This window comes from Triticum aestivum, chromosome 2D, assembly GCF_018294505.1.
Source record: "Triticum aestivum cultivar Chinese Spring chromosome 2D, IWGSC CS RefSeq v2.1, whole genome shotgun sequence".
Taxonomy (NCBI): domain Eukaryota; kingdom Viridiplantae; phylum Streptophyta; class Magnoliopsida; order Poales; family Poaceae; genus Triticum; species Triticum aestivum.
This window is the reverse complement of record NC_057799.1, coordinates 2,534,222-2,604,621: the sequence shown is the minus strand read 5'-3', so window position 1 is coordinate 2,604,621 and position 70,400 is coordinate 2,534,222. Positions and strand designations below refer to the sequence as shown.

The following is a 70,400-nucleotide window of genomic DNA, read 5'->3' as shown; positions in this document are numbered from 1 at the left end:
ACTTTGTATATATGGCTCAAATGGGTGCCATGCATCCCTCTCCATCATTTAATCATGATTAGCCCATCATTTTGACCAAAGATTAGTTTTGGTTAATTAATTAGTGTATGCCACAGCAGAGCACAGATCTCCATCTAGCTAGTAGGAGTAGCTTTCTAAGGCCTCCTCCTCCTCACTAATGGTTCTGGTTAGTAGTAGTTGTACTCCACTATCACACATGATTAATTTGCACCAGAAAAATCTTCACCACATGCATAATGTTGATCTTCTATATATATTTTGCAAAAATCTATAAAATCCCACAAAATATCAATTCTCGCGGTCGGTATGGCTGTGTGCATCGATCGATGCAGGCGGGGTTCGGGGTTTCGAGAATTTACCGGCATGGCGGACGGCTTGGTGCTGCTCCAAGCTGTCGGCCTTGGTGAACACCTCGCCGCACTGCGAGCACGGGCACAGCTCCCTCGGCCGAGGGTACCTCCTGAATTATCACCAACCAATAATGGCGATTAGTTGCCAATCAAATGGCGATTAGTAGTAAGCTAGCTAATGGAAGGGGATTAGGCAGCGGCATGAGGAGCGGACCTTGAGACGGGCTCGACGTTGATGGCGCGGCACTCGTAGCAGCCGGAGAGGCCGCGGAGGGAGGAAGGGTGCCCGCCGCCGCCAGCAGACGACGACGAGGAGTGGTGGGCGCGGCGGGAGGAGCGGTTGAGCGGGGCGGTGTCGCGGTGGTCGACTACGACGGACGCGGCGGAGGAGGCGCCGTCGACGGTCGCCACGTCGCGCATGGAGCAGAGCGACGTCCCCCAGTACCCCCCGGCGCCGGGGCCCCGCGCCAGTGCGGCCGGGTCGTGCACGCGCGCGGCCGCCGTGGCGCTCCGGCAGCTCAGCAGGCTCTTCAGCTGCTCCCACGACGACGCCGGCCGCGCGGGCTTCTGCGCAGCCGCCTTCTTCGAGCCACTGCGGCGTTGACGGTGGTCCTTGCCGGCCACGAGCCTGGCCTTGGCGCCGGCGGTGGGGGCGGCGAGGGCGGGGCTCTTCCTGGAAGGCGTCCCGGTGGCGGCAAGATGGCGACGGCCAGGAGTCCTGGGCGCGGGGGAGAGCGGGGGCGGCAACGACGGCGGCTTCTTCTTGCGCTTGCTGTGGTGGTTCTGCTGCTGCGGCGGCGGCTGCGGCTGCTGGCCGCGGCGGCGGTCGGAGGTGTCGGCGGTGGTGGTGGAGGAGGAGGGCAGGAGGAGCGCGGAGAGCGCCATTAATGAAATGGAGGCGAGCTACTGCCAGTATCCGTGTGCTCTCTGTCCGTATGGCGTCTCGGATTTAAACAAGGCGGGGGAGGGAGGGGAGGGCTGACCTGAGACCTGGTGTGTATATGAAGGCTCTACTCCAGCTACCTCTCCCTCACTCTCTCTGGGTGTGGGCCCGGCTAAAACCCCCAGGAAATGACTTGACTGAATAACAACAAATTTGTGGAAATGGGTTCTAAATCCCCTTTTCAATAAATAATTAAACGGATGTGCAAAGTTCTCGGTCGTCGGAAGAATTGGTAAAATCGATGTCGAAATCAAGCCAGCATCGTCGGTATGGCGTATTGGCGTTGATTAAGATCCATGTAAGAGTTCACACCCTCCGAACAAACCAACAACCACTACTTCTTCCGTCACACGATATGGCGCCCAGTGAAAATCGTGTAGGAGATAAGTATGCACATGATAAATTTCAAAATGGTGATGCTGGGATGTTCTTGAGAAATTTCCAAGGCATTTTTTCCTTCATCGGATCGAGAAGGTGAGAGATAAATTAAGAGAGCTTTTACTTTTGACTCCTCCAAGGGGAAAAAGATACAAGCATTGAACCAGTGGCTGAAATCCATTTAGGAAATGTAGAGGTGTTTGAATAAAACCAGACAAGCATGAGCTTGACTTGTGCAGACAAATATTATTTGCTACATCATGGGCAGTTAATGTGGCGATCGTGCGTAAGCACGGCAAACTCATACAAAACATAGTAAAGACTAAAGTCATGGATCATGAATAACGACGAAACCACCAAAAACATTATTTGAGTAGATAAATATTAATCGTTACATCACGGGTGGTTGATGTTGCTGTAAGCAGATCCCATTGCACCACACATCCAAACTCATACAAAACCTAGTAAAGGCCCAAGACACGGAGCGTGAATATTGATGCACCAGAACCATCTTGTATTATGAAATTAAATGACTCTACGAGCAAAATAATCTACCTCTAGAATTCAAACCTACTATTTCCCCCTTCTAGGAGCTCTAACTATTTCTTTCAAGTCAAAACGACAAATACATGAAAAGCAGGCACATGCATGAAAAACTTGGATTTGAAAATGGAGAGGAAAGCATTAAACGGATTCGCTAATATCGAACTAGGTAGGAATTAGTACAAAATCGTGTTTGACACTGAGTCTCACATTTGAAACCTGTGCAAGATTTCATATCTTTCTAAACTCAGGGAATAACTAAACAGACAATACAATTCAGTGCAGTATATCAATAAATTATTACATCACAATGATTTATGTTTAGTTTTGCATGAACATATCTGTAAAATCGACTAAGATTTAGTTGACTTTTAGGCGTCTGGGATTATATATTTATTTATTACATGAACGATTTTTTTATCATAGTGGACATTTTCTTAGATTTCTATGAACAAATCTATAAAATCAATTTTTGCAAAAAGAATATCTATGAAATTGCTGGAAATTATTTAATTTCCAATCAAACCGAGGCATAGAAGCCTTTTTTGATTCTTAGCAAGATATCTGGATATTATGCAAGTGAAAATCGTGTTGGAAGTAAGGACATGTAATAAATTTCAACAGGTTATGTCTGAATGTTTTTGAGAAATTTAGAGGGAATTTGTTGCCTTAACTGGATCAAGAAGACGGGCGATAAATTAAGAAAGGCGTTCGTTTGACCTCCCCAATGAGAAAAAGATACGTGCATGGAGCCGATGATTGAAATAGGCTTTTAAAATGTAGAAGTGCTTGAATAATACCATGTAAGCATGAATTGGGTTTGAGTAGACAAATATTAACTGTTACATCATGACTAGGTGATGTGACACAGAAGCGTAAGCACGCCGGACTCATACAAAACTGCACAACGACACTCATACAAAATCTAGTAAAGACTGAAGTCGTAGAGCATGAATATCGACAAAATCACCACACACGTCATATGAGTAGACAAATATAAATTGTTACATCATGGGTAGTTGATGTGGCGCGCAAGGGTAAACATGCCAGACTCATACAAAACCGCACAATGCCACAACCGCACTGATACAAAACCTAGTAAAGACTAAAGTTGCTGAGCGTGAATATCATTAAAACCACACCACAAATGTCATTTGAGTAGACAAATATTAGCCGTTACAACGTGGGTGGTTTGATGTGGCTATGAGCACATCCCATGGCACCATTATAAGAACGCACGATACCTAACATATATGTCGGTTTTTATCTTACAAACATAGACACATATATACGCACATGACCACACTCATACAGAATCTAGCAAAGACTAGTCCTGCGGAGCGTGAATATGGATGAAGCCACCACAACCATCTTCTATTGTGTAAGGAATTAAATGACTCTACCGGGAGAAAGGGATCTTGCTCTAAAATTCAGTTCTAACTATTTCCACTTTTTGGGATCCCTAACTAGTTATGTTGAAACGATGGATGTGAAAAGTAGGTACATGCATGCATGAAAAAGCTTGGATCTGAAAATGGAGAGGAGGGCATTACCAAATGCAACCTGAGGCCAATGGCAGGAGTATTTGACAAAAAACTACCACATTAGGGGTTACCGTCCCACAGAACTACCACTTTCAAAAAGGTGACTGATAACTACCAAAAATTTCTAATTTTGTGACTAAAAACTACCACTTTTGAAAAAAGGCCAGTTTAGACGATTTAAACACGTTTATGACATGCGGGGCCCACCCGTCAGAGCTGATGTGGCGGCAAAGTCAACTCCGTTTATTTTGACCGTTACGTTGACTGTTATTACAAGTGGGGCCCACCTGTCAGCATCAATCTTCTTCTTCCTCCTCTTCCTCTCTCACTTTGGCATTTCGTTGAACACTTGCTGTGCACCCGGGCTTGAGCTCCGAACTCCTCCATGACGACGCCCCGGCGCAGCACCTCCCTGGCGTTGGTTGGGGACTGGAACGGCGGCGCAACCACGGCGGCTGGAACTATGGAAGCGGCCGCCGAAGCTAACGGAATTTCCTCCGAGGCCGTCGGCGCCACCACCGGACGCAGCTCCTCGACGACGGCCTCCTTGAGGATCTTGTGCTCGAGCAAACTCGGTGCGCAGGCGGGACTCACGCTCCTGCAGCTCCTCGACGAGGCGCGCAAGCTTGGCGGCACCCGGCGCCGTGGCCGCGCGCGCCGGCTACACCTGCACGGAGTACAAGAGGTGGGCGACGAGGAGCCCCAGGAGCTCATGTGGGAGCTCGGACCAAGGCAAAGCCTCCTCCAGCTCCTCGACGAGGCGCACGAGTTCGGCGGCGTCCGGCACCGTCGTGCGGGCCGGCTGCACCTGCACGGAGGAGCAGGAGGTGGGCGACGAAGCGCCCCAGGAGCTCATGTGGGAGCTCGAACCAAGGCGAGTATTAGCTAGGTTGGTTCGTGCATGCCGGTGGCGGTTGTCGCCGGCAGAGGTAACCTCGTCGGAGTGACGCGAGGGAGAGAGGTGGTCGCCGGAGTGGTTGGGCAGCTCGGGCTCTCCCTTTCCAGACAGGATCGAGGCATGGGGAGAGGTGAGCGCCGGCAGTGGAGGACGGCGGAGGTAGCTCGCGGGTGCACACAAGGTGTTTGAGGAAACGGCAAAGAGAGAAAGGAGGAGGAGGAAGAAGAAGAGTGATGCTGACAGGTGGGCCCCACTTGTAATAACAGTCAACGTAACGGTCAAAGTAAACATAATTGACTTTGCCGCCACGTCAGCCCTGATGGGTGGGCCCCACATGTCATAAACGTGTTTAAATCGTCTAAACGGATCATTTTTCAAAAGTGGTAGTTTTTAGTCACAAAATTAAAAAAAATTGGTAGTTATTGGTCATTTTTTTGAAAGTGGTAGTTCTGTGGGACGGTAACCCCTAATGTGGTAGTTTTTTGTCAAATACTCCAATGGCAGCGTGTGTGGGGTTTGCATTAACTGTGATCGACCTCCTCAACGAGAGGGACCATGCATGCGTGCAGCTTGCTGTGAAAATATCAAGTGCAGGCCCCCAATTTATTCATCAAATTATAGAGTGACATATCAACTCCATGCCCCCCATTTAGCCAGTAGTTAAGCAATTTTCATCTCATGCTGGCATGTTGCTCAGTCCCATGAGAGGAGGAGTTGAGCTAATTCAATTCCCCAGCAGAGCAGAGGATACATCATGGGAGGGCCGGAGTTGCTAAGTAGATATAGACCACTAAACAAACATATAAGCTAATCCCAGTTGCTCACCTGCCTCCATCGTCTAGTAGCTTAGCTGCCCTAGGTCCCAGTTCATCCCTGTTTCCTTGTCCCTTTCTCTTAATTAATTAATGTTAACATCACGCTCTTCTACGTGTCGTACGGCATTAATATTATTTAAGATAAATTTTGTGGGGAACAAAAATTTTGGTTTCTTGCCAATAACTTGGATTGAGATGCTAGCAGGAACAGATGGAGGCAGATTGGTGTATGCACTCCACGCACGCTGGTATGAAAATATTACTCCCTCCATTCTCAAATATTTGTCTTTCTAGAGATTTCAACAAGTAACTACATACGGAGCAAAATGAGAGAATCTACACTCTAAAATATGTCGACATACATCCGTATGTTGTAGTCCATTTGAAATGTCTAGAAAGACAAATATCTGGGAATGGAGGGAATACACACTATCAGCTGTATTTGCAAAAAATGAAACTGATATCGAGATCCGTGCGACACCGAGAATGCAAGTCGATCCTGGCATGCATGATGATGCGATGATCGAGCTTCAAACTTTAGGTACCTATTGACATAGTACAACTACAAGTAGTAACCTCAGCTTTAGCTAGCAGCTACTCAAATGGATGTCAAACATGAGAGGAAAGCAAGGCATGTACTAGTGCTGACAGTGAGTGTGCTAGTGAGAGCCACATGAGACCTGGGTTAGTTATTTTTCTAACCAACTAACCATACATTATTTTGGTTTTCATGGAGAAGTGAAGAGGAATGCATGCATGTTAGGTGTGAAGCATCGGCAGGGCCAAGCTAGCATCTGGTCTGCATGGCTCCATCTTCATGCATATGCCCTCACACAAAACCCCAACCAACAACGCTGGACCAACTCATATTTTTTCTCGCCAAAAGACATCAACAACAGTGAAACATGCATGAGGGTGATCCATCCGATCCATCTAGCTGCTCAATAACCCCCCATGTGCAACTGGGATCAAGGCTTGTACTTACTTTACACAGGAGAAGATGAACAAAACCAACAATTGTGGACCATTTGATCCATCAGGTTTGCATTCTCACATTCATGACGCGGTGGCCCGCAAGGAGCAACCTTGCATGACAAGAGCGGGGGTGACGGCATCCACCGGAGGACGGAAGGAGGTGGCGAAGACACAATACCACCCCACACTCGTCGACGAGCCCGAGCATCTGGCAGCCGAGGCACAGATCGAGGCCAAGCGCACCGCTGCAGCCGCCATGGCCGAGCTCATCGCCGACCCAGCCGTCATCACTGAGGACGCGCTAGTCCTTTGAAGACGAGCACATGCTTACATCGAACCTCCACAAGATGTGCTTCCATGACGCCGCCTGAGAGAAATTCTTCGCGGAGGACGTGAACGATGAGGATATGCCCTCTGTTCGTCCAGCCGCCAACGATCACGATGTTGGCGGCTCCAGTAAGGGGGTCATCGAACTCTCCTCCAACGAGGAGTAAGGGTAGTTTTTAATTTGTTTTATTCATTTTTCCTTTGGTATGTCTAGTAAATGTCACATTTGGTTCTCCTATGTTTATATTTATATTTATCCTTGTATGGATTTAAAGTTTCGGAAAAGGAGGACACTGTTGCCTGGACGAATAAATGGGGGCCGGTCGGCTTCTATCCGTGAATGAGGGGGGGGGGGGGGGGGGGGGGGGCAAAACAGCTTAGCTCAGTTGAGATGCGCTTACAGTGAAATGTATGCTAATGATGGTCAACTACCAATGTTATTCTCCTATTAATGTTGACATGCACCTTTGGTTGGGGGTGGGGTTATTTGCATACATATTAATGGATGATAGAATAATTTACGTGAGCAAATATGTTAGCATGGGGTTGCCATGAAAAGATAAACCATCGGCGATCGGTGAGAAAATGGTGCTCAATTCATGTGTCACGAATCGACGAGAGTGTTTGCCCAAGATAGATATAGCTCCAAATTGTTGCAAGTTGTGGGTACGCTATTTTTTTAGCAGGGAACATCTCTATACATCTTTCTTTTGTGGGCACTATTTCCGTACACCTTAATACATAATAAATTAAGGAACCTGAACAATTACGGTTAGCACACAGGATTGATAATGAAGCCATGAAAAGATAGACCATCGGCAAGATCACGGGTGGTAGCAACCGTCGAGGAAATGATGCTTAATTCATGCATATCCCAAATAGATCCAAATTGTTGCTTGTTGTGGGCACAGTTTGAGAGTATCTAGAGTACAATAGAATGGCTAGAACCAATTAACTATTAAGCAATTTTCCATCTCATGTTGGCATGTTGCTCAGTCTCCTGAGAGGAGGAGTTGAGCTGAGTCAATTGTCCAGTAGAGGACACATCATGAGGGCCAGAGTTGCCAAGTAGATATAGACTACTAAACAAACATATAAGCTAATCTCGATTGTTTACCTGCCTCCATCCAGTAGCTTAACATCCCTTGGTCCCAGTTCATCCTCTTCATTAATTAATGTTAATGTCACGCTCACCAACGTGTCATATATTATTATTATTATTATTATTATTATTATTATTATTATTATTATTATTATTATTATTATTATTATAGTCTCTGAGTGGAGCATAAAATTTGGTTTCTTGGAAATAACTTTGATTGGGATTTTTTTAAAGACAAATCTATTATAAAATTTCACCAGAAGTACAAAGCGCCCCAAATATAATAAAAATTATATTGAGTTCGCTGAACCACCAAAGGACTACTACCGCTGTCATAACGAGTCATTGATGTGCCGCTGTTGCCACTCCCATAATGGAACCGGCCTGGCCTTGTCACGGCCGATAAATCTTCGTGCATATGCCCCTAAGGACCAGCACCCTGGAGCCACAGTCATCATGTTGAACCCTTAAATCGATGTGAAGTCTTCGACACTAGATCTCACCGTGTCGCATGTACAGAAACCCTAACATCGCCCCAACGAGCCGACAAAAATCTACATACGAGCTCTGTCGAGGACGGATTCAACGAGGATCAAAGTCCAGAAGACCAGCTCGAAGATGAAGCGCCGCCATCTACACGAAAGCCTCCCTGTGAGGACTAATAAACCCTGACCCGAACTACTATTCAGAGCCAAGGTACCGAGATTCCCCTCCCGCCATGAGCCGCTGGATGGCAGGCAGCGGGGATGCGAATCCACGGGCTAGCTGGAGGAGCTTGAAGAGGAGAAATTTGTCCTAGCTGCCTATGGAGAATGCTTAGCAACTTCGATTGGGATGTTTGAGGCACATGAAGGCAGATTGGTGTGTGTACCTCTCATACTGACATGGACTAGTGACATAACTTACAGTACGCATCTGAATTTACAAATGGAACAACTCATAGAAGAGAGGCCACACAAATGTGTGTCGAGATATGTGCGCTACGAACTGAGAAACCACGTCGATCCGACATGCATGATGTGATGATGATGTGTTGATGAAACTTCAAACTTTAGCAACCAATTGACCCACAGCTACAAGTAGTAACCTCACCTCTAGCTAGCTAGTCAATGGATGTCAAAAAGGAGAAGCCACACAAGTGTGAGTTTGACCTTGCTAGCTAGGGTAGCATGAAACTGAAGCTAGTGGCGGTCAGAGCCACATGATACTTGGGTTAGTTTTCTGACCATGTGTGCATGCATTATTTTTTCATGGAGAAGTGAAGAGAAATGTATGCATGTTAGGTGTGAAGCATCTGCATGGCCAAGCTAGAAGCTGGCGTGCATGGCTCCATCTCCATGCATATGCCCTCACAACAGAACCCCAACCAACAATGCTGGACCATATATTTCTCTCAAAAGAGGTCAAAAGTGAAACATGCATGAGGGTGATCCATATAGCTGCTTGATAACCCCAAGTGAATCTGGGTTTAAGGCATGCACTTGCTTTATAGAGGAGAACATGAACAAGACCAACAATGATGGACCGTCCGATCCATCTGGTTTACATGCTTGCATTCATGGCACGGCGGCCCTCATGGAGCAAGCTGGCACGAACGGGGGGGTGATGGCATCCACGCCGAGCGGGAGAAATTCTTCGCGGAGGACGCGAATGATGAGGAGATGCCCTTGGTTCATCCAACCACCAACACCCACGAGGCTGGCGACTAGGGCTGGAATTCGAGCCGAGTCGAGCCAGCTCGGCTCGACTCGCTAGAGCTCGTTTCGTTAACGAGCTAGCTCGACTCGACTCACTATTATAACGAGCTCAAATCCAAGATTGGCTCGACTCATATAACTCGCGAGCTGACTCGTTTAGCTTGTTAAGCTCGTTAAAGATATGAACATAAAACCCTCAAATATTATAAAAATGATTATGTATATATTAAACACATATATCACTAAACAATAGTAATTTCCTTGTAACGCATGAGTCTCCTAGGCGGCTGTGCCTTCAACGGCTAGGCCTTGTGTTGTGCGCCTGGGACATAGGGTGCTGAGTGGCTGATCTTTTTCTGTATTGGGAGTGGCTGATCTTTTGTACCGAGCCTAATGAGTTACACAAGTACTCGTGAGATTGGCTCGTTTAACTTGGTCTATAAACGATCTTAAACTAAAGCTCGGCTCGACTCATTATTCTTCGAGTTCGAGTCGATTCGAGCCGAGTCACGAGCTACTCGTTTAGCTCGCGAGCTTCGAGCTTTTTTTTCCAGCCCTACTGGCGACTCTGGCAAGGGGGTTATTCAGCTCTCCTCCGACGAGGAGTAGGGATAGTTTTCAGTTTGTTTTATGCATTTTTCTTTTGGTATGTCTAGTAAATTTCACATTTGGTTTTCCTATGTTTATCTATCTTATGTATGCTCTATGTGCATGTGTTTGTATGGATTTGAGGTTTTCGAAAAGAAGAGCATTGTTGCCCGTATGGACAAATGGGGGTCGGCCGGCTCTTGTGAACGAACAATGGGGGGAGGGGGGGGGGGGGTGTCAAAATAACCCAGTTCGGTTGGAGATGCTCACATAGTGAAATGTGTGCTAATGATAGTCAATTGGCAATGTTACTCTCATGTTAATGTTGACGTGCACCTTTTTTGGGGGGTGGGGCATAGACATTAATGCATGACAAAATAATTTACATGACAAATATGTTAGCATGGGGGTTTGATAAAGCCATGAAAAGATAGATCATCAACGGAGATCATGGGTGGTGGCTATCGGTGAGAAAATGGTGCTCAGTTCATGCGTCCCGAATCGTCCAGAGTTTGTCCCCAAGATATATAGATCCAAATTGTTGCAAGTTGTGGTTACACATATCATTAGCAGGGAATATTTCCATACACATTTTTTGGCAGGGACTAGTTCCATACACCTTAATACATAAAAAATGAGGTCATATGAACAATTACGTTAGCACACGGGATTGATAATAAAAGCCATGAAAAGACAGACCATCGGCAAGATCACGGGTGGCGGCAATCTTCGAGGAAATGATGCTCAGTTCATGCATATCCCAAGTAGATCCAAACTGTTGCTTGTTGTGGGTACGGCGTGAGAGTATCTAGCAGTACAATAGAATGGATGGAACCAATTACTAAGCAATTTTCCATCTCATGTTGGCATGTTGCTCAGTCCCTGAGAGGATGATGCATCATGAGCCAGTGCCAGAGTTGCTAAGTAGATGTAGACCAGTTAAACAAATATACATGCTGATCCCAGTTGCTCACCTGCCCCAGTAGCTTAACTGCCCTAGGCCCCAGTTCATCCTTGGTTCCCTTGTCCCTCTCTCTTAATCAATTAATGTTAACGTCATGCTCATCGACGTGTCGTACGGCATTGCTATTATTATCTAAGATAATTTCTGCGGGCCGGGGAACATGGATTTTGGTTTCTTGCCCATAGCTTGGATTGGGATGGTACGTAGCGGGGCACATGGAGGCAGATTGGTGTATGTACCACACCACTCACACTGACATGGACATAACATATGCTCATGAGCCTCTGTATTTGGCACAACTGATAGAAGAGAATCCAGATGAACGCGCGTCGAGATTCGGGCGGTACGACGGAGAACCCACGCCGGTCCCTGGCATCCACCATGATGTGTTGATCAAACTTGAATCTCCAACCAAAAACAACACCAATACCAATTGACCTACATCTTCGAGTCGTATGGTGTTATTTATTTGATTATTTATTATAAGATTTATTATTTCTGTGGGGAGAGGAATTTCGGTTTCTTGCCAATAACTTGGGTTGAGATGCTATAGCAGCAGTAGCAGGGCACATGGATGCGGATTGGTACTCACACTGACATGGACATATTATACACTATATGCAGCTGTATTTGCAAAAAAAAGGAGAGGCAAAACTGGTAAAAGAGAAGCCGGACAAATGCGCGTCGAGATTCGTGCGATACCGAGAAGCCACATGGCAGCCATGTGTGTGTGCATGCATTATTCAGAGCAGTGAAGAGGAATCCATGCATATGTTAGGTGCGAGGCATCTGCAGCGCCGAGCTAGCAGCTGCCCTGCAAGGCTCCATCCCCATGCAACAAAACCCCAGCCACAGTGCTGGAGCTGGACCCTGCAATGCAATGCATGTTCTCTCTCTCTCTCTCACCAAAAGATCAAGGCCACAGCAGAGGAGGAAGAAAAGTGAAACATGGGGCTCATCAGCTTATCCATCTAGATGATAGATAGATAACCCCAAGTGCAACTGGGTTCAGGGCCTGTACTTTACTTTGCAGTCCAGAGGGAGAAGATGAACAAAACAACCAATAATTGGGAGGACTATTGGTTTCAACAATGGATGGGCGCTGATGGATGCATGCATGTTTATGTGTGCCTGATGATCATCATTATCATCAGTGTTTCTGACATGCCTGCGTTGCACGCACTCACTTGCCCTGCTGCAGCCTGCAGATCCGTGGACGCAATAACTTCATACTGAGATGTGGGGGTAAAAAGGTGATCCACATGTATGCATGTAGGTGATCTGAATGATCTCTCGAGACTGTTTACATGTCAATGCAACCATGTTCACCATGATGGACCACAGCACCGGAGACAGGTCAAGCCAACTGCCTCTCCCAGGGGCTCCATCAACAACAAGCCATTTATTTGCACTTTGAGTTGATCAATCACCCTCCTTTTTTACCTGCTTTGTGAAAAAGTGAGCAAAAAACACTTCACCACCCACCGACCGCCGAGGAATCTCGCAAGAATCCAACAAGGGTGATACAAATGTGCCCCAACAAAAGGGGGGCCATGTTCTTCTAGTTGCCAGCTTGCCATGGCTCAAGCCAGTTTCCAGACTCTGATCAATGTGGAAGTACAGACAGAGTTGCTCTTACAGTGTACCATCAGTTCAATACAATTGACACCACAACGTCCAAGTCCCTGTTTGTTCATGGGGTTGTCAAAGATGCCGCTATCCGCATCTGGTCAAACCAGCGGCACATTACATGCATGGCGTCTTCTCAGGGATGACTCACTGGAATCTGCTGAGAAAGCCGGCATTCCCCTCCTGTGTGAGGTATCATCTGACGGCAAAGGAAGATCATGCCTCCTCGTCGCTGTCGTTTCCGAAGACGGAAGGGACTTTCGTGGCAATCTTTGGCTTCTTGCTCATGTTGCCAACAGGTGCCTGTGCATTCATAGAAGGAATAGCTCAGTTAGATTGATCAACAAAATTTTAAAAACTAAAAAAAGTGCAATGCAAATAATTTAACCATTTGGAACAAGCAGGAGACATATGTGGAATTAGTGAACAGGAGGTATAACCGTATAAGTAAGACCAACCCATTCATGTTCAAAAACATGAATGCCTGAACGCAAGCAGACACCATTTGTTTTTTTTACTCATGAGCTAATCTGCTCTTTTTTTTTATGGGTAGAAAAACTTTATTTCTCAAATAATAGACATATCATTTACAACAAGTTTTGAAATAAAATCGGGAATTAAAGCCTCCCAAGAACTAGAAGATCTATTGGTAAAAGAATTCTTTGCTAGTTCATCCGCAACTTGATTTTTTTTACTCATGAGCTAATCTGCTCTCTTTAGTTTGAAAAAAATAGAAAAGTGTATTTCAAGTTATATTTTTTTCCAAAGTAAACTCATATAGAAGTGAGTACTCCCTCCGTCTGAAAATACTTGTCGGAGAAATAGATAAAAATGGATGTATTTAGAACTAAAATACGTCTAGATACATCCATTTTTCTGACAAGTATTTCCGGACGGAGGGAGTATTTTTCTCTGGTCTGCACAAATGGTGACTGTTTGAGCAACGAATTTATTTTCTTTGCACAGCACACAATTGCATGAAATTTACAAAGTACCCGCATATTTGCAACAAGTACATGTGGTATTCTTTGCACTGTGACAAAAAAAATGCTGTTTCTGAAGCAGGAGCAGAACATGCTCAAGCTCAGTTTAGAGTTACCAGAATGCAAGAACAATACCCTTTACTTTCCATAGAGTCATATCAGCTGAACAGATGTGGTGTTGATGTGGGATACCTTGGAAGGGGTCATTTTGGAGAAGCCAAATTTCAACGTTCGACGCTGATCCTGATTGCCCGGGGTAGGCATGTTCTTTGGCGTAGCTTGCTCTCCTGAGATCTCTGGTTGTTCTTGTTTCTCTTTCTGCTGTTTTCTATGAGCATCTGCCCTGTGAGTTCCATTAAGGAAAATTACAAGTTCAATACAGATTCAATGAATTCCTCAGGAAAAAACAAACAGTCATCATGTTTTATTAATTGAGGATGAAGTACAGAATTCATACAGTTGGGCAAATTTTGCCAGCTCCTTCTCTTCTCGCTGCTGCTCACGTTTCTGCCTATCATCACGGTTGCCACTGCCGCCGCTTTGCATCTCTTTCATTTCCTTGAACCTCTGCAGAACCAGAATATACAAAGTGTCATGTTAGGGAAAGGATACATAAGGTATCAACAGCAACAAACGTATGGCCCAAAAATCAAAACAATCAGAAAATAAAAATCATTTAAAAGGAAATGCAACGGACTTAGTGTTGCAAATGCATTACCTTCCTATGATTATGGTCATATGAGCTTAGATGGCTCTCAAATTCATATGCCAGCTTGTACTGCTTATTACATAGGTTGCAAAAGAATGTCTTCTGTATCTCCTTAACCTCACTGCGGATTTTCTGCTCACGTTCTGCTGTGACCTGGATTGTCATGATTCGCACCAAGCAGGGAAAAGAAGCCACCAAATAAAAAGTGCACAGGATGCTAAAAAATTCATGAGGGTTGATGCTACAACTCCATATCCAAATGGCACACCAGCATAGGTGCTATGCAGCGCCGACAATCAGATAGCGGTTCTCACAGCTGAAGCATCAACCCGGAAGAATCTCAAAAGAAAATACAGAAATTAGCACTCAGTGTGTGATTGCGCACCTCACGCTTCTTAATATGCTCTTCAGTCTCCTCAAGTTCAACATTTAATCTCTTTCTTTGTACATTGTCCTCAGCTGTGAAGAAGTCATCCTGCTCTTGCTTCCCCACTCCTAATTTTGCATCCCTGATACCAGCTTTTATTGGCTCTAGTATACCTGCATCGAAACAAAGTAATGTATTGTTGAGGTGCAGGAACTAGAAGGCAATGCTAGATTGTAAAACGTCTTTGGAAGAACAAAATATCATCTCAGATGAAACTATAGCGTAAGTTTAGAACAAAACATGAGACAGAAATAAAAGAAAATATTCAGATTTTCAGTAATATGAAGCACTAGATATACTATGGTTACCAAAGTTGGCGAGAAAACTACTGCAGATTAATCTTCTCCGGGTTTTTTTAGAGTAGAATAAAAGCTACAGTGTGTGCTGTGAGCCTGTGACGGTGGTAGCGTACTAATGTCCTTCAGAGCATTAAAGGAGCCAGAGACTAAATTCTAACTGGAACTTGCTTTACGTTAAGGTCGTAATCATTTGTCAACAGCACTCGAATTCAGTCGGGGCAGCTCTCAAACAGTGCAACTGACTTCTACTAGACTACTAGTACTCCGATTCAAAGTCCAAGTGCACTCATTCGATACACCAGAACTTTATAGAAACACATACAAATGTGCCAAAGAACATCAACATCGATAAGTCCCAAGTTCCAATGGCATGGCCAGAGCCTCTGCATCAAGCACTCCGCCCTTCCGGATCAATCAATATGGACTTGTTGTACATTGCAGTATCCTCATCTTTGTTTCCTTTAGTTCCTCTCTCATTCTACTGTCCGGTTCCAGGTTTAGTGATTGATTTGATCTGAAGGCTTAGGAGGCAGAGAGCCTACATTGATGGGGTTTCACAGGGGTCAGCAAAGAGTTGGTGCACTTTCCATGGGGATCAATGACGACAAGGGATGCCACGCTCTCTGAGATGACATAAGCGCTTGCCACCTGCCGCAAACTCGCTTTCATGCATGACTTGTTTTAAGCATCGTCGAGACTCAACGGGTCCAGAAGATTGTACACCGATGGCCCCTGCAACCTAGACCACTGGACCAACATGATGACACCAATCAATGGTTGATACTCCCTCCGTAAAGAAATATAAGAGCACAATTTTCTTTACGGAGGGAGTACTACACTTCGATCCTAGGATTGAAAATGTCAAATTGGCAAACTATATAGTAGTGCATGCATGGCAGCAATTGTGGACTACTATTGCATTGATGAATGATACCACCTTTCTCCAAACACAAAACTCTCGACACTTGCCCAAAAGCTTCCCTAGACAAGCTTAAAATTCAGCAAAACCACAGCTATGGGAACTAACATGGTGTCAGTCAGCTAACAAAACCAGCATCGACATTATGCCGTAGGTCATGCAGCTGGGCTGCTGGGATGTCAACAACAGCCTCTGCTATGCCTTCAGCTACTGATTCTACTAATTATTGGCTCTAGCTGCATCGGGACAACGAAATGTATTGTTGAGGTGCAGGAACTAGAAGGCAATGCTAAATTGTGAGCCTTCTTCTTTGGTCAATGATGCTATGTCGTGGAAAAGAACAAAATAGCATCTCAGATGAAAAACTACAGCAGTGAGTTTAGAACAAAAGATGATGCAGGAACGACAGAGAACGTTCAATTTTCGGTCATATGAGGTACTCCCTCTGATCCAAAATAAGTGTCACAGTTTTGAACTAAGGTTAGTTCAACCTTAGTCCAAAACTGCTACACTTATTATGGATCAGAGGGAGTACCAGATATGCTCCTGTTACCTGAGTCAACGAGCAAGCTACTGCAGATTAATCCTCTCTGGATCTTTTATAGTAGAACAAAGCATTAAATCTACAGTGTGTGCTGGGATGGTGGTAGCAGACTTATATCCTTTAGAGCATTATTAAAAGAGTCAGAGGCTAAATTCTAACCGCAACTTGTTGATTTACACTAAGCTTGTTTTCATTTGTTAACAGCAGTCAAACTAGGCCACACAGCTCTTAAACAGGGAAACTGACTTCTATGGCAGCAAGTGTGGACTATTGTGCCGACGAATGACAACACCCTATCTCCAAACCCAAAACTCTCTGACACTTAGCTCGCCTAAACGTGCCCTATACAGGCTTAAAATCCATGGAAACCACAACCAAGGAAATGAACATGGTGGCCGTCAGCTAACAAAAACCAGATCAATTGACATTACGCTGTCTGTCCTGCGGCTTCAGCATCAATAACAACCTCTGATATACGTCTTGCGTTGCTGATCCTACCAATTATGCCATTTGCAACTATAATTACTAACCCATGAGTTGGAATACAATGACGATGGAGTCTGAAAGAACGATGATGATGGTTGACCAACACAAAACTACAGCAGGTTCAATGACTGAAGCTGAATCCTAACAAAAACTTGTTGCTTTCACCTAAGTTTGTTTTCATTTGTTAACAACAGTCAGACTAGGCCACACAGCTCTCAAACAGGACAACCGGCTAGTATAGCAGAAACTGTGGACTACTATTGCATTGACAAATGACAACCCCCTTTCTCCAAACCCCAAAACTCTCGACGCTTGGCTCGCCTAAACATGTCCCTCGACAAGCTTATAAAATCCATCAAAACCAAGCAAGGAAACTAACATGGTGGTCAGCCTGCCAGCTAATAAAACCAGGTCAATCGACAATACGCCGTATGCCTGCTGCGTCTTGCTATACTTGTTGGGCTACTCATTGTACCAAATATGTGACTTGGAATTACTAAGCGATGAGGTCGAACACGATGGCGACGGAGTCTGAAACAAGCAAGTAGGATGAGTGACGACACATGACAGAGCTACAGGTTTGCATCACTGAAGTGAATCTAGAGGGAGGGTAAACAAGAAAGAGGTGAGAGCAGAGGAAAGAAACCTTGCTCGTTCTTGCCGAGGCCCTTGCCGGACTTCCATCCCATCTTCTGCAGCAGCCTGAAGCCGACGTTGGAGGCGGCGAGCCGCGTGTCGACGGAGGCCTGCTCCAGCCCCTCCGTGTCCAGGTTCTCCACCGGCCGGTGGCCCCTCGGCAGCCGGAACTCCACCTCCTCGTCCAGCCGGTCGTACCCTCCCCCGTACTCGCCCTCCTTCCCAGAGGGCGGCGGGTTCTTGCTGCCGCTGCCGATGCCGCCGTGGTAAGACCGATTCTCCTGCGCAGCGCGAGTCAGATGAGACGGCGGCGGATCCGCAGCGCGAGTCGGTCAGAGGAAAGCAAAGCACTCACCATGGCTCGCTAGGGTCTTCGCCGGCGACGAGGGTGTGGGGATTGGCTTTGACGATGGGCTCCCTCCTCTCTCTTTCCCTTCTAAGATAAGAAGAATCGTTGGCGGGCCCGGCCCGGAAGTGGTCTGGATGGGCCCGGTTCGGCCCAGCCCAGTCTTGTATCTGGGACGAGGTTTGTTAGCGACCCGGCCCGCGTGTTAAACCCTCGTCTGGTCCCGTCTCCCTCCCCCCTCCGCCGACACCAATGGCGCAGCCGCCGCCGCCGACGGCGGTGATACCGCGGGAGGCGTGGCAGGGGTGCAGCGTGCTCCTCGACGTCAACGACGGCGACCGCCTCGCCTTCTTCCGCCTCACCCCCGGCGCGTATGCACCTCTCCCCTCCTTCCCCTCTTTAGCTTCCTGCTCCGGACGAAACCCTAGCTAGCTGTCCGTGCGGCCGCGCTGACGTGTTTCTCTCTGCTGTTGTGTTGTGTGGTGTGGCGGCGCAGGACGGTGAAGATAGGGGACAAGAGCTGCTCGCTGCAGCCGCTGCTCGGCCGCCCCTTCGGCTCCCTCTTCCGGGTCGGCCCCGACGGCCTCCTCCCCTGCCAAGGCAAGGATGAGTATGTTAGTCTTTTCCCTTCCACTTCATCTCTTCACTCTACTAGTTAATAACAATGGCTGGCACTGCTTGATTGGTGCAGACGATGGTAAGCCGCGAGACGCCGGCGCCGCGCAGGATGAGACCAGGGACAATAGGTCCCTGGTCGACAACAACACCGCGCAGACGCTGTCCAGCGAGGACATAGAGGCGATGAAGCGGTGAGGACCCGACCGACCGTTTTCCATGTGTCCTGGCTCACCAGCATATTTATCTGTCTGTTCTCTGTCATTTAATGAGATCTTGGCGTCGTGCGGTTTTAATAGGGAGGGTGCGAGCGGCGACGCGATCGTGGAGGCGTTGATAGCGAATAGCTCCACATTTGGAAATAAGACCGTGTTCTCACAAGTGAGTACGGCTTACTTATTGGCTAGCTGATTCCTTGCTGTTTTGGAGGACGCTGAGGGCTGATTTCGTTTGATCGTTCTGGCTGCAGGAGAAATACAAGCTCAAGAAACAAAAGAAATATGCGCCTAAAGTGCTCTTGCGACGCCCCTCTACCCGAAGGTATCTCATGCCGCCCTTTTTCGTGCCAGGAAAAATATCAATATCTTTTTGAAAGCGAATACTGTCAAACCTGTTGTGCTGTATGAGTCATGAGCGTGGCAATCACGTATGGGAGCATATGTAGTGTTTATGTGAATACAAAGATACATCTTCTGATGAGCCCTTTGTAGTGGATGTTTGGTCCAAACTAGTGAACCAATATCTCTGAACTCTCAAGTATCTTCTTAACTGAAGTTTGAAGATTGTTGTACTGTATGAATGAAGTAGGAGAAGTAGGAAAAAATCATTGATTAATTTATAATTTCGTACAACAATTGACGAAAACACATCTAGCGTATAGGCTGTTGCTCTCTATTTCCACATCACCACCATCTCTCTATGGCAGTAATCCAGTCTGTTGTGCTTAATTTTACATAGCCCAGCCAACCTTAGGTCACACCAACTTCTACCAGGTAGTGGGCTACAATGTGCAATTTGAAGGCATTTGAATACACGCTTCCTCTGTGTTTTTCATCAAGAGATGCAGGAACATAATGATTATATATGCTATCATCATTCATCAATACAACCGAATGTGTGCTTCTTAATCTCAATATGACATGGAACATGGTGTATCAATTGATAAAGTGCGTAGAGAGGGAAAATAACAAGACTAAAACGAAATGTTTGTGAACTTATAGCCTGTGGAATTTGAGTCGCACAGCTGCTCTTTTGAATATTTTTGTATCCTCAGTTTCATTAAAAGTGGTGGTATAGGGTATTCAGAACAAGAAATAGCTTGTGGCTGCATAAAAGTCGCAATGCAAATTAATTTGTTAAGTTGACATATGGATATGTTGTTGGTTGGGATGGGGATGGGAGGGTTTTAATTTTCTCTTAATAGAGCATGTAAGTTTTCCAGCTTTTGACTTGAAAGATTACCAGGTGAACTGGATTTAACTCAGTTATTTGGAAAGTTGGCATAATTTTGAAATAATATTGTTGTAACTTATATTTGCAAGTGTTTGGCACTTGAACAAATAATTGCCTTTTAAATTATGCTCATTGGATTTAGCATATACTACTAGAAGTGGAAGGTGTGCAAAATTATCTAATATTTCTGTTCCCTTTTATGCTACAGCATTTGTGAGACATATTTCAAGAAGTATCCAGCTCGAATAGGGTAATTAATTCCCTTTCATTTCTTGCTGGAGCCAATCTATTTTTTTCCTTTTCATCATCAGTCAATTTCTTGATCTTGTTTCCTAGAAACAACGGAAGTGTATAGCTATAGCACTTAGTTACATAACACTGTCTTTTCTGTGTTCCTCAGGTTTATGCGAGTTGATACGCTCTCGCTCTTGTTGTCAATGGCAAATGTTGGTGCATATTCAGATGTGCTTGCCGTTGATATGGTTGGGGGTTTAGTTGTTGGAGCTGTAGCTGAACGCTTAGGAGGTAAATTATGCTTGTGCATCACCATTTTAATGCAAACAAATGTTAGTTACAATAATTATTGATTGTATCTGTTATTTCTATTATAGGTACAGGATATGTTTGTAGCACATATCTTGGATCAGCGCCCAGCTCCATAGACATAATAAGAATGTATAATTTGAACAGTGAGATGACCAGCAGGTAAATCCATTTCTTTAGCACTATATGGCTTCTCATTTGAAGATGTTTCTCATTTAAGGAGATAATCAGTTAGAGAACCTTTGGATTGCAAGCAGGAGTATAAATTCATACATCAATCTGAAACACTACTTCTTACCCTTAAAGTGTCTATAAGAGCATACTATGAATGTTGGTAAATACAGATTTTCAGTACCATTCTTATCATTATGTATTATATCTTGAAGTGTCATCTATTATTTTTATCACTATGAACATGGAACTGTATGAAGCAGTTGAAAATTATAACTGAAGTAGCAAGTGCCCAATCCAATACTTCAGTATATAATTCATATAATTCTTAAGAGTTGCAATTATAATGATCATAAACACCCTCCATTCAGGATTTTCCAGGCACCACTTAGCGACCTGTGCTCCTTGAAAACATCTGGCGATGCTCCTGGTAGCATTCAAGGTGATGAACCTGGTGTAGTACCAGACGAGAGTTTTCAGTCATCCCTGGAAAAACCATCTGATACAGAAGTATCAGATGGGAATGCGCAGTCAACGACAGCGCAGCCAATTGATATAGAGGCCCCTGAGCCTGCAACGGATGAGCACCTTAATCAAGGTGACATTTCTATGCCGGGTAAGCAGTGATCAATCTATTACGAAGAACTTTCCATGAGAGTGGGATGTTCGATCTACTGATGCTATTTTGATCTGTAGATTGCAAAGGAAGTAATGGCAATTCAATAGCTCCCAAAGCGCCGAGAGCAGGAAAAGCACCCTCACCGGAGAGGATGAAATATTGGGGAGAACATGGCTTTAGCAGGTAACGTGAAATATACTCCATCAGTAGAAAACAGCTGCCGTATGCGTCTAAATATTTTCATTAATATACTGGTTTTTTGTTAATGTAGTTTGATTGTTGCTGCTCCGGGACATGAGGTGGAGAGTGTGGTTGCTGATTTGCTTCCACTCTTGTCTTATTCGGCCCCATTTGCCATTTATCACCAGTATCTTCAGGTAAATCATTGTTCTTTACAATTGATACAGATGCCAGTTCCTACAAAATGTTTGTCTTGCGGCATTTCTGCAGATTACTTTCCTTTATAGGTTGAGTTTTCTTTTAAAGAATATCCTGTCGCTTCCCTGAAACATTAGCTTATGTGTTAAATTGACCCTTTCTTTGTTTTATCCTTGTTTCTGTTTGCTCATTTTGTAAAATGTGGTTTTGCTGTTACTTATCTTTTGCTTTCTGGTGTCTACATGCAGCCTCTTGCGACTTGCATGCATAGTTTGCAAGTATCGAAAATGGCTATTGGGTTACAGATAACTGAACCCTGGCTTCGAGAGTATCAGGTCAGTATGCTGGGCAGTTTTCTTCTTCTTGTTTTTATAAGCCTGCTTAATAATACCTCTTGCCAATAAGGAATGTAGAGTAATAAAATGTTTAAAGGTCCATATATGGATACCTGTCTGAAGCCTAAATTACCAAAGCATGGCTGTTTATAAACCAATTTTGTTGCCACCCTACTTGAGTACTAATAACTGCTGGGTTGTGTGGTGTGTGATGAGCAACAAAATTGGTTTATAAATGCGAAAAAATGGCATCTGAATTATAAATGTTACTTATAAATTCAACAAGGGTCTGTGACTAGTGTCACGAATTATGCAGGTAAATCATCTATAAAAACCAGAAACTGTGGTGATTTCCTTGTTTTTTTCAATCTCCCTTGCTTCTGGATGCAGGTCCTTCCATCGCGCAGCCACCCACACATGCAGATGAACGCATTTGGTGGGTATATCTTGAGCGGCATCCGGGTACACAAGCCAGACCCCTTGGGAGCACGAGTGCAAGAGAAGTCATCTGGCGCAACGGAGAGCATGCTTGTCTCGTTGTAACTTCTTTTTTCTACGGGTTGCAGCGATACGGTTTGCGTTGCGGCCTAGCTAGGTCGGAGGAGTATACTTGTAAACAAGTATGTCTTGCATCCTTCCCCTGTGGGAAGGACATGTAACATATGCCGGCCGGCATTCGCCTGTGTTGTAACTGTGGTCATTTCACATCCCAGTTTTGATTAGTTCACTCTCGTACCAGTGGAACATTGATAGGCCATGGACATGGTTTTCCGCACCGCCCGTTTACCGCTTCCTCTAAGAAATTTACCACCATGAATGCTGAATCATACCTAGTGACTTTGCCTAGCCAACTTGTTCTGTTGTCCGAAGAAACTTGATCCGTTTTGCTGTTCATCAGAGTCAACCCTCTTTGAATGAGAAAACGAATTTGGAAAAACTAATATGAAGCACACATTTAGTTAGTCTGCAAAAGCATATTTCAATGTAAAAGCTTTGGTAGTAAAATTTTGACTTCTTTCCAGTGGGCAAGGTTTGGGTTTTCGGTACTAGGAACTCAAATATCTGAAATTTCAAAAACTACTCAGAATTGTTCTGAGATTTCTTATTAAATTTTGAGAAAAAATATCTGCTATATTTGAATTTGATTTCAAGCGTGTCAAAAGATTTCATATCAATTTTCTTTTGATACCCACTGAAACTACCAATGAAATGGTGAACTCTTTTTTGTAGCTTTGACAACACTTGAGGTAAGAGTCAAGGCCATGGAAATTATCCCGCCATTGCTAACTCTCGCCCATTAGTTCGAAAACTACATATGGGTGTGAATATCTGGTTTTATATATTTGAGGGTTATCGCTCCGCTAAGAATTTGGAGGTGAAAAGGATCCTCTCCTGAATTTTGTCAGAAGTACTACATGTTTTTCCCTACATACTGGTGATGCTAAGCAGAGAACACATTCTGATGATGCTAAGTAGTTGGTGAAGGAAGGATTTCATGCTAGTTAGAGCTGACAAGCCAAGTAACAGTTCAGTGTAACTAGAAGGAAAGGCGCCTTGCTGTGCCGTCACGACTCGAGAAGTAAATATGGATGCTGATAGAATGTCTCATCAGATGATGACAATGATAATTTATATGTAGCATGTCTAAGATGTTTCATCACTTCAAAAGAGAAACTTCATTGTGTACAACATCACAAAGTTAACAGCTGCTACCAGTTCTGAAGCACAAGACCATGCAGTTCATGGAGAAGAAAAGAAGCTCATATATTTGACGAGCATCTTGAGCCGCTCGATGCACAAAATGCAGTAAAATGGTACTCCTCTCCTCTCCTATGGTGATGATGATATCTTGGGCCCTAATTTGGCGATGATCTACAGGATTTCCAGAACACAACTGAAGGTCATGGCTTCAAGCAAGCCAGATGAGATCAGCAGCATTCTTCTCCTGAGAGGAACAAGTAGCAGCAAAGGAGTGACAAGACCCAACTAGTTGACAAAACTAAATTACTCTCAGATCACACCTAGCAGCCAGGTGAATTCAGAGGATGGCCGTGACAGAGAATATATAGTGAATTAAGGATACACGTTCACGCCAGCCAGGACATGGCGGCTGGGATTTACCCCAAGTACAGGAAGTTGAGCTCCAGGGCTATCAGATCGATCTGGCGTTTTGTACCCGTTACAACCAGTGAAAGGTAACTTCTTTTTTGAGCTAGTGAAAGGTAGCTTTTATAATGCTAATAATGTAAAAGCTGCTGAACAAGGAGACAGTAAAAGTAATTCAAATAGTGGCAGCTCTAGTCTTCAGAGCCGTTGGATGCACGATCAAGGGTGTGGCAGTGTGTCGGAACTCCGTGGAAAGTGGTGGTACGTTGCTGTTAGATTTGATTGAAGATAACCGTTGGGTGTCGATTTCTTCAGATAACATGAGAAGTGTCGATTTCTTCAGAAGATGCAGTCTGGTTGTTTCTGAAAAGGAGATGTGTAAGTAATTGGCATGGTTCTGCCGGTCAGGGTCAGATTATTTTATATTGTACCACACTAATACTGAATGACCGAGATACTAACCTAGGAAAGGCTTCTTCTTCATTAGCATTCTTATTCCGTAGACTCGCAATTCAATTCCTTGGCAGCACTCCAATTCTGAAACGTTTTCCAAGTTGGTTAAGCTACTAACGAGAACATGTCAGCTAAGCTAGTGTACTTCTTGCAGAGTTGCATTTCATTGTGGCCTAATTACCTCACATGAATAAACGTTCTGCTGGAGTTGCAGTTCTTGGCGAGAACCGTGAGTACAAAACCTTCACCAATTACTCACACCTGCAAAATTCGACCAGCCATTCGATCAGCTGATTATTCATAGCGCCCCTCTACACAGAGCAGACATACATAGCCTCCTTCTTACCTTTGCAGTGTCAGTTTTTCGTGATGAAAGGCTGTCATCTGCACATTAAGGAAATGGTAATCTTTCTTGTTTGCCATTATGGCCTGCCCAGATGAGTTGCTTGTTAGTTAGTACAAAAGCATCATCCCTCCGTGTGATTAAAATGAAGCAGATCTGAATATTTAGACCTGACCTTGATCCTTTTCTTGCACAATGCAGCAGCAAACACGGGGATACCTTCGAAAATATCATATGCAACAACAGCTTGACAATGCGCTTTGGGGGATGCTATTGGCAATGGCTGCAGCAACTCCACAGCGACCAGCATGCGCTTAAGATGGATTTGGCACACTGCATCAGAGAAAGAATAGAATAAGGGGCAAGGTATCAAAGATGTCACAAGGAACAGTTGACAGTTAAAACTTAAAACTGCATCCACACCTTTCCCCGAACTCAATCTTTTTCTTCCGAGGAGATTCATCTACAAAACGGAGCAAACATCATAACTGAGATTAGCTAACCAACAGTACATGAATGTCTGACTGAAATAGGTAAAAATATATCAGGGCAAGGTACTTACAGTCCCATCAGTAGATAGGCAGGTTTCGCATGTAAATAGTTGGGGGCACCAAGTAAATTCCCGGCATTAATCGACATCCTGATTCACTGTTAATAAAGGTAATTTACATATTAATGTTATACCAAGATGGAACACGTAATAAACTAGTGTTATTTATAAATATAGGCTACGATCATGCACCTTAGTGCCATAGTGGAATTTTACAGTTTCAAAATTATACATGACCTGCAATGCATTACCTTGAGAGTGCTACTGCTGCCTATGCTCTAAACTGGCTCCACACATGCACTGATATTCTTCTGAAGATCCTATATGCCATTAAACAACAACAGTTATGACAGATGCAAGAATACCTTGTATTATTAGAATGTAGACTGAATTGAAAAACTGCAAACCTATCAGCTGCAAGTATACCTGGATGGCAAAACTTCAAACATGATCAGCAGCAAAACACTGACAATCCGTTGTTTTCCAAAATTATGCCAGATGATCCATTGGTCCCTAACACTGAAGATTTTACAGGCATACCTTCAGTCTTCATGAGTTTTGGACAAAATGTAACATAAGTGGCTTGAAATCCCACCAAATAAACATAAGAACACCTGAACAGCAAGCCAACAGAAACTAGAAATGCAAGAACACCTGGTACTGACAGCAACATAGCAGTATATGAAAAGAAAAAATCACCTTAATATCAGTAGCTTGACCCGAAGTCTCATTTATTCCTTACTGATGTCCTACTGCTATTTTGAAACTTGCTGTCTCATTTATTCCATAATTATTCCTTACTGCTGATGATATGAACAACATGCCATGCACATTATCCAAAATAGATACAATGATTTTCTTTGCCCTTCATCTATGCTTGTTATGTTGACATGGTAATCCAGTAGTGTGGTGAAGCTCCCCGCATTATGAACAATGCCAAATTATGCTATTGATATTTTGAACTTACTCTTTATTTTCTAATTTGAAATTGGATAGAATTGACAGAACAGTTATCATCTTTGTTTATACACGTGCAAAACCTGTCATCTCTCTGCTTTGTTTCAGGGTGATATGCCTGATGGCATGCATAAGTCTGCTGAAGGCTGTGAGACAAACCCAACATATATTGCAGCAAAGAAGGCAAAACATCTTGAAGATAGCGAGACAACCCTAAAGTCTTGTCTTGATGCAGTGTTCAAGTTACTTGAGACTAACAGTCAGACAAGCTCACAGAATTCGTTGTCTGAATCAGTTCGACTTCTTCAGTCCCAAGTTCTAGCAGAAAGACATTCTGCAACTCAACTTCGACTTGAAGTCCTATCTCTAAGAAAGATTGCGGAGAACACCAATGAGAACCTCATCGCTAAACAGCTACACCTGGAAGCTATGACCGACATGCTAGGCCGGTCTCACAGCCTTGCTCAGCAGCTTGCGCAGCAGTTCCCCCGCAAGGCTAACCTTTCTTGACCTGTCTTGGAAGTGGTCTCAGTTCAGTATTATTTTGTTACGCCGCAATGGTGCCCAGTTTTTGTAATCTGCTTCTTCGTTGCGCTTTATGATCACTGGTGGCGAAATTCGATGCCCAGTGGATGTAATATACCTTAAATCCTTTATTGTATAGTGTAGGTTTATTCTTAGTTACTATGCCGTAATTTCTTTATTGTATAGAGTAGGTTTGTTCTTAACTCCTACTAGTTACTGCCATCATTCGCTATCTGAAAAAAAAATCAGATGTAGTCGACCGGACCGAAACATTCGACTCTAACGGGCCAGGTTTTAGCGGGCCACAATTGGGCCGGCCTGCGTCTTTCTTGGGCCCGAATGATTGGGGCCTTCACACATTGCGCCAGGCCCAAACTTACACCGGCCTATATTTTAGTTGGGCCTTTTGTTGACCCAGCGCTTAGTTTGGCCCAGGTAGCGTTGGGCCATTAACAGGCTGAATATTGTACTGGCCTGTTACGGCCGAGATGAAACCACGGGCCTTTAGCAGGCCAAAATGCATGTTGGGCCTCAATTTTCACTAGTCGTCGACGGGCCTTCAGCAGGCTGAAATGTAGACCGGGCCGTTTTGGGCCCAGTTAGCTCACGGGCCGTTACCAGGCCGAAACATATCTCGGGCCTTAGTTGGCCCACTGATATCATGGGCCTTTAAGAGGCCGAAAGCTTAGCACAGGCATCAACGGGCCGAATTACACGACATGCCTTTAACAGGCCCAAAGTCACGTTGGGCTTAACTGTTGCCACCTTTAGCACGGGCCGTTAGTGGGCCCGATGTCCCGTCGGACCATATATGGCCCATGGGCAGCACGGGCCATTCCCAGGCCGAAAGTCACACCGGGCTGAAATGGGCCCATGTCTACACCAGGCCTCTAACAGGCCGAAAGTCACTGGGCTGTAGTTGGGCCCAAATATTCGGCGAACAATTAACGGGCCCACAAAAATCTTGTGGGCCTTTACCTGGGCCGGCCCATTATGGCCCGCGAAATCTTGTGGGCCTTTAGCTGGGTCAGCCCATTATGGTCCGCAAAATCTCGTGGGCCTTTAGCTGGGCCAGCCCATTATGGTCCGCAAAATCTTGTGGGCCTTTAGTTGGGCCGGCCCATTTAAACTTGATGGGCCGTGCCACGTGTCGACGTATCATAGGCGCCTTCTGTCCAATGAGTGGATGACATCTGTCCCAACGATGAGCCGACACGTGTTTCCTCCAGCCAATGATGATTTTACACGTGGAAAATCCCCATTGGTCGCGGCTGTTAACGGGTTATCGGATCCAAAACCCGACCCGATAGCTTAACGGCGTTCCGTTACGGTGGATGCCACGTGTCGGTCACCCTTGACGAAAGCACTTCTGTGACGCGCGATTTATCGTCATGGAAGTGGACACTTCCGTGATGATAATTTTGGTAATGTCATGGAACACTTCTACGACAGCACAGGTATGACTATCTTGATTCTGTCATAAATTTGTCATGGATGTACATGCATGACAAAAAACGCGACCTACTTTGACAAACACGTATCATCACGGAAGTGTATTTTTTTGTAGTGGTATGACAACAGACTGCACGAATCTCAGCTGTGCCAAACGGGCAGGATGGATGGGAGAAAACACAGTGTTATTGGGCAGGATCTCAGGAAAAGGGCAAAGTGGAAAACACAAGAAAGTATGTTTGTATTACCTTGGATCAGAAGTCTATCATGACTTTGGGGATGGTTCCCATTAACCCCCTCCACTGCTGTTTTAGCTCCTGGTTGGAGCACCATCTGACATTTAGCTCTTGCAGTAATTTGGGGAGGCCATCGTTGGGTAATGACGAGATGCTTGGACAGTGGTTGATTGATAATTCCTTGAGGCCGGTAAAGTTGCGCAGCCCTGCAGGGAGGAGGAGCAGAAGGGCGTTCTCTTGCTCCCTGCTGAAGCGCTTCATCCCTTTGTAGTCCCACCCATAAAGTTCCAGCTTGGTGAGGGCAGAAGAGAAGAAGCTGCAGACGGGTGCTCCTTTATGTTGAAAGGGCGTTCCTTTATGTTTTACACTCATCTATTTCCAATTTGGAGAGCTTTGGGAGGTGGGGGAGGAGATCTGTCAATTCCTCCCCACTATTACCATTTAAGTCCCAGATCCGCATATGCTCAATAGGGAGCTGCCATTCCACATCACCCTGACCTCCTAGTGGCCCAACCAGAGCATCTGAATGAAATACAAACAATGTCTTCAAGGAGGTTAGCATCAGAAGGTGCTTCAACTCCAGACGTGGGCACCTGTTGAGTGTGAGCTTCTCAAGACATGTTTCTTTATCAAAAATTAACACTTGGTCTATGCTATGCAAATCACTCTCTCCAATAATTTCCACTTCTGCTCCATTGGATGATTTTGAGTACGTAAACTCCTTTAGCATCTTTGCACATCGTATCGTGACACAGCGTAGACGTTCAATCCAAGAGATGGGAATCACTGACGAGAATTCTGGACAGTCCCATATCTCAAGCTTTTGTAGTTTGGGAAACCAAAGTGGGAGCTGCCTTTCCACATCACCCTGGCCTCCTAGTAGTCCAACCAGATCATCTGAGCTTTTTACAATCAATTTCTTCAGTGACGTTAGCATCAGAAGGTGCTTCAACTCCAGAGGTGGGCACATCTCCAGTGTCAGTTCCCCAAGACCTGTGTCTTTATCAAAAACTAACACTTGGTCTAAGCTACGCAGATCACCCTTTCCAATAATTTCCAATTCTGCTCCATCAGATGATTTTGAGTATGCAAACTTCTCTAGTTGCTTTACAGATTTCATCGTGACAGAACACAAACTTTCAATCCAGGAGATGGGAATCACTGACGAGAATTCTGGACAGTATAGTACCTCAAGCTCTTGTAGTTTCGGAAACCAATCTGGGGAAACAATGTGGTTTGAGAAAGGAAACCCCAAGAGTTTTGAGCAATCTCTAATAATCAGCACTTGCAAAAGAGGGAACATATGAGTATCCAGTGGCAACAAGTCTCCACCCAGGGAAGAGCCTTCTTTGGCTGGGTAAAGCCATTTTCGAAAACTTCCTAGGCTAATGAGTTCAAGCTTTATTAGCATGCAAAAGCTCTCCTCTATAATAAACTCCTTCGGTCCAGTAATGTCCTCCAACCTCAGTTCACGAAGATCCCACGCCTTCCCTAAAGAAGGGAAAACATCCCAAGAAACACCATCAAGATAAAGAAATTGTAGAGCCTCAACAGTGAAGTCATCACCCAGCCATGTTGGACAAGAAGGGCCTCCGTGCCCTCTAATGCACAACACTTGAATATCTCCATGTGGTTGAAGTCTCTCAAGAACCACTGCTTCCACACCAGGCTCAACACTTGTCCGCCCACTATCCCATTCCAATGTTAACTTCCTCAAATATTTTTTCTCCATCAGTTTTGCTTGACCTGCTTCTTCTACAGTATCTATCTTCTCAAGGTTGTAGATGCCAAGCTCCCTTAGCTTTGTCAAGTGCTCTAGTTGCTGTGGTTCAAACCCTTCGCTTTTTTTGTTAACTTCAAATACCTTTAACTCTTCTAAGAGTTTAAGTTTTCCCACACAATAAATATCAGAATGAAGCCCATTATATGGGACATAAAAATGGCATAATTTGGCAAGGTTGCTCATGTTTTCGGGCAAATCATGACTGCCACCCCACAATCGAAGATCTAAAATTCTTAAATGATAAAATTTTGAGATGCTAAGTGGTAAATGCATCTGACTCTCATCTGTCCCTAAACATAGGTATCGTAGGTGGACTAGTCCTGAAAAGTTATGTAACATTGACTCCACTGAACAAAGCATGCTGGGCAAACGAAGAACATGAAGAACATTCACTTTCCCAAAAAAATCACCAAATATCTTGACAAAACCTTCATCCAATTTTCCAAATAACATCAATGTATGTAAATGTTCAACCTTAAATCTTGTCTTCAGTTCTTCCAATTCACTCTTTAATTTTTCACCAGACACTTCATCATATTTCCCTAAGTCATCTGTGCTTATAGACAAGTGACAGGTGGTTGGCTGAATCTCCATTGATCCAACACTAGGGAGACGTAAACTAAGACAATCATAAGATGCAACCTTCAATGCCAAATCATGCAGTAGGTCATGCATAACATAACGCATACCATAATTAGGTTTCTCCTCTCTGAAAAATCCATGGATGACTAACTCATTTAAATTGCTCAAACCTATGTCTTCAAATGTTTGGTTTTGACCACTAGATACCAAAATATCTAGTGGCACAAGAGAGAGAGTCTACCTTGATACCTTGTGATGTGCGGCGGTCCAGATCCAGGTGCTGCCGTCGCCGAGAGTCTCTCGGCGACGGAGATGCAGGCAAGGGGGAGGAGATGAAGCAAAGCAGCAGGGGGCGAAGGCAGGGAGAAGAGAGCAAGCGGCAGAGAGAGGGCGAGTTAGTGAGTGTTTCGTCCTCAAACGGATCTGATGTACATTGGATGCTCATTGTTATCTAGTACTCCCTCCGTTCCAAAATAGATGACTCAACTTTGTACTAACTTTAGTACAAACTTGGATCATCTATTTTGGAATGGAGGGAGTAAGTAGTATACTAATTAAGTATTAGCGGGATAGCTGCACTTGTCACATGGATTTAAAAAGATAGGCTAGTGGCTGTCATGTGCTACAGATAAACTTCTCCCTCCATCCAGTGTACTTGGCCTTCACGTATTTTGAGATTCGAAATTGGTTTGGCCAACAAAATGCAGGGTATCCGCCACAACAAACATGTCACTGAATTTGTACTCGAATAAAGTTTCCAATGCTATAATTATTATGACATATGGCTCATGTGTTATTGGTCAAACTATTGGATAAGGTTGAATCACAAAATATGAAAATGTCATGTAAACCGCCGATGTGTTAAGCCAAGACTTTGGTCAACAACTGCTCTACTAACATGTACTCCCTCCGTCCCATAATATAAGACATTTTTGCAAGCTAACATAGCTTGCAAAAACATCTAATATTGTGGGACGGAGGTGTTAGCTTGCAAAAACATCTAATATTGTGGGACAGAGGGAGTAATTAGTAAAAGGTGCGAGCTATTTAGTGGCATGTAGGCGTTGGTCCATATAAACAAGAGAGATGTGTGTGTGTGTGTGTGTGTATCTAGATATGAGCTACTACCTTTACTTGCTATGCTATATGATGTCTCCCAATTTGTATTGGTGATCAGCAGGTACAAATCATCAACTGAACTAATCGCTACCCAAGCAAATTAAGCAATAGTTAAAACAAGACTGGGCCAGCTGCGGGTCTCATGCTGGTGGCGTTGCGGTCTTCAAGGCCAGATGGCCGGCACAAGGACATGCCATGTGAATGAGCTTGGTAAGCGAGTGTTAATTAATCAGCGATTAGACAAAGCTAACGCGGTATATCTGCTTTGCTTGAAAAGCACAAGTGTGAGGCGAAAGCACTAGGCAGCTGCACAAAGCCAAAAGTAGTTCTGCAGTAATAATAATCAGGCTATTAGCTCCACTTGTCACACAGACTCAAAAAATGGACAGCTACAAATAACTAGTAATAATAACCAATAGGAAAAGTAACTCCTGTCGCCCCATAATATACTCTGTACCTATCGGGGAGAGGCTCGCTGGTCTTTTTAAGAGGAATACAACATGTATTTTGATACATTAGCCCAAGGCTCTGCTAAACAGTTGTTCTACTAACATGTGCTCTATATGTTAAAGATAGATTTTACCACTCCATTAAAAACAGAGTAGAGAGAGCAGCGTGCAAGGCTGTACGACAGGCAAGTTTGAGAGTGCTAACAACACTGGACATCCATTCGACCTCTGCAGCTATGTCTGGAGTTGATAGGAGTGAGGGTGGGATCAAAGGATTACATTTGGTTTGGCTGCTGGACTTGGCAAGCGAATGGGCTCATTCAGTATTGAAGTCTCTAGTGATATAGTACTAGTGCCACTGAACTGAAGGAGCCTCAGTTGTGGTGCCCCTGAAGAAGTGATCAAGCTCAGGCCAGGCGGGCCAGCGATATGCTTGAGCCAAAGATGTGTATGTCCATCTACACATTGCTCCCACCTGATCTGATCAACAAAACTAATTGCAACTCTAAGAGTAAAATAAAGACTAGGCTCTGGGTCTGGCGCTGGTGGTGTTGCGGTCTTCAAGGCACAAGCACATGCCATCTGAACGAGCTTGGTAAGCAAGTGTTAAAAGACAGGCAGCTAGACTCGAGTTGATGATATTATAGTACTTGAATTGGTTCCCACAAGGCCCAGCTCTATTCGTTTCAAGCTCAAGCTCGTCTCTTTGATGTATGGTGGCCATTAGTACTTAATTTATGGGTACGTGCTGTATTCCACTGGAGGCAATTGGGTGGTTGGTTGATGACCCTTGTGCTCGAGCTAGCGGAAGGAACCTTGTGGGAATAAACGCAAGCACCTGCAGGGCGCGGGCAGAGCGGTGAGAGCTGACCTCCTTGTTGGTGGCGCTTGCTTCCAGTTCCAGTCCCAGCGGATGGAGGAGAGGGCAGGCGGGCGACCATGCCGACAGCGGGGAGCAGAACAGCAGGACTGGAAGACGAGGCGCCGTTGGGCGTCTCCTCGCCGTCGCCACCGTGGTCGGGACAGAGCAGGGAGGAGGGAATGGTGGTGGGTTTTTTTTTGGAGGAATTTTTTTTTGAGGAATGGGAATGGTGGTGGGTGGGTTGGGTTGGTCGAAGGTGGGCCAGGGCGGTGCTGTCACTGTTCAAGGGTATCCTCATCAGAACTAAAACAAAAAAAATGTAACACTAGTGCCTTGTATAGCGAAAATTCATTTCTGCACTCGAGCTCATCTGCACCCGCACTGATGAAGAAAGACAAATTGGAGGTCTGTACAAATGTATATTGTTCATGTACTGTTTTGGTCCGATTTGTCTTTTTTGCTGAGAGCTGCTCGGATGTCCAAATGACTTGAAATTCGGAGCGGGCCTCACGCATCAAATTGTCTACCACATAAAAAAATGGAATTTTTTGAATTTGTTTTAAATTTTTTACGATTTTTTCTCTAACCAGGTGCATAGTTGCATTCTCTCAGGAAAAAAAAATCTCAAAAAACTAGTGCATCCATTTGTATTTGTAGGTGCTAGTTAAATAAACTACTCCCTCCGATCCTAAACATATGCCATTTTCGAGGTTTTAATATGAACTACATACGGAGCAAAATGAGGAAATCTATAATCTAGAATATGCATATGTATGTCTGTATGTAGTTTGTACGAAATATCTAAAAAGGATTATATTTAAAAACGAAGGGCTTAGATAACACCCCGCGCGTTGTCACTGAAAAACTAGTATACCAAGCTGTAAAATCTCACTATGTGTATACAGCACCCCCGTGCGGATATGGTGTTTAGTTTAGGGGTCAACATCGGAGATGTCCTTAGATCATCTCTAGCAGACCCGTAAAAAACGTCAGCAAGATGAAAAGGGGTCCATATTAGATACCGCAAAACGTCCTCGTCCTATAAAAGTTATACAGCTCCACTAAATAAGGCATCTTGTCCCGTAGATAACTAGGATTGGAGGCAGTTTTTGCAGGGACCTATAAAAAACAAAAAATAATTGGCGATGGGGAACTTTCAGCTCCCGCACCTTCCTTCCTTGCCACCGCCACCATAGTCCGATCTTGATTCCGGCCATTCCTGCCAGCTCAGGAAGGGGAGGAGACCTCCGACCAATTCGACCCAGGCGCGTTGCCGTCGTCTGGGCTGGCGGACATCAGCCACAAGCAGCTGCTGCCGCATCCAAGCTACTACTGCTGCCGCATCCAAGCTGCTGGTGCTGCTACCGCCATGCGGCTATCGCCGCAAGCAGGTGCTGCCGCCACTAGCATTACATGTCTCGTCTCAGAGGGGACGTTGTCGATCAACACAAAGTCACCACTTCTTCTTGCAGTCGCTGCGAGCTCATGGGCAGCTTCTTGTTGATTCCACTATTGTCTAACATTTTAATAAAGTTTTTCTTTGGAAAAATAAACTATCAAGCTAGATAAAGCTAACCGAACGGGATTTCCAGGCGTCGTTTATTTGTCATTTACATCCCTGACAAGAAATGGTGGATTCCATCGATGGTGGGCCACTTCGGTGTTGTTACTGTGTTGCATGGCCGATCATGTACAGACGCTGTCTGAACCCCCCCCCCCCCTCCTCTCATGTTTTTGTCGTACATCGAAGTAGTAATTAGTATTTGGATGCATCAATACATGTATGATGTAAAACCTTTTTGTTTTTTATCAATTATGAACAAATTTAAAATGTGTGAATATTTTTCTACAAAAATGCTAACATGTTTGACAAGATATGAGTATTTCCCAAAACTTCTGTGAGCATTAGGAAAATATGATAGTTTTAAGAAAATGCATACATTTTTTTAAAACTTGATTAACATTTTGTAAAATTATAAAAGTTAGGTTTTGCCCAAAAGGTCCACAGTCCTTGCGTTTTTAAGTGGAGTCTGGCTGGCTTCATGGAGAAGTTCTGGACGACGCTCATGCGTCAAAGTGTCGACGAATTGCATAGGTGGGCCGCACCAGTTCAGCGTCTGCGCTCGTTACAGGAGCTTTCCTGATTTTCTCTGCGGGTTTCTTTATTTTCTTTGGGTTTTATTGTTTTCTCTATTTTTTTGAGTGAACGTATTGAATAAGTTTTGAACATTTTTTAGAAATTTGCAACTTAAAAAAATAGTGAACAATCTTTAAAACTTGAGAATATTTTACAAACTTCGTAAACATTTTTTAGAATAAAACTTGAAAGTAAACAAAAATAAAAAAACCATTATAGAAGGAAATGAAAACTAAAAAAACTCTGGAAAACTGTAAACCGGACCTCCACCAAACAAACTTAGAAAAATGTTGGGGGTTGAGACGCTTCCACAAATCTAATAGGCAGACACTGTTGGACTGGCGCAGGGGTGTCACTGACCAGGGAGAACCATAATGACATAAACACAAGCAGCTCATTGGGCAGGTAGGCAAGCGGACACATATATTCCGTACCATGCATAGGATGGCATCAATCTTGTTGGACACAGCACGCCTGTAGCATCTCAAGAAAAAAAATCTAAAATTTGGAATGTTAATAAATAAAGATAAGTATTTAAAATTTCTTGATTTTTTTATTATTTTTCAGGATTTTAAGCTCTTGGAGTATGAAAATTATATATAAAAAAAGAGAGAATAAAAGGACCTCCTCAACTATTAAATTTAAATTAAAGTTTCTTCTTCACGTATTCAAACCAACCCAAAATAGAAATGAGAGAAGATAACATGACTTTAATCAAATAATAATACTTGGACGCTTTCATATTTATTTGGATTTTCTTTGGTGCCTTTTTAAATATTTACAGCCATTTTCTAATTTAGAACAAATTACAAGGCTTAAAAAGTTGAAAATGATTTCAATATTATCGGATTATTTATTTGGAGTTCAAAAATATTTTCCAGAGTATATAAAAACTAGACTATTTTTAACGTGGTATTTTTTGTATTCTATTTAGCGTTGGAAAATTATTCCTAGACTCTAAATATTTCAGTTGGTTTTAAAAAAATTGCTGGTACATTTCCAAATTTGGTTTGAAGTAAATGTCCAAAATCATATTCTAAACTCAAAAGTAGAAAACTAAAACGAAAAGGAAAAAACCTTAAAGGCCCAGCCCAGCCTGGAAGTCACAGAACTATCCAACGCTCGACGGATCGCACAACCACTGCATGTCACAGCCCTGCAGCCCACATCCCCACTGCACAGAACTACCTTGAACAACTTTTTGAAAAACTCGAACAAGTTTTGAATGTTGTGGACAATTTTTGTTCCGCCACAAAACAATTAAATGGGCGAATAGTTTTTTAAAATACGAATTTATTTTGAAAAGATGAACAATTTTCAGAATCTTGATTGTTTTGAAAAACCAAAGAATTTTTAAGCCCAACTTTTTTGAAAAAATTACGACATTTTTTAATTTGTGAACACGTTTTGAAATTTGTGACCATTTTCAAAAAACGTAAATCCCTTTTTTAAGTGAATAATTTTTGAAATTATTATTAATTGTTTTGGAAAAATTAATAAAACCAAATAAATCAAAAAACCAAAAAGAAAAGAAAAAAGAGAATCATAAAAAACGAAAAAGAAAAGTAGAAAGCCTACGGCGAGTTCGGAAGTGGTGTGGGGTTTTAATTCAAAGAAAGTAATTTGAATAGCTACAAATTTCTTCTGTCTGGTAGAAGGTCCATATACTAACTTCGTTCCAAAAATAAGTGTCATGATTTCAGTTTAAATTTGAACTAAAATCAAGAAACTTATTTTAAAATGGAGAAAGTAGTTAGAAATTTCTCTAAATGCAAATAAGGAAAGAAAGAAACGTCCAACCAGCGTTCTGGTGCGTCGTCGAAATTAAGCTCAATTTTGTGATGGAGCAACAGCACACCCGTCAAAAGGGTTACCTAGAAGAAAAAACTAGTAGGCCAAATCAAGGAGAACATAAGCACCACCTTTGGCAAATGTTGAGATGCATAGGGTGGCTACAGCAATCAACACAGCCCCCCCCCCCCCCCCCCCCCCCCCCCCACACACACACACACAAAAAAAAACAATCAACACAGGCAGAGATACTTTAGTAGTCCAAGTAATTAAGCAAGCATTCATCGAGTATGTATGATTGGGAAGCAGGGGAGATGATCATAGTAGCACCAATTGCCAACACAGTTACTCTCCTTAGTTAACTACTACTTGTTTACGAGCCAGGTTCTACTTCACGGGGTCTCCGATCAGATAGGTTGAGTTACCACCATGGCAACTCATGTGGGTCTCATACCCACCCCCTCGATGTTTTTCTATCATAACACGTGATAGCCATTTAGTAAAGGGATCTGCCAAATTCTTAGCCGACTAGATATAATCCAATGTTATCACTCTGGAGGTTTTTTCACGTTAAATCTTGTGCCACATGTGCATGTTTTTCTGTATTATTTTGCTGCTTACTTGTTGGTTGAAGATGTCCTCAAAGTTGATTACAAGTGTAGTGTGGATATTTGCCGTGTAGGTGAACTTGTGCAACACATCTTTGTTGTCCAGCCCCGAGTAGGCCGTGTGCCCCATTGTACCTTGGTGGCAATCGAGTCCTAAAACCACGAAAGGTGGCACGCCTTGGTGAAGTTACAGCCGGCGTTTGGAATGGCATGCGTTCACCCGGGTGAAGTCGGTTGTTGACCGATCCTCCCAATCTATTTGGGTTGCTGTTGGTCGGCACAGTGCTGTACGGTGGCGATTGCTGTGGTTAATGCGGTTTCATAGCTCAGCAGCCCCATTGTTGTCGTTGAGTCTTGCACCTTATGCAAGACGTGGGTGTTGGGTTCTATCTTCTATGCCAATGAACGTTGTGTCCCATTGTCGTGTGTGTGGATGGCATTATACTATGCGTGGTCTACCAAGGTAGAACACACATTCTGTGGGTTCCATAGACCGTCGGCTGAGTCGTCCTACCCGACGCATGGTCTACCCGGTTTGGTGTGCCTCCGGAATCCGGTCCATATGCCCACAACCTTGTTTTGCCGGTATGTTGGCTGACACTAGTCCTGCCTGGTTGGTGTACCCGCCGACTCCAGTCAGGATGCCTAGACACGCTTTGTACCGTTCGAAGGGCCAAAGTCGGATTACTAGTGCAAGAATGCCTTATAGGATTTTTTGTACTAGCCGCGTTCCAGCAGAACAAGACGCTGCCGCTAACTTGACTAGCTACCAATAGTGTCCTTTGAAAACACTAGCGCCGTCTTGACGAAGGAAGTCTGTTCTAGCAAACGAAGAGACCGGTCCTAGCAATTATAGGAGCTCGTTGCAGCATCTCGTGGCGCTTGCGGCGCTGGTGCCAACAAAAGAACGTGGTTGCCGCCGGTTCCAGCACCCGTGGTGACCGGTGACAACATCCATGTGTGCTCCCTGTCGCAGCTCACCGCGGGTCAGGTCAGGAGGTTCCAACAAAACTTCCATTGCCGGGTACCAGCATAGTGCATCATCTGCCTCGAAGCCAGCATAGGCACTTCCCCGGTTCTAACATAGCGGTCTGGAGCTTGCAAACGACGCACCGCCAGGTCCGCACCCGGCGACCATGTAACCAGCATGGTCTGAGAATTATTTGGGTTCTCTAGGAAAGGGCTTGCAACAGCGGCAGCGGAGCCGTTGACGATTGCGAGCTTGATGGTGCAGGGAAAAGCAGTCGCGAGAGTGAGAGAGATCCAGAGAAAGCTTTGGGTGGAACGGGAAAGAAAATAAGGTTGGATGGGCCTTGTGTGTACGGGTGGCCATGCGATCTCATCTCATCTCATGTGATGGCTCGCGCACGTCCAGCCGAAAACTTGACCAGTCAGCCAGATCAAATCATTTGCCTTTAACAAATACGTTTACAATGTAGTTTATGACACTCTTATAATACGAGACCATTCAAAGTTGCTGACTGGCGGACTAGATCGGCCGGCCGGTCGATCGGGATCTAGAAGACTGAGTGAATAAATAATTACTCCCTTCATTTTGATTTAGAGGGGTCAAATCTAAAATCTCATCAATCAAGTTATTATTATTGTGATTGGATGACACTAGCTTTATAGATAAAAAACTGTCCAACAAAATATTTTTCATATATTCGGCTTCCAAAGCATAAGTGCAGCACCCTCTCTCTACTTGGACTTGTACGGTGCATGTACGTAAAATAAGATGCATGACCATTACTTCTCTCTCTCATTCTATAAATTAAATATGGCATGGGAGTCAAAGCACTTTAACTTAATTGGACTCAAAATAAGTCTATTATAATGAAAATCTAATTTGTTTTGAAATGAGTATTTTATGCAAGAAACTGACGACGCTTCAAAGAGTTTAACTGAAAGCAACGTACAGACCGGCCACTGAATGCACTTTCGTTTCATTTTTGCAAGTGATCATGCAAATGAAATAAGGCCAAGCGGTCGAGCTTCAGCACAGAAGCTTTAGGACTAGCATCTCATGGCGGTCGTCCTGCTCCTCCTAAGGCTTAGCATCCTCCTTATGCCGCTGCCGTCGGCAGCGGCAACGGCGCAGCTCTGTGGCAGCGGCGGCAACTACACGGCCAACAGCACCTACCAGTCCAACCTCGCCGTCGTCGCCGCCACCCTCCCCAACAAGGCGTCTTCCTCCTCGCAACTGTTTGCCACCGCAACCGCCGGCCAAGTCACCGATGTGGTGTACGCGCTCGCGCTCTGCCGTGGCGACACCGTGAACGCCACGGCGTGCAGGGACTGCGTCGCCGCATCGTTCCAGGAAGCTCAGCGGGCGTGCCCGTACCACCTGGGCGCCACCGTCTACCACGACAACGGCGAGCAGCAGCAGCAGACGTGCGTCCTCGGCTTCTCCAGCGACGACCTCCTCGTCCCCAGCATCACCGAGAACGACACGCTCTTCCAGTCATTCCAAAATGACAGCTTCTTCGGTGACCCTGGCACCGTCACTCCGGACGTGCACGACCTGCTCACACGGACGGCCCAGGACGCGGCCGCTGCAGAGAGGCGGTTCGCCACCGCGGTCATGGACTCCGTTAGCACTGTTACCCGAACGCTCTACTCTCTGGCTCAGTGCACGCCGGATCTGTCCACTGGCGACTGCCTGGCGTGCCTCCAGCGGATCATCAGCATGGTCAACACCACCACGGCGGTGCGCCTGGGAGGACAGATCCTCGTGCTGCGCTGCAACATCAGGTTCGAGGTGAATATGTTCTACCAAGGCCAACCCATGCGGCGGGTCACTCCATCATCCATCACTCCGGTGCCGCCAGTCCCAACTACTACTACCACTACTGCTGCTACAGGAAAGAGTATGTGATCAGTGATCCACCACCAATTCACTTCAATTTGGGTGTTCAAACAATTAAAGTTACGATTGGGCTCTTCATTAATTTGGTTGACATATTATTATGGCTTCTCTTATCATAATTTATTGATGTTTATTTCCCCTCTGAAGAATTCTTGATTTTTAATTTTGAAGGACATGGAATCAAACCTTGGGTAATCGCCATATCTGTTGCTGCTCCAGTAGCACTGGTCGCATTCTGCTTCATCGTTTGCTATCCTCGGCTCAGAAGAAGGTACATGAAAGGTTAGTAATTAAACTAGTTACTGGAACGCTGCTCATCAGAAGAAGCTATTTATCTAGATCGCAGTGTCACGTCTCCCTCGCGCCTCAGGTGTAGCTGATTTTTTTTTTCTGAAAAGAAGGATGACCCCCGACCTCTGCATCTGAGAGATGCATGCAGGCATAGCCGATGCGGGGGAAAAGCTGATCTACTTCCACCTCGTCGTGTATAATCCGATTCAGATGAGTTGTGTAGATAGATTGATACAAGTGCCTCCAACAAAATTTACTAGTTGAATCTTTCCACAACATACCAGCGCCTCCAACAAAAGTTATCTGAATCTGCAAATTAATAGCAGTAGATGAATTTAGATGTGCACATCGGCTGATTGCACGCATAGGATTACTAGCTACTCTAACGTCCAAAAATATTTTACATTATGGGACGGCGGGAGTAGTAGGGAATTCCTACTAGTAGCCATTAGGCAGAAAAGTAATAAACTGATACATACGACCTACCATGGCCTGGGCTGTCCTCCACGATTGTGCTTGTGTGGCTTGACAGCGATGGCCGGCGCCAACAGGGATTGGGTGCATCTGCTCATATATACTACCTCTGTACCGAAATACTTGTAGTTGGGGATGAGATTGGGAAGGAAACAGCTCGCCGCCACCACCATGCATCCTCGCCGTCGGCCGCTGCATCGCCCACGGACGAGCTGCATCGGAGCTCGGACGCTACGATCCCAATCTCGTGCTTCACGTGTCACTATCCGCTGTCGTCAACTCGTCATCTCGATGGCAGGAGAGGAAGTGTCGCCAACGATTTGCCCCAAAGAATCGGATCAGGTCAACTAATTACGTGCTGGTTGCTGGTTGAAGCCGGCCGCCAGCATGGGAGACGTAATCGGCCATGACCGCGTCTGCCCGTCAGCCGCCGCGGCCGGCGGTTCGCCGGTGCTCTATTTCTAGGTCGTTGTGCCGGGTATAGACGAGAGCGTCGTTTCAGTTTTTTTTTTTTGAGGGGTGAGCGTCGTTTCAGATGAAATCCCAGGAAAGACACGCCTGCGAGCTATTTGGTTTTCAAATCCAAGGCCCGTAAAAAAAATCAATCCGTTAATTTAATAGCTAAGCGGGTTTACTGGTTGCTACCCGTTAGGTGGCGCGCATGGTACGATCTAGATCGACGGCGGTAAAGAGTCATAAGAAATTGATTGCGCCGACTCTCAATTTTTCAGGTCAAGTGAGATTGCGAGAAAAGCGGCATACCCACGAGTTGCAAGGAGGAGATGAACATGTTTGGGAAATGGAAGCAGAGTTCTCTGAGTTTTCTATCTTCGAATTTCATCAAATATTAGAGGCCACAAATAACTTTTCTGAAGAAAATAAACTTGGCAAAGGTGGATTTGGCCCTGTTTATAAGGTACATTTGTTTTTAGGGGTATAAGGTGCATTTGTAACGCCCTTCTATAGCCCTCGTTTTGTAACCAATGCAAACGTAGGTTATGTCTATCACATTTTCAACATACATTCGGATGGATCAAAGGAAGAAAAATACTAGCATCCCAAGATAGCCTTGTTAGTATATGAACTATAATTAAGATACAATATTGACCCAAAGTTGGGTTAATTTGCTTTTACCCATTATCGTGGAACTGGTATGCAATAACTTGTGCATCATAAAGCAACTTTTTTTTTAGAAAAGAAGGATTACCCCCAGCCTCTGCATCAGAATGATGCATGCATCCCTATCATAAAAGCAACCTGATTGCGGCTTTTTTATAATACCAATATCTAAACTTATATTTGTTTCCTAGGGCCACTTTCCCGATGGAATTGAAATTGCAGTAAAGAGACTTGATTCACATTCCGGACAAGGTTTGATGGAGTTCAAAAATGAAGTTGAGCTCATAGCCAAACTTCAACACATGAATTTGGTTAGGCTCTTGGGATGCTGCTCTCAAGCAGAGGAGAAAATATTGGTCTATGAATACTTGCCAAACAAAAGCTTGGACTTCTTCATCTTTGGTACATATTAATTTGCACTTCTAGGTTCATAGGCTAGATATTGATGCATAAGGAATGGCTAACAATATAACTATATTGTTTTGAGAAGCCCTGTGTGTATAGTTGCACTTCATTTATGATTGTGCTTTCCAACTTTTCATTGTTATTTTTACATTTTTTATCTCTATCATACTAACATTTCGTTCATGTGCAGATAATAATAGAAAAGTTTTAATTGATTTGAACAAACGTCTTGAAATAATTGAAGGAATTGCAGAAGGACTTCTTTACCTACATATGCACTCTCGGTTGTGTGTCATACATCGAGACCTTAAACCAAGCAACATTCTCCTGGACAACGAAATGAATCCTAAAATTTCAGACTTTGGACTAGCAAAAATATTTAGCTCTAACGCCGAAGGAATCATTACAAGAAGAGTGGCTGGTACATAGTAAGTTTTGTATCAGTTAGTCCATTTTTGAACATTTATATTACAGGTCAACCATATAGTAATTGCACATATAACATTGTTTTATCATTTTAGTGGCTACATGGCTCCCGAGTATGCTTCTCAGGGCATCTTTTCCATCAAATCCGATGTATTCAGCTTTGGTGTTTTAACTCTCGAGATCCTTAGTGGGAAAAGGAATTCTGGAAGCCATCAATGTGGAGATTTCATCTATCTCCTTGGATATGTGAGTTCATAGAAATCCTTATAACTTGAAAAAAAAAGCTTTCTTTATGTGGTGTCCTACTAAGTATGTGATGAAACTTAAAATAGGCTTGGCAATTATGGAAAGAGAGAAGATGGATCGAACTTGTTGAAACCTCATTGCTTCCCAATTGTCACTCGACAGTAATGATGAGGTGCGTTAACATCGCACTGTTGTGTGTACAAGAGAATGCAGTTGATCGTCCAACCATGTTGGATGTTGTTGCGATGCTAAGCAGCATGACTATGAATCTACCTGAGCCTAAGCATCCAGCGTATTTCAATTTAATGGTGGGCAACGGAGAGTCATCTAAAACTACTGTACCATGTAGTGTTAATGATGTAACCATATCTGCCACAACTCCTAGGTAGATCTTTTGTGTCATCTAATTATTACCGAGTCAATGTTGATTCAGTGATATCATAGATGTTGTTTTATGCATTCCATACGTGGAAGTGTAATATGTAGTGTATAACTTTTTCTCTATACCATACTTGGAATTTTTTTGTACGATGGACATAGACAACCAGAACCACAGTTATGCTTGTACAAATTTTCAAAACAATACATACTTTTGGTGGCAGTTGGAGTTTTGATTCTCTTAAGCTTTCTCTGGAATATGGCAGATTGATCCATGATGGTAGAAACAAGATGTTACATTAATAAATTATCCATGTACAAAGCTAAATGCTTTTTCTAGCTAAGACAATAAGTTAATGATTGAAGAGTGCTAGGTATTGTTCATATATCATCTTGGTAAATGCATGCATGTGGGGAAGGCATGATCATCATGATCTAGTGAGTGATGACCATGCATGGATAGGAAGATGATATGATGTTGCTTCCTGGTTGTTCTGTTGCAGCATTGAACCGATAATTTTATGCTAGTCACTACCAGCGCATGAGATGAGATATAGGTGGCCTCCCGTAGGACTTAGAAGTCTCATCTGCTTTGAAAACGGGTTGATTTATAATTGGACCGGTGTGTAGTAGTACGCTATTACCAAAAGACATTCTATTGCTATTGGCACACGGATTTGTTTTCTAACCATAATTTTCATAGTAATAGTTCATAGTTCAATTAATGCACTAGACTAGATTTGGACTAGCACATGGAACACATGAATTAGTCTAGCTACTATACCACAAATCAAAATTATCATCCTGGCTTTCTTAGCTTTCTGATTTATTTTCTCAAAAAGGAGGTTATGCCCCTACCTCTCCATCGGTTGATGCGCACAATCATTAGCTTTCCGAATCATTACTGGAATTCTTATCTGGCTACCTAAATTAACCCCCAAACAAAATTGAAGTAATACATAATACAGAGGGGGAAACCGATCCTTGTTAACTCTGGAAAGGGAACCTGTTGAACCATCATGGAAGATTTGTGCTTGTTAACTCCGTTCTCACAAAACTGCTGGCCACATATTCTGTCATTATTTTCACCAAGAACTAATTGGCAACTAAGAAGACTGATAACATGCATAGAAAATTTCTTTGGGTGATGGACAAGGAAGCTCATGGATGAATCCGTGTGGTCAACTAGAGACAGATTTGCACCCCCAAAGGGTCTATATGGATCAAAGGCATTTGGCTTTTGAGTAGAGCTCTCAAATTTTCTCTTCTCTTTTTTGAAAAGAGGGAAATGCCCTCGGCTTCTGAACCGAGTGGTGCACACAACATTATTTTAACGTTTACGTGATCCAGTACAAAAGTAGTTTAAACATAAAGGCCCCAATGGGCAGCTCAAATTGCAATAAAGCCACAAGAGGTAGAAGTATATGAGTTCTCATGCATCACAAATCCTACTAGCAGGCCAACCAAATCGGTTGAATAAACCCCGAGCGACTACCTCCCATTCGTTGCACCAAAGGCCGGAGGCGCCCGCTCCTCCCCCCGACGAAGTAAGACCACATATGGATCCAACTGGTAGCCTAAAGATAACCCGCAAGAAAGTCGGAACTTTGTCTAAGTGTGACTAGCACAACCAAACGGTTGCTATCACCGAGAGGGTTAGTCACCGGAGACATCACTTATCCATGCTGATTATGGGACGAACCTGAACAAACCCGTGTTGCTAATTATTATTACGTAATGAGTGCTAAGAAATATACTACTCCTCATTCATTGCCATCGTCACGGGGTCTATCAAAAGCCGGCCTCTGAGTGGGAAAACCGAGTGGAATCCAGAAATGTTTCGCTCATGCACCATGGTTGGATTGTTATGAACGGACAACCCAGTAGCCGGGTCGATAGAAACGCCGACCACACCCGCCATGGTACATGACCTAAACCATCCGAACCAAGGACTCCCACTCGAAAGAACTGATGCGACTCGAGGACATCCAGACATAATCTACCCGCCGAGGAAAAAAATCTATCAAATAATTCGTTTAAGTTCCGGCATGTAGTTGGTCTCTGCGTCAATTGATGCAACAGGTAATTTGGTTTATAAAATGTAACCGGGGAGCTCCCCCTTGTTACAAATCTTTTTTAAGTTTGTTTACAATTCATGGGTGCTTGAGTCAAGATGTTAAGTGGAAATCGTCGTTGCTGGTATATTTGTGGGTGATTGATGACGACATATTCATGTATTCCCAAATATTAAATCAGGAAGATGACAGAGACCACTTAAATAATCGATATTTGGTGAGTTTGAAACCATATACAAGCTACGTGTGGACTGAAAGCCGAACTGCCGGTGCGAAACAAGACATAGTAACTGACGGTGATTAAACAATCGATGCTAAGATCGGGGTTTTCCACTGTTTTAAAAATAAAGTTGAAAAAGGGCCTGATCTAGGTAACTAGCAGTGAATCGCAACTATATAATTGCACTGAGTTGATCATCTGGCGGAAGAACAACAAGAAGCAGTCTAGCTAGTCAGGTTTGTTGAGCATCGTGATTATTTAAGAATTATAGGATAGAGTACAATTTATTATATCTTGTCTTGTACTCCAAGAAGATCATGTACTCATATATTTATGCCCACAAGGCTCAAGCAATAAACATCAATTCCACCAAACACATCTCTATTCTTATACATGGTATCGGCCTAATCCCGATCCAAAACCCTAGCCATCGCCGTTGCACCCACGGGTGCAGATGCACCCGAGAGCCAAAACACCACTTCACACTGAGTTGATTATCTGAGAAGAAAAAACAAGCAACTATCTAGGGATTTGGAAAAAACATATAAGGTCACAACACATTGCCACCTCATCAATTATTTTCTTTTTTCTCATTTTTCAATTGCGTGCTCCACCCAACTAGCATCTTTAATGCAAACTTGCCACCTCAACATGCAACTATGCATGTATGGCAAAAGGTCCACCTCAATATACAACCATGCATGGGAAAATGTATGGGTCTGTTTAGGACACATCTAGATGTGACATAGTTATGTCACATCTAAGCTGATGTCAACTCTGTTTGCGGTCTATTTTCTTGTCCTAGTTTTTTCTGTTTCTTGTTGCTGCATTATATGTTTGTGGGAGCTTAGATGTGGCATCCTTAAAAAATATCTAGATGTGAATTAGACAAACTGAAAATGTATATCATACTACTTATATTAGATAAATATTTTGCACTATACAATAATTATATTAGCTTGGAATGTTATTAATACAAATATTTATGCTCCATACAACCAATCTCATCAGAATATAGTGCCACCTATTCCCACGGCAACGTGTGAGATATCATCTAGTATACCTAAATAGTTGATCCCCATTATGTCTAATTATCACAACATGCAGCTTTCCATCTCAGCAAGTGTGTCGTTTAGAGGGATGGTACCCAGCTCAAACTAACTTTTAGGAGGATTTTGATGATTGGCTCGTGGAGCTATGGTATTAACTGCTTGATATTGCCCGTAGCATTACTTTTATCTGATGACACAGACTCGCTGATTTGGCAGCTGGTGAACAATGGTAGATGCTCCACTAGCTCCCGTATCATATAATCAATTTCAGGGGAGTGCAGCCAACACACATCTTGAAGTCTGGAAGCTCAAAGTTCCCCCTAAAATTCATATTTTTCTTTGGCTGTTCTCACATAATAAACTTATGACCAGAGATAATCTTAGAAAAAGGCATATAATCAAACATCTGGAATGTGTTTTTGCTGTGAACAGGAAACCACACAACATCTTTGTTTTGACTGTGTGGTGGCCATAGTAATCTGGCGTGTCATCAGGGAACTCTTTTGGTCTCCAGTAGGTTACGATTCTATTTCAGTTGCTAGGAACTGGTTTGCAAATAATAGGTTCTCTGGTTCAAACACTGTTTGCTCTGTTGTGTTGTTGAATATTTGGAAATTTAGAAACTCCATGATATTTAATAATTTCCAGTGGATTTCTGTCAAACTGGTGCGGTGGAACATCTTGTGAACTATCACGTACATCTTGAGAACCATCACGTACTGGTTAGTTCTGTCACAGGACCAAATCAAACAGAATCTGAAGGAGTTATCTGTCTTCCTGTCAGAATACCTGAGGAAGCCTCTGTTGATTTCTCAATGCTGAATCTAACTACACCTGGTTGTTGCCTGCGTGCACTTTGAATCGGGATGTAAATCTGGTCTAAAACCTTCCCTAGTTGGTGGTACTGCATTACCTAGTTGTTTCCCTTCTATGGCCTTTAGTAGTAGTTTTCTTATCATGGGTGTTTGAGTCATACTCCCTCCGTTCCAAAATAGATGACTCAACTTTGTACTAACTTTACATCTAAAGTTAGTACAAAGTTGAGTCATCTATTTTGGAACGAAGGGAGTATGTGTTAAGTGGAAATCGTTGTTGATGGTGTATTTGTGGGTTACCGATGACACGCATTCATGTATTCCCACAGATGAAATCAGGACAATGACAGAGACCACTTAAACAATCGACATTTGGTGAGTCTCAAACCATATAGGTCTACAAGGTACGTGTGGACTGAAAGCCCGACTGCCGGTGCAAAACAAGACATAGTAATTCACGGTGATTAAACAATCGATGCTAAGATCAGGGTTTTCCACTCTCTTTTTTTAGAAAAGGAGCTGAAAAAGGGCCCGGTCTAAGTAACTGACGGTGAATTGCCAATATATAATGGCACTAAGTTGATCATCTGGAAAGAAGAACGAGAAGCAGTCTAGCTAGTCAGGTTAACTTGAAAAACACATATACTTAGTGAGACTGGAATCACATATAAGGTATCTGTTGACTGAAAACAACTGGCCGGCCGGTGCGAATCAACTGAAATAACAAGACCCAGTCTGCATTAATCGAAGCAAAGGATTCTAGTCCAAGTAACTGACAGTGAATTGCAAATATATAAGGGCACTGAGTTCGAACATCCAATTCGGTGCTGAGGCCGAGAATTATATATTCTCTTTTTCAAGAACTAAAAGCTGAAAAAAGGATTCCAGTCCAAGTAACTGACGGTGAACTGCAAATATATAAAGGAACTAAGTTGATATAATCTTGCAGAAGAAAAACAAGAAGCAGTCTAGCCAGTCGGGCTAGCCTAGCCATGGCCACCGTCGGCGTCGTCCTCCTGCTCCTCGTACTCACACGGTTCCTCGCGGCTGCCGATGTGTTCTGCGACAACCTTAAGACCGTCTTGGTCACCCTCCCAAATAACACCTCCTCCTCCCCGGTACGCTTCGCCACTGCCGCCTTCGGCCAAGCCCCCGACATCGTCTACGCATTCGCGCTATGCCGCGGCGACATCGTCGGCGTCGTCTTCAACGAGTCCTACTGCCGCGAGTGCGTCCGCAACATGACTGACAAGGTGCTGAACGCTGCGCCGCGGGAGCAGTGCTACAAGGACACCTACCACGACTACGGCGACCGCTGTATCCTCGTCTACTCCAGAGACGACATCATCGCGCCGCCGTCTGGCGAAAACGGCGGCGATGACACGCCAGCCGAGAGATGGAACGACAAGAACGTCACCGGCGATGTGGATGACGTCCGCCTCATCACCAGCCTCACCCGCGAGCTTCTGGTGCAGACGGTGGAGAAGGCGGCCAGCGCGGCGCCGCGGCGATTTGCCACCGGCATCATGGACAGCGGCACGACCTTCCCGATGGTGCGCTCCCTGGCACAGTGCAGACCAGACGCGTCCACCGTCGACTGCTTGGCGTGCCTGCGTCGTCTCCTCGGCGTGGTCAACGCCACCATGTCCCTACGCATGGGAGCACAGATCAACGCCATACGGTGTTATTTCAGGTACGAGGCGTATCGGTTCTATGGCGGTGAAGCAACGCTGCGCCTCACGCCACCGCCGGCGCCGTCGCTAGCCCCGACTCCGGCAAAACGCAAGAGTAAGTTCCCGTGGTTGCTAGTGATTTCTTCTTCTTCTTTTTTTTTGAAAAGGGGGAATGCCCCCGGCCTCTGCATCAGAGTGATGTATGCAGCCAGTAGCGAATCTAGAAAGAAAATGAAGGGTAGGCTCAAATCAACGGCGAGAAAACTAAGCTCTCTTTTGGAAAAAAATTAACCATGATGTCTTGTTGTCAAAATAAGCTCGGAATTTCCAAATTACTACTTAAAACATGCAGCATTAACTGGATTTTTTCTAGGATTTTTGAAAATATATATGAAATTTTGAATCAAAATTTGAATTTACCTTGCAAAATAACGTTCAGCGTGAGGAGTACGTGCATGCATACTCATTTTTGTACTCTTCTTTTTTCACAAATAAGTTGTATTGGACACTAAATTAGTTAATTGTACATGAACTAGTAATTACACAGTAGATGGATGCTGGGCATTCGTTTGTGGTGCATGTTCGCTGTGCATGTGTGGTGTTGTGTGTTTGCTCTCGATCGTAGATGTACCATTGAGCTGGGATGAATATATTGTTTCTTGGAGGGCAGGCTTGAGCCTGTTTAAGCCCGTCCAGTAGACTCGCCGCTGCATGCAGCCATTTTATTGGTGCAGGTTACTAGTGATTTCTGCCTACACGATCATATATACAAGAGATTATGAGTCAAAGCTAACATTATCACGTATGTACCCGGTTATTAATTACTGTATTTAATTGGTATGTTAGGGAGGAGTATGAGCAAACTGTGGGCAATTCCCATAGTTATACTTCTTCTAGCGGCAGCAGCATTTCTCTGCTTCATCTTTTGCTCCCGTCGGATTACAAGGAAAAGAAGAGGTATTATATAGTTATTACTTACTGAAACAATTTCCATTGCGCTATTGTTTAAATTAGTTCCAATTAATGTCAATGTTAATTAGATGCTCCGCACATAGCATCTATCATTACTTCAAGAGAGATTACACCTGCTCTCAACCACATATGTACTATTAAAACTCAGGTAAAGCGGGAGAGGAACAACTAGTTTGGCAAGGGAAGAATTCAGAGTTCTCCATGTTTGAGTTTGAACAGGTACTAGTGGCCACAAATAACTTTTCAGAAGAAAACAAACTTGGACAATGTGGCTTTGGCACTGTCTACAAGGTAAATTATATATATTTGCCAAATTAATAACATGATTGCATAAATTAGAATTATTATTATATGACTGACACATATAATTGATGAGGCCGAGGCAACGTTCCTGTGACCAACCTAACTGATAATTCGTAACTGGGAGTGGTGTACTACAGTGTATACTAGAAACAGACTAACATTTTGAATATATTTTTTCCCAGGGCCAGTTACCCGAGGGATCAGAGATAGCACTTAAGAGACTTGCTCCACATTCGGGTCAAGGTTTCACAGAGTTCAAAAATGAAGTCCAGCTCATAGCCAAACTCAAGCATAAGAATTTGGTTAGGCTCTTAGGTTGTTGCTCTCATGAAGAGGAGAAGATATTGGTCTATGAATATTTGCCAAACACAAGCTTGGACTCGTTCATCTTTGGTATGCATTTTGAGTTTTTTTTTAATTTAGTTTAAATATTGTTTCTTCACTCATGAAAATGACTAAAAATTGCAATTTTGTTTTTGTCTGCCCCCATGATTATAGTTCCATTCCCTAGCTAACTGAGATGCATTTGGATTTCTTAGTTCCATTCCATAGTACAACTTTTGGTCATTTTCATATCTTTTTTCTCTTGTTATACTAATATCTAAATGATTCGCAGATGAAAATAAAAGAGCTTTGCTAGATTGGTCCACACTTGTAGCAATAATTCAAGGAATAGCTCATGGACTTCTTTACCTACATAAGCACTCCCAATTGCGCGTCGTACATCGAGATCTTAAACCGAGCAACATTCTCTTGGATAGCGAAATGAAGCCGAAAATTTCGGATTTCGGGCTAGCAAAAATATTCAACTCAAATGGCAGTGAACAAAACACTACAAGAAGAGTGTTTGGTACATAGTAAGTTCCATAGGAATAAATCTACCCATGAATATTTATAATAAAATTCAACTATATACAATAACTCTTCATATGTATCATATAACATTTTAGCGGCTACATGCCCCCTGAGTATGCTTCGGAAGGCATCTTCTCTATTAAATCCGACGTCTTCAGCTTTGGTGTTATTATTTTTGAGATCATTAGTGGAAAGCGAAATTCTGGTGGCCGACAATGTGGAGATTTCATCAATCTCCTTGGATATGTGAGCAAACAAACACAAACTTAATCATGTCATATTTTTATTCGATATATAACATTCATTATGTGATGAATTTGCAAATAGGCATGGCAATTATGGAAAGAGGGAAGATGGATTGATCTCGCTGATGCATCATTGGTTACTAAGAGTAACCCGATAGAGATGATGAGATGCATTAACATAGCATTATTGTGTGTACAAGATAATGCATCTGATCGACCAACCACGGCAGATGTTGTTGCGATGCTAAGCAATGAGAGAATGATCATGGCCGAGCCTAAACAACCAGCATATTTCAATGTAAGGGTGGAAAATCACGGGACATCTTGTGCTCCCGAGTCATGCAGCATTAATGATATTACCATATCGGTCACAGTTCCTAAATAGTATTTTCTTATGTCATGTGGTTTTCATTGTCCCATTTTAGTATGCACTATACCATAATTGTTGTATAATGATTAAGTTTAAGTGGTGTTAATAATGTGACATTATATCCTACCAAATGAAGAAAAGGAGGGTTTCGAGTTGGAGAATAGAATTAGTTATTTTTTATTTTACATTTGTTTTCTTACTTCCTTTTTGCATTTTTTACCATGATTTAGTTGTTTGCATAGTAATTTTGTAACTCTTTTCATGGTGCACGTACAAAAACAAATAACAATTATGAATGGTGTGAGTGAATGTTGTGCTTCTAAACAATGATTATTTTATCCATAAATTTCAATTGTGTAAACAAAACAATTATCAAGACTCCAACCTATTAAGAGGAAATTACAAGTGACCCGCCCCCCCTAATAAGTTATGCCTTGGTTGATGTAGAAATAAAGAGATGTGATGCTAACTTAATGCAATACCGGGGGTTTCCTGTAATTTTGTTTAATCATGTTTGTAACACAATTGGTCGCACTTATGGAATTTGTTGGAAAAGTATCACCACTAACGGACAATCCTTTTATTTCCAACAAATTCTTTACATAACTATTTGCTTGCCAACCAAACCTTGTGTTACAGATGACAATAAGCAAAAGTACATGATGTTTTAGTGTGTAACAGCGCGAGACTGGTTCTCTAGATTCTTTCGTGTTATAATTACTATACCGTGATAATTACTTGTTCATTACATTCATCATGGCATTATTTGCGTTGCATCGACAGTGCATTGTGTTGGAAATATGCCCTAGAGGCAATAATATTGTATTATTACATTTTCAAGTTCATAAATTAAAATTATATCTATGCTATAACTGCTATGATCCTGAAATATGCGGTTCAGTGGAAACTCATATGCACGTGTGGAGTGATAAACGGTAAAATTTAATTCTTAGTCCCGCCTCTAAAATTAGCTCAAGTGTTGCTAGTGATAACGTTTTCCTGATTTTAAGATATCGTTAATTGTAATAATAGTCATAAAACAACTTTGAGAATATGGCGTTAGAAAAATGATCGTATTGAATCGACCCAAACTTGTTTTTTTTATAATTTGAGATACAATCGTTAGAAGTCAATTATTATAACACAGAGTGTTAATGTGTGATTTAGTTTCTTAGACCACGAGAGTATCGTAGTCAGTACGACAAACTTTGGGTTGCTCAAACATTATTTGTAACACGGTGATCATAACGACAACTTACATGTTCATCGAAAAGTTTGACAAGGGGCTTGATGAGACCAATTTATGTGCTAATTTTGCTAGACATTTTGTGCCTACACGGTAGGCTTTGTGGAATTTTACGACGTTAGCGCACCTCTTTTTGTTGATAATCTCTTAGGTAATGTTTTTTTGACTACTTAGCACAACATGGAGAAAATTCTCAGAAATAACAATGAAATCACATACTTCAAGTAATAATCACCTACCGTAAAAGAATCAAGCAATGAGGCCAAAGGAGGAATCATCACCGCGTCTCCAGACCGAAAGACGCCATTCCATATGACCGTGCCCGCTCGCATGAGCGGCCATATGAGGTTTCAGTGCCGCCGCCTGATCAACTACTTCTAGCCCGTGAATTAGAGGATCAGACGCCGAGAGCCTGCTTGCACAAGATCGATCAGCTGACGTGAATGCAGGCAAGGACTGTGCGTGGACCGATCCACACTTATAATCTAGCTGAATCACTAAGCTGTATGGGACTTATAAACAGTCCATCTAGTGCTGGTGCCTCCCCCCGCTCAGGCCAAGCCCTTCCCTGCTGCACGCGCCGCCGGCGTGGTGAAACAAGGCATCAGATAAGAGACACGGGATGGAGGAATGCGCAGGCATCTGGCCGGCGTTCCCTGTGATTTGGGTGGGGATCTCTCTCGAAGAGGAAGAGGTCATGTTCGGTGTTCTCCTTTTTTTCTGACAATTATTTTTCTTTATGTAGGCTCACTAGTTTCAGCCCACGAAACAAAGTGAAGGCCCAATGAAACCGTCTCCTGTTTTCTTTGCCTCTGGGTCCACCAGATGCAGCACTAACCGCCAAAGCATCTGAGTGCTTTAGAGTGAACATGATTCCAAAAAGGACAAAATGACAATTAAATTAATTTACAACAGTAATGACAAATATAAGGATACCTGGAATCAGTTGACTAACTTGGAAAACTGCAAACCTTATTAGTATGCCTGATGGCAAAATTGGATTGGAATTGAGATGGCTCTGCTCCTGTCTGCCCCAGTCCTACAACCTTGGTTGCTGTAAGGACATTTTTATCCCTTAGTTGTTTTGATGATTGATGACAATGCTTTTGTGGACTAATCGTGTGTATTGAGTATTTCAGACATATCATGACTAGGCACAAGACGATTTGGTGTCCCTCGAAGACTATTGAAGACGACGTTTCTCTACGTTTCTTTTCGGTGGATTTGAGTCGTAGGAAAGCAGTACTATTAAGAGGGGGTCCGCTTTGGAAAGGTTTTGGTGGAATCATCACGTACACGTCTATTCCTTTTGCACCATCTTTCCTTTGGCCCTTTGGAGCGTCCTCCGTCTTTCCTTGTCTATGCAAAATGTCGTGTTGCTGAACTGGGGCATGCAGTAGTACTGCTCCTCGGAGTGGTAGTACCGCAGGCCCTTGCGGTAGTACCGGCCTCTGGCGCGGTAGTACCGCAAGTGCCCACGGTAGTACCGTATCCTTGGAGCTGTAGTACTATGGCCTCAGGCCAGGCGCTGCTGCGTTTGCGGTACTAGGGGCGGATGTAATTTTTTACATCCGCGCCCCGCGCGGTAGTACCGCTCTTGGCTTGCTGTACTATCGTGTCGGATTTTTGCATAGATCCCAACTCAGCGGAAGTTGCCACGGATGTATTTTGATATGTCCATGCCTTCCCAAATCTAGTCAAACCTTGCCTTGCGGTAGTACCGCAAGGGGGAGCGGTAGTACCGCGCCAGTGGTTCTACCGCCCTCTGCCGCATCCCTTCTGGGCTAGTTCAGATACTGCTGCATGGGCGGTACTACCGCAGTGCCTTGCGGTAGTACCGTGTGCCCTTGCGGTAGTACCGCGCCCCCGGCGCGGTAGTACCGTGCTTCGCAGGCTGAGTTGGTGGATAACGGTTGGATTTGTTCTTTTACTATATAAGGTGTGTCTTCTTCTCCGAGTTGACTACCTCTTCCATCCCTAAACTCCATTGTTTCTCCAAGCTCCATTTTCGCCCGATCTCTCTCCCTAGCCAATCAAACTTGTTGATTTTCTAGGGATGGGTTGAGAAGGCCCCGATCTACACTTCCACCAAGAGAAATTTGATTCCCCCCACTAATCCCTTACAGATCTTGTTACTCTTGGGTGTTTGAGCACCCTAGATGGTTGAGGTCACCGCGGAGCCATATTCCATTGTGGTGAAGCTTCGTGGTGTCGTTTGGAGCCTCCAATTAAGTTGTGGAGATTGCCCCAACCTTGTTTGTAAAGGTCCGGTCGCCGCCTCCAAGGGCACCAATAATGGAATCACGGCATCTCGCATTGTGTGAGGGCGTGAGGAGACTACGGTAGCCCTAGTGGCTTCTTGGGGAGCATTGTGCCTCCACACCGCTCCAACGGAGACGTACTTCCTTCAAAAGGAAGGAACTTCGGTAACACATCCTTGTCTTCACCGGGTCCACTCTTGGTTATCTCGTGCCTTTACTTGTGCAAGCTTATTTGTGTCATATCCCTTGCTTGCTTGTGTGCTTGTTGTTGTTGCATCATATAGGTTGCTCACCTAGTTGCATATCTAGACAACCTACTTTGATGCAAAGTTTAAATTGGTAAAGAAAAGCTAAAAATTGTTAGTTGCCTATTCACCCCCCCCTCTAGTCAACTATATTGATCCTTTCAATTGGTATCAGAGCCTCGTCTCTTTATTAAGGACTTTACCGTCCGAAGAGTATGGTTGACACCGTAGACAGTGGTGAGGAGCACTCCGGTGTCAATCCAATCTCGTCTACGGCCGATGGGGGAACCATGGTCTCTCGTGAGGAATTCAATGTGGCTTTGGACACATTGAAAACCTCCATGACGACCGAGGTTGAAAGCATGTTTAACAAATTCTTAGAAGGGCTTAAATTATCCACCGCACCGATGAAAGTGGGTGATCCCACTAACAAGGTGACGGATGCTAACTCCGACAAGGGGGGAGCTACTAGTGAAAAGGCCCCTTCTTCTAGTGGTAAAAATGTCAACGACATCTTTGCCCATGTGGAACCTCCGCTTACTTATGGTGGACCGATTCCTTCCACTCATTTGAATCATGCCGGTCCTCCCCCTAAGATTGTGAAAAATGAAGATTTTGATTCTTGGGTTTATCGCTTTAAGCGTCATTTAAACCATGTTAATACTAATCTTTGGAGAATCATTGAAGAAGGTTTTTATCCGCATGACCGAAGCAACTTCACCCCTAGAGAAGCCGCGGATAATCAATTCAATGAGAATGCTCCCTTCATCATCCAAGATGCTATTCCACCCGATGATCTTGCTCATCTCCGGCCCTTCACCATGGCCAAGGATGCTTGGCGCCATATTGTTTCCCTCTACAGGGGAAGCGCAAGCATTCAATGCTCCAACTATGAAGTGGTGCAAGACGAAGCCGATGAGTTTGCAATGAAAGAAGATGAAGAACCTCGTGAGCTTTATCGGAGATTAACTACACTCGCGGTCTCACTCCGAGATCATGGGAGCAAGGATACGGATGACAATTGGATCAAGCGCAAATTCCTCAAGGCCATGATGCCTTACCACAAGGCCATGTCCTCCGTCATTCGTCAAAGGCCGGACTTCCACACCTTGTCCTCAAGTGAAGTGTTGGATGAGTTTGTGGCTATGAGCATCTTGGACAAGACCGCCGACAATGCGGTGTTACGTTCTCAAAGAGCAAATAAGCCCAACCTTGCCTTGAAGTCCAAGGTTAGTGTGGAAGAAGAGGACGAAGAGGAAGAAGAGGAGAGCAACCCCGAAGATACGAAGTATGCTTATCATGAACACATGTCTCTTGCTTCAAGGCAATTTTGGAGCAAGAAGAACACAAGGCCCAACTTCAACAAGAACAACTCAAGTGGCACGAAGGTCAAGCAACGAGTGAGGACTTGCTATAATTGTGGCAATGTGAGCCATTTTGTTGCGGAATGTCCTTATGAGAAGAGGGAAGACAATGGTGGCAAGCTCATCCGAAAGGACAAGGCCAAGTCTTTCCCCAACAAGAGCAACTTCACCAAGAAGACTCCTCCCAAGGGGTTGGTGGCACAGAGTACCATGAGGATGATGATGATGATGAAGACAGTGAGTCGGTTTCCATGGCCTCTGTTGCCATTGCGACAACTCCACGGGTGTCTCTCTTCGACTCACCCAATGAGAACATCACCGCCAAGTGCCTCATGGCTAAAGCCACCAACAAGGTAACCCCCAACATCAAAACTACCATCATCAATAATCCTTCTTTGACGGATTGCATTGATGAACATGAGGGGTATAATGTGGAGGAGAATGAGTTTGAGTCTTTTATGAGTAAACTCAAGGGTAAATCGAAGAAGCACTTCGTTGCTCTCTTGGAACAACTTGGTGAAGCCAATGACATGATCGAGGCTCACGAAGATACCATCTCTAAGATGGAGGGGCATAGTCATGACTATGCCGATGAGATTTTGAATCTTTCCAATGCTCTTGAGGAAGAGCGAGGTCTTCGTTTGGCTCTTGAGGAGTCATACAACGATGACCATGCTAAATTAAAGAAAGATCTTGATCATGCACTTGTTGTATCTCGTGTGCTAAACTCCGAGAAGGCCAAGCTTGGGGTTGATCTTGCTAGACTCAAGGAGGAGTTTGATATACTTGACAAGGCTCACAAGGCCTTGAAAGGTGTTCATGCATAACCTCAAGGAGTCTCATGATCAACTCCAAGAGAAGCTAACCAAGGAGAAAGCCACTTTTCCTCACATGATTTTAATTGATAATGCAAATGCTACTAACCAATGTTGTGAGCATGTGCATCTTGTTGAGGAGAACGCAAAGTTGAAGAAGCAACTTGAGAAAGGCCTTGTGTCGTGCATACAAGGTGAGAAGAACCTCAACAACCTTTTGAGTAATCAAAAGGAAGTTGTGGCGAAGGAAGGGATTGGGTTCGCACCCGTGTCCAAGAACAAGAAGAAGAATGACAAGACCAAACGACCTCCTCCTCTCAAGCAAAATTTTGTGAAGGAGGGAGAGGGTGCTTCCAAGGTGAATAAGAACAATGTGAAGGGTGGTGGTGTCAAGAAGGGCAATGCCACCCCTTCCAACAAAGCCGGCGACTTTAACCCTTCTTATGTGTTGTGCCGTGCTAGTGATGGGCATGTTTATGCCAAATTTGTTGGTTCTCCTTATGAGTACATTGAATGGTCTATTTGGGTTCCTAAGACCCTTGTCACTAACATCAAAGGACCCATTACAAAATGGGTACCTAAAACCAAGCATTGATCTCTTGTAGGTATTTGCTTCCGGTGGGGGATCATGGTTGCTCGATAGTGGAGCTACAAATCATATGAACAGAAGCAAGGACTTGGTGGTGGACGTGCACAAGATTCCATCTATGCCCACCAATGCCGAGTGGGGTGATGCCTCGTCCTCTAAGGTATTGGGACTCGGCAAGGTTGTCATTTCTCACGATCTCACGATCGAGAAGGTCATGCTTGTTGAGTCCCTTGCATACAATTTAGTTTCTGTTTGTCAACTTGCGCTCATGGGCTTTGCCACTTGCCTTGATTTGTGGCTTACGACTTACTAGCCTTTTTCCTTAAAGCCTATATAGACAGACATAGACTGAGGGCATTCTGGGCATCCATGCTCCTGGCAATTGATACGTCTCCGTCGTATCTACTTTTCCAAACACTTTTGCCTTGTTTTGGACTCTAACTTGCATGATTTGAATGGAACTAACCCGGACTGACGCTGTTTTCAGCAGACTTTCCATGGTGTTATTTATGTGCAGAAACAAAAGTTCTCGGAATGACCTGAAACTCCACGGAACATCTATTTGGAAAATAAGAAAAATACTGGAAGAAAAATCCATGTCAGGGGGCCCACACCCTGTCCACGAGGGTGGGGGGCGTGCCCCCTACCTCGTGGGCCCCCTGACGCTCCACCGACCTCAACTCCAACTCCATATATTCACTTTCGGGGAGAAAAAAAATCAGAGAGAAGGATTCATCGCGTTTTACGATACGGAGCCGCTGCCAAGCCCTAAAACCTCTCGGGAGGGCTGATCTGGAGTCCATTCGGGGCTCCAGAGAGGGGGATTCGTCGCCGTCGTCATCATCAACCATCCTCCATCACCAATTTCATGATGCTCACCGCCGTGCGTGAGTAATTCCATCGTAGGCTTGCTGGACGGTGATGGGTTGGATGAGATCTATCATGTAATCGAGTTAGTTTTGTTAGGGTTTGATCCCTAGTATCCACTATGTTCGGAGATTGATGTTGCTATGACTTTGCTATGCTTAATGCTTGTCACTAGGGCCCGAGTGCCATGATTTCAGATCTGAACCTATTATGTTTTCATGAATATATGTGAGTTCTTGATCCTATCTTGCAAGTCTATAGTCACCTACTATGTGTTATGATCCGGCAACCCCGAAGTGACAATAATCGGGACCACTCCCGGTGATGACCGTAGTTTGAGGAGTTCATGTATTCACTATGTGTTAATGCTTTGTTCCGGTTCTCTATTAAAAGGATGCCTTAATATCCCTTAGTTTCCATTAGGACCCCGCTGCCACGGGAGGGTAGGACAAAAGATGTCATGCAAGTTCTTTTCCATAAGCACGTATGACTATATTCGGAATACATGCCTACATTACATTGATGAATTGGAGCTGGTTCTGTGTCACCCTATGTTATGACTGTTACATGATGAACCGCATTCGGAATAATTCTCCATCACCGATCCAATGCCTACAAGCTTTTCACATATTGTTCTTTGCTTATTTACTTTTCCGTTGCTACTGTTACAATCACTACAAACCACCAAAAATATTACTTTTGCTACCGTTACTTTTGTTACCGTTAGCACTACTATCATATTACTTTGCTACTAAATACTTTGCTGCAGATACTAAGTTATCCAGGTGTGGTTGAATTGACAACTCAACTGCTAATACTTGAGAATATTCTTTGGCTCCCCTTGTGTCGAATCAATAAATTTGGGTTGAATACTCTACCCTCGAAAACTGTTGCGATCCCCTATACTTGTGGGTTATCAAGACTATTTTCTGGCGCCGTTGCCGGGGAGCATAGCTCTATTCTTTGAGTCACTTGGGATTTATATCTGCTGGTCACTATGAAGAACTTGAAAGACGCTAAAACAACAATTTATCCCTCAACTACGAGGGGAGGTAAGGAACTGCCATCTAGCTCTGCACTTGATTCACCTTCTGTTTTGAGTAAGCTTGCGACACCTAAACCTGCTTCTGCTATTCGTTCTGATATGTCGCATGTTATTGATGATGCCACTTCTGCTATGCATGATACTTATGATGAAACTACTTCTATGCTTGATACTACTGTGCCACTTAGTGAATTTCTTGATAAACAAATTGCTAGGGTTAGAGAGAAAGAAATTATTGAAACTGATTATATTGATGAAAGTGATGATGAAGACTTGCCTGTTATTCCTGAGGGTTATGTTTTTGAAAAAGAAGCTGCTTTAGCTATTTTAGCTTGCAAAGATAGATACGAGCTCAAGAGGTTATTAGCTAAATGGAAGCAGCAATCTCTTAATGCTAGAATGAAACATGACCCTGCTTTTGCTACTTCACCTATCTGTGTTACTGATAAGGATTATGAATTCTCTGTTGATCCTGATATAATTACTTTGGTTGAATCTGATCCTTTTCATGGCTATGAATCTGAAATTGTTGTGGCACATCTTACTAAATTAAATGATATAGCCACCCTGTTCACTAATGATGAGAAATCTCGCTACCTTTATATCCTTAAAATATTTCCGTTCTCATTAAAGGGTGATGCTAAGATATGGTTTAATTCTCTTGATCCTGGTTGTGTGCGTAGTCCCCAGGATATGATTTATTACTTCTCTGCTAAATATTTCCCTGCTCATAAGAAACAAGCTGCTTTGAGGGAAATATATAATTTTGTGCAAATTGAAGAAGAGAGTCTCCCACAAGCTTGGGGGAGGCTTCTCAAGTTACTTAATGCTTTGCCTGATCATCCTCTCAAGAAAAATGAAATACTTGATATCTTTTATAATGGACTAACCGAAGCTTCCAAAGATTACCTGGATAGTTGTGTTGGTTCTGTTTTCAGGGAAAGAACACCAGATGAAGCTAAAATTCTATTGAATAATATGTTGACAAATGAAAATAATTGGACACTTCCTGAGCCAGCTCCTGAGCCGATTCTTGAGCCTATTCCTAAACCAACTCCGAAGAAGAGGGGTGTTTTATTTCTCAGTCCTGAAGATATGCAAGAGGCAAAGAAATCTATGAAAGAAAAAGGTATTAAAGCTGAAGATGTTAAGAATTGACCTCCTATTGAAGAAATACATGGTCTTAATTTACCGCCTGTTGAAGAAACATATGATCTTAATCCATTACCTATTGAAGAAACTCATGGTCTTGATAACCCGACACAGGTAGTAAAGGTAAATTCTCTCTATAGATTTGATGAAGGTGATATTCCTGACTATAAGTCTGCTAGACAATGCTTAGAAGCGTTTGATAATTTTATTGTCAAACAAGAAAACTTCAATGCTTATTTTGGTAGACAATTGAAATACAATTCCGATACGCTTGAACACTTGGGAGATTATATGTCTAGAGTTAAAGGTGAACTTAAACTCATTACTAAACATGCTTCTATGGTTACCACTCAAGTAGAACAAGTACTTAAAGCTCAAAATAATTCGCTCAATGAAATGAATAGTAAGAAAAATGATTATGCTGTTAGAGTGGCTACTAGAACTGGTAGAATGACTCAGGAACCTTTGTATACTGAAGGCCACCCTAAGAGAATTGAGGAAGATTCTCAGAGAAATAATATTGATGCACCTCCTTCTAAAAAGAAGAAAAAGAAAAATGATAGGACTTTGCATGCTTCTAGTGAACCTATTGCTGAACCACCTGAGAATCCTAATGATATTTCTATTTCTGATGCTGAAACACAATCTGGTAATGAACATGAACCTAGTGAAAAGGTTAATGATGATGTTCATGATGATGCTCAACCTAGTAATGATAATGATGTAGAAATTGAACCTGCTGTTGATCTTGATAACCCACAATCAAAGAATCAACGTTATGATAAGAGAGACTTTGTTGCTAGGAAACATGGTAAAGAAAGGGAACCTTGGGTTCAGAAACCCATGCCTTTTCCTCCCAAACCATCCAAGAAAAAGGATGATGAGGATTTTGAGCGCTTTGCTGAAATGATTAGACCTATCTTTTTGCGTATGCGATTAACTGATATGCTCAAAATGAATCCTTATGCTAAGTATATGAAAGATATTGTTACTAATAAAAGAAAGATACCGGAAGCTGAAATTTCCACCATGCTTGCTAATTATACTTTTAAGGGTGGAATACCAAAGAAACTTGGAGATCCAGGAGTACCAACTATACCATGCTTCATTAAAAGATATTATGTTAAAACTGCTTTATGTGATCTTGGATCCGGTGTTAGTGTTATGCCTCTCTCTTTATATCATAGACCTGACTTGAATAAGTTGACACCTACTGAAATATCTTTGCAAATGGCTGATAAATCAACTGCTATACCTGTCAGTATTTGTGAGGATGTGCCTGTTGTGGTTGCATACGTTACTATTTTAACGGACTTTGTTATTCTTGATATTCCCGAGGACGATAGTATGTCTATTATTCTTGGAAGAACCTTTTTGAATACCACAGGAGCTGTTATTGATTGCAACAAAGGCAATGTCACTTTTCATGTTAATGGTAATGAGCATACGGTACACTTTCCGAGGAAACAACCTCAAGTCCACAGTATCAATTCTATTGGAAAAATTCCATCGATTATTTTTGGAGGTTTTGAATTTCCTCTTCCTACTGTCAAGAAGAAATATGATATTCTTATTATAGGGGATGTGCATATCCCCGTTGAGGTAACATAGTGTTATTCAAAATTTCTCCGGTTCCATGTTATTCGGAATGAGTTTGTTAACAAGACTTGATCAACCTTGTTAGTGGATTCCTTTTGATGAGCATGAGATGGATGAAGTTAGAAGGCACAACCTTCTGTACCCTCTCTCTACTTTCTGTTATTTAGTTGAAATAAAGTAAAAATAGTATTTTCCTGTCTGTTTTCTGATTTATCTGTGCAATATAAAAATACCTCGAAAATAAAAGTTCTCCAAATGCCCTAAAAATGGAATATGATTTTTTCTGGAATATTTGAGAATATCTGGCACTGAGAACACAACAGGAGGGGCAAGCACCTAGCCACGAGGGTGGAGGGCGCACCCTACCCCCTGGGCGCGCCCCTGCCTTGTGGGCCCATGGTGGCTCCCCTCCACTTATTCCTGCACCCACACACTTATTCTTCCTCCCACAAACACCAATATCCAGCTCAAGCACGAGTTCTAGCTCATTTTGCTGTGATTTTCGATCTCCTTGCTCAAAGCACCTCTCACAAAACTGCTTGGGGAGATTGTTCCTTGGTATGTGACTCCTCCATTGGTCCAATTAGTTTTTGTTCTAGTGCTCTATTCATTGCAAATTTGTGCTGCCTAGGTGACCATGTTCTTGAGCTTGCATGTCAAATTTATATGGTTTCAAGTAGTTCTAATGCATGATATAGGCTCTAGGCACTTGTAGGAGTAGTTGCTATCAATTTTGTTGAGTTTGGTTTACTTTTATTTGAAGTTACTAAAAATTTCAGAAATTTTTCAGAGGAAGAAATATGCTTAGGAAAATGTTCCAAGGTGGTTCTTCAAGGAAGCAAGGACCCAGGCTTGCAATGCGTGATGCTGACGATGAGCCACCAAGGGACGCTCCAGTGCGGCCTTGTGAAGGGCCTTCAGAGAACTTTATGGATCGAGCGGGAATCAAGGAAGAATTTAACGCATATTTGGGTAACGCTGATCTTGTGAGCTTCGAGGCAGAGAAGTGCAGCCAATACCACTATCTCACTAGTTCATTTGTGAGGAGGTTTGAATTTTCATCTTCACGTAATTCCCCAACTGTCCTGTTTGATCTTTATGAAAAATCTTATACTATGGACTTAGAGGATTTTACCACTGCTTGCAAACTTCCACAATGGGGTAGTGCTAGTGAACCTCGCAAATCTGAATTTAGAAATTTTCTTGCTAGTATAACTGTGGGGGAATCTAGAGATATAGCACAAGCTACCATAGGGAGCATTCATTTTCCTGCTATACATTATTTTGCTCTCTTCATAGGTAGGTGCATAAATGATAAAGATGAAGCATGTCACATGTGTGTCCCTGATCTCAGTATTCTTAGGAGTGCTGTGTTAGGAGACAAATCTTATAATTTGGGAGCCATTGTTGCACGTAGGTTGTATCATAATAGATTTAATGGAGATTTCTTTGGAGGAATTTATGCAACCCGCTTAGCTGATTTTCTTGATGTGGACGTTCGTGAGGATGATATTGAGTTGCCTCCTACTTATTTAGACTATAATGCTATGGTCCACCACCAGTTTGTCGAGAGGAATGAATCACCTCTCCGGTATCGCTTAATCTTTGACAGATGTCGTGCTGTCCGTATTACTCTCCCTGCTCCTGCCTTCTTTGATTATCAGGCAAAAGGAAGATATGTTATTACCAGAGAGGAGGCAGATGAGTACGAGAGGAGGGCGGAGGCAGCTCGCCGCCACGCTGCAGCTCAGGAGGCGATAGCCGCTGCATCTCAGTACGACCCCGGCTACAACTACGGATATCCGCGAGGCCATCCATGGTAATGAACCAACTTAGGCCAAAAGCCTAAGCTTGGGGGAGTACGTATTTCCCACCGACATTACATTTATGTTTACACACACTCATTGCTAGATGCCGGTGCTCATACTCTTTCACTGTAATATCCATGCTAGTTTATTTTCTTTTTCTTGCTTTCTTCTTGTGTGTTTGAAAAACCTTAAGAAAATCCAAAAAAAATTAGTATAGCTTTTAGTTAGTTTACTTTCTTGCTGTAGTAGTAATAATTAAAAAGAAACCCCAAAAAGATTTCCTGTTCTTCCTTTTGCTTGTTGGGAGCTTTCCCATGTAAATAGTTTTATTTCTTTTCTTTTCTTTGGGGGTCGATAGGATAAGACCATGATTAAATTGTTGAAGTGGCTCTTATATGCATTATTGTTGATTTAACCAATAGCCCATATTGCCTTGTCTTCTCCTGTTTATTGAATGCTCGTAGATTCCAGCTTAGTCCAATGCACGTGCACTCTTATTATTTTCACATCGTTCGGTCGTGCAAGTGAAAGGAAATTATTATGATATATGATGGACCGACTGAGATGAGAAAAGCTGGTATGAACTCGATCTCTCTTGTTTTTGTAAATATGATTAGTTCATCGTTCCTGATTCAGCCTATTATGAATAAACATGTTTGTAATGACAATTAGAGATCATAGTTGCTTGTGACATGCTTGATTAGCTATGAGTTATAATGGTTCACCTTGCGTGCCAACATGCTATTAAAATGGTTGTGATGTGGTATAGTGGGGTGGTATCCTCCTTTGAATGATTTAAGTGACTCGACTTGGCGCATGTTCACACATGTAGTTGAAACAAATCAACATACCCTTCACGATATTTATGTTCATGGTGGATTATATCCTACTCATGCTTGCACTCAATGTTTATTAATTTTAATGCATGTTCATGACTGTTGTCGCTCTCTAGTTGGTTGCTTCCCAGTCTTTTGCTAGCCTTCACTTGTACTAAGCGGGAATACTGCTTGTGCATCCAATCCCTTAAACCCCAAAGTCATTCCATATGAGTCCACTATACCTTCCTATATGCGGTATCTACCTGCCGTTCCAAGTAAATTTGTATGTGCCAAACTCTAAACCTTCAAATAAACATTCTGTTGTGTATGCTCGAATAGCTCATGTATCAACTAGGGCTGCCCGTATCTTCCATGCTAGGCGGGTTATTCTCAAGAGGAGTGGACTCCGCTCCTCATTCACGAGAAAATGGCTGGTCGCCGGGATGCCCAGTCCCATGCTTTATGCAAACTAAATCAAAATAATTGCAAACAAAACTCCCCTGGGACTGTTGCTTGTTGGAGGCACTCGTTGTTTCGACCAAGCCATGGATTGATGCTTGTTGGTGGAGGGGGAGTATAAACTTTACCATTCTGTTTGGGAACCGCCTATAATGTGTGTAGGATGGAAGATATCGCCATCTCTTGGTTGTTATGTTGACAATGAAAGTATACCGCTCAAAATATTATTTATCTCTGCTTTAAAACCGAGCTTTGGCACCTCTACAAATCCCTGTTTCCCTCTGCGAAGGGCCTATCTATTTACTTTTATGTTGAGTCATCACCCTCTTATTAAAAAGCACCAGCTGGAGAGCACCGCTGTCATTTGCATTCATTACTATTAATTTATATTGGGTATGACTATGACTGGATCTCTTTTACGATCAATTACAATGTCTAGTCAGTCCTTGATCTTTAAAGGTGCTCTGCATTTACATTTTGCAGTCTTAGAAAGAGCTAGCGAGATACCATCTTATTATATCATATCATGATTATTTTGAGAAAGTGTTGTCATCCGAGATTTATTATTATTGCTCGCTAGTTGATTATGCTATTGATATGAGTAAACATGAGACCTAAGAGTTATTGCAAATGTGGTTAGTCATAATCTTTGCTGAAAACTTGAATGCTGGCTTTACATATTTACAACAACAAGAGCAAACAGAGTTTGTAAAAGTTTTTATTTATCACTTTCAGTTTGTCAACTGAATTGCTTGAGGACAAGCAAAGGTTTAAGCTTGGGGGAGTTGATACGTCTCCGTCGTATGTACTTTTCCAAACACTTTTGCCCTTGTTTTGGACTCTAACTTGCATGATTTGAATGGAACTAACCCGGACTGATGCTGTTTTCAGCAGACTTTCCATGGTGTTATTTATGTGCAGAAACAAAAGTTCTCGGAATGACCTGAAACTCCACGGAACATCTATTTGGAAAATAAGAAAAATACTGGAAGAAAAATCCCCGTCAGGGGGCCCACACCCTGTCCAAGAGGGTGGGGGGCGCGCCCCCCTACCTCGTGGGCCCCCTGACGCTCCACCGACCTCAACTCCAACTCCATATATTCACTTTCGGGGAGAAAAAAAATCAGAGAGAAGGATTCATCGCATTTTACGATACGAAGCCGCCGCCAAGCCCTAAAACCTCTCGGGAGGGCTGATATGGAGTCCGTTCAGGGCTCCGGAGAGGGGGATTCGTCGCCATCGTCATCATCAACCATCCTCCATCACCAATTTCATGATGCTCACCGCCGTGCGTGAGTAATTCCATCGTAGGCTTGCTGCACGGTGATGGGTTGGATGAGATCTATCATGTAATCGAGTTAGTTTTGTTAGGGTTTGATCCCTAGTATCCACTATGTTCTGAGATTGATGTTGCTATGACTTTGCTATGCTTAATGCTTGTCACTAGGGCCCGAGTGCCATGATTTCAGATCTGAACCTATTATGTTTTCATGAATATATGTGAGTTCTTGATCCTATCTTGCAAGTCTATAGTCACCTACTATGTGTTATGATCCGGCAACCCCGAAGTGACAATAATCGGGACCACTCCCGGTGATGACCGTAGTTTGAGGAGTTCATGTATTCACTATGTGTTAATGCTTTGTTCCGGTTCTCTATTAAAAGGAGGCCTTAATATCCCTTAGTTTCCATTAGGACCCCGCTGCCACGGGAGGGTAGGAAAAAAGATGTCATGCAAGTTCTTTTCCATAAGCACGTATGACTATATTCGGAATACATGCCTACATTACATTGATGAATTGGAGCTAGTTCTGTGTCACCCTATGTTATGACTGTTACATGATGAACCGCATCCGGCATAATTCTCCATCACCGATCCAATGCCTACGAGCTTTTCACATATTGTTCTTTGCTTATTTACTTTTCCGTTGCTACTGTTACAATCACTACAAAACACCAAAAATATTACTTTTGCTACCGTTACTTTTGTTACCGTTACTTCTGTTACTGTTAGCACTACTATCATATTACTTTGCTACTAAATACTTTGCTGCAGATACTAAGTTATCCAGGTGTGGTTGAATTGACAACTCAACTGCTAATACTTGAGAATATTCTTTGGCTCCCCTTGTGTCGAATCAATAAATTTGAGTTGAATACTCTACCCTCGAAAACTGTTGCGATCCCTTGTACTTGTGGGTTATCAGCAATGGCAAGATCCGAGATGTCAGTTGCTTGTCTTCAAGCTCTTTGATATTGATACCGTGGCCCTCTTGTGGAGCAAGACTCTTAAAGTAGCCTTTGTTGGGCATGTCGAGAACGGTCTCTATGTGATTAACTTTTCGGAGCGAACCACTAAGACCGCGACATGCCTAATGGCTAAAGTTGATGTGGGATGGCTTTGGTATCGCCATTTAGCCCATGTCAATATGAGATCTTTGCAAAGTCTTCTCAAGGGGACCATGTTCGTGGACTAACAAATGTTAGTTTTGCTAAAGATCGTGCTTGCAGTGCTTGTATCGAAGCAAAGCTACATGAGAAGGCTCACCCTCCCACGACTATCATTTACTCGAAGAGGCCTTTGGAGATCCTCCACATGTATCTCTTTGGGCCTCCATCCTTTGATAGTCTTGGGGGTAGAAAGTATTGCTTGGTGATTGTGGATGATTATTCAAGATATACTTGGGTATACTTCTTCAAGAGGAAGAGCGAGACCCAACAAACCGTCATTGACTTTGAAAATGAAGTCCAACGTCAACACAATGCAAAGATCTTTACTGTAAGAATTGACAACGACACCAGTTCAAGAACTACACCTTGGATGAGTTTCTTAGTGATGAGGGGATCAAGCATCAATATTTCGCACCATACACCGCCCAACAAAATGGTGTAGCGGAGAGGAAGAACCGGACGTTGATGGATGCGGCGAGGACCATGATGGCGGAGTTCAAGTCTCCATACAACTTTTGGGCCGAAGCCATCAACACCGCGTGTCATGCATCAAATCGGCTTTATCTCCACAAAGGCTTGAACAAGACTCCATATGAGATACTCACCGGTAACAAGCCCAACCTCAAGTACTTTCGGGTGTTCGGGTGTAAGTGTTTCATTCTCAAGAAAGGTGTTAGTTTGTATAAATTTGAGGCTAGAGCTCA

The 70,400-nt window shown here is 43.4% G+C and overlaps 6 protein-coding genes across 7 annotated transcripts in view; 3 read left to right on the top strand and 3 right to left on the bottom strand.

The window, feature by feature from the left end:
* Positions 1-1,339, bottom strand: part of LOC123050939 (uncharacterized) — a 3,860-nt gene extending 2,521 nt beyond the window's left edge. Inside the window, exons 1-2 of the mRNA XM_044473659.1 lie at positions 586-1,339; positions 381-481 (exon numbers count right to left, since the gene is read on the bottom strand). Coding sequence (XP_044329594.1) covers positions 381-481; positions 586-1,256 — 772 coding nt within the window. The 5' untranslated portion in view covers positions 1,257-1,339. The remainder of the gene's footprint in view (positions 1-380; positions 482-585) is intronic.
* Positions 1,340-12,642: 11,303 nt separating this feature from the next.
* On the bottom strand, positions 12,643-18,367 carry LOC123050937 (G patch domain-containing protein 8). The gene is made up of 7 exons (XM_044473658.1): positions 18,133-18,367; positions 17,788-18,058; positions 14,852-15,006; positions 14,476-14,619; positions 14,215-14,324; positions 13,950-14,100; positions 12,643-13,077 (listed from the first exon to the last, which is right to left on the bottom strand). Exons 1-7 carry the CDS (start codon positions 18,133-18,135, stop codon positions 12,991-12,993), a joined length of 921 nt encoding a protein of 306 aa, XP_044329593.1. The 5' UTR covers positions 18,136-18,367; the 3' UTR covers positions 12,643-12,990.
* Positions 18,309-22,982, top strand: LOC123050935 (tRNA (adenine(58)-N(1))-methyltransferase non-catalytic subunit TRM6). 2 transcript variants are annotated; one of them, XM_044473650.1, is made up of 13 exons: positions 18,309-18,494; positions 18,620-18,723; positions 18,815-18,932; positions 19,038-19,119; positions 19,208-19,278; positions 20,399-20,440; positions 20,591-20,715; positions 20,802-20,895; positions 21,276-21,520; positions 21,601-21,706; positions 21,795-21,900; positions 22,150-22,236; positions 22,627-22,982. In XM_044473650.1, exons 1-13 carry the CDS (start codon positions 18,376-18,378, stop codon positions 22,777-22,779), a joined length of 1,452 nt encoding a protein of 483 aa, XP_044329585.1. In that variant the 5' UTR covers positions 18,309-18,375; the 3' UTR covers positions 22,780-22,982. The 2 variants fall into 2 exon arrangements, with proteins under 2 accessions (XP_044329585.1, XP_044329586.1); XM_044473651.1 differs by lacking the exon at positions 18,309-18,494 and having other exon boundaries at positions 18,715-18,733.
* Positions 22,983-24,291: 1,309 nt separating this feature from the next.
* On the bottom strand, positions 24,292-38,319 carry LOC123050897 (putative disease resistance protein RGA4). The gene is made up of 11 exons (XM_044473613.1): positions 38,203-38,319; positions 28,871-31,460; positions 26,115-26,207; positions 25,940-26,008; positions 25,701-25,786; positions 25,562-25,601; positions 25,314-25,471; positions 25,142-25,224; positions 24,977-25,056; positions 24,805-24,879; positions 24,292-24,705 (listed from the first exon to the last, which is right to left on the bottom strand). Exons 1-2 carry the CDS (start codon positions 38,317-38,319, stop codon positions 29,214-29,216), a joined length of 2,364 nt encoding a protein of 787 aa, XP_044329548.1. The 3' UTR covers positions 24,292-24,705; positions 24,805-24,879; positions 24,977-25,056; positions 25,142-25,224; positions 25,314-25,471; positions 25,562-25,601; positions 25,701-25,786; positions 25,940-26,008; positions 26,115-26,207; positions 28,871-29,213.
* Positions 38,320-40,215: 1,896 nt separating this feature from the next.
* Positions 40,216-44,408, top strand: LOC123050933 (cysteine-rich receptor-like protein kinase 10). The gene is made up of 7 exons (XM_044473648.1): positions 40,216-41,059; positions 41,230-41,340; positions 42,555-42,739; positions 43,134-43,344; positions 43,538-43,775; positions 43,869-44,019; positions 44,106-44,408. Exons 1-7 carry the CDS (start codon positions 40,216-40,218, stop codon positions 44,406-44,408), a joined length of 2,043 nt encoding a protein of 680 aa, XP_044329583.1.
* Positions 44,409-49,551: 5,143 nt separating this feature from the next.
* On the top strand, positions 49,552-52,992 carry LOC123050934 (cysteine-rich receptor-like protein kinase 10). Its single transcript, XM_044473649.1, has 6 exons — positions 49,552-50,347; positions 51,353-51,495; positions 51,690-51,750; positions 52,124-52,364; positions 52,458-52,608; positions 52,690-52,992. The coding sequence occupies exons 1-6, from the start codon at positions 49,552-49,554 to the stop codon at positions 52,990-52,992; spliced, it is 1,695 nt and encodes a 564-aa protein (XP_044329584.1).
* Positions 52,993-70,400: the final 17,408 nt, after the last annotated feature.

What these genes read in the sequence shown, in the direction of transcription:
- LOC123050897 (XM_044473613.1), bottom strand. Translation starts at nt 38,319, where the DNA reads ATGGGGCACACGGCCTACTCGGGGCTGGACAACAAAGATGTGTTGCAC. An exon ending in AGGACATCTTCAACCAACAA is followed by an intron (nt 31,461 to 38,202) that starts GTAAGCAGCAAA and finishes GTATCAAGGTAG; the next exon opens with ACTCTCTCTCTTGTGCCACT.
- LOC123050935 (XM_044473650.1), top strand. Translation starts at nt 18,376, where the DNA reads ATGGCGCAGCCGCCGCCGCCGACGGCGGTGATACCGCGGGAGGCGTGG. An exon ending in TTCCGCCTCACCCCCGGCGC is followed by an intron (nt 18,495 to 18,619) that starts GTATGCACCTCT and finishes GTGGCGGCGCAG; the next exon opens with GACGGTGAAGATAGGGGACA. An exon ending in AAGTATCCAGCTCGAATAGG is followed by an intron (nt 20,441 to 20,590) that starts GTAATTAATTCC and finishes TGTGTTCCTCAG; the next exon opens with GTTTATGCGAGTTGATACGC.
- LOC123050933 (XM_044473648.1), top strand. Translation starts at nt 40,216, where the DNA reads ATGGCGGTCGTCCTGCTCCTCCTAAGGCTTAGCATCCTCCTTATGCCG. An exon ending in TACTGCTGCTACAGGAAAGA is followed by an intron (nt 41,060 to 41,229) that starts GTATGTGATCAG and finishes TTAATTTTGAAG; the next exon opens with GACATGGAATCAAACCTTGG. An exon ending in GATTTGGCCCTGTTTATAAG is followed by an intron (nt 42,740 to 43,133) that starts GTACATTTGTTT and finishes TTTGTTTCCTAG; the next exon opens with GGCCACTTTCCCGATGGAAT.
- LOC123050937 (XM_044473658.1), bottom strand. An exon ending in CCTCGGCAAGAACGAGCAAG is followed by an intron (nt 15,007 to 17,787) that starts GTTTCTTTCCTC and finishes GTTTCGATGCAG; the next exon opens with GTATACTAGAGCCAATAAAA. An exon ending in CCAAAATGACCCCTTCCAAG is followed by an intron (nt 13,078 to 13,949) that starts GTATCCCACATC and finishes ATGAATGCACAG; the next exon opens with GCACCTGTTGGCAACATGAG.
- LOC123050934 (XM_044473649.1), top strand. Translation starts at nt 49,552, where the DNA reads ATGGCCACCGTCGGCGTCGTCCTCCTGCTCCTCGTACTCACACGGTTC. An exon ending in AGAAGAGTGTTTGGTACATA is followed by an intron (nt 52,365 to 52,457) that starts GTAAGTTCCATA and finishes ATAACATTTTAG; the next exon opens with CGGCTACATGCCCCCTGAGT. An exon ending in TCATCAATCTCCTTGGATAT is followed by an intron (nt 52,609 to 52,689) that starts GTGAGCAAACAA and finishes ATTTGCAAATAG; the next exon opens with GCATGGCAATTATGGAAAGA.